A 68439-nucleotide genomic window follows, 5' to 3' on the forward strand; every position below is an offset into this window, starting at 1 on the left:
TGAGATGGCCACCCTGGGCATGGGGTGGGGGCCACCCTGGCACTGGGCGCTGCCCTTTGCTAGGAGGTGCCCCCCCAGCTGACAGCAAAGCCTGGTCTTGCTTTTTATGGCTCCTAGAAGCCCCCATTGGGGTGTGCCAATCAGCCAAATATTTGGCTTCATCGACTCTAAGGGGTTATTTTTTCCTCTCCATCTGCAGGGATTTTTGAAATAGAAGTGGTTTCTTGAGTGGGTCTTGTTGCTCTGGCAGGCAAAGGGCTAAAGGAATCCAAACCAGCCTTCACTGCCTGCCCTTTACCCAAAGATATCCTGTCTTTTTGCTCCCTAGAGCTCCCCACCTGTGCAGCGTTGGCTGGAATACTACAGGAATGCCCCAAGTCCTCAGCCTGACTTGTTTTGGTGCAGGTAAAACCCCAGGAGTGGCAGAGCAGTGTTTTTTCTCTTTCCCTCTCCTTTCCACAAATGCAAGGATGCTCTTCCTCAGTTAGATCAGCCAGCTGGCTATCATTGCTCCTTCCAAGGGTTTTCCTTTTATGAAAATCAGCAGCGGTAAGGGTCTGCCTGTGCTCGCCTCCAAGATTCACCGCCCCATGAGGGAGCAGGGACCTTCTCCTCAGGCCTGCTGGGATTTTCCAACCTCGAAAATGGCTCTAAAACCCTGGGAAGGAGCTGGGAAGTGGCTGGGGCAGAGGGGTGCTACATGGATGAGGGATGCTCTGGGAGCTGGCTGGCATTTCAGCTCTGCCCGGCCCTCGGCTATCCCAAGATGTGGGCAGCAGGATGCTCTAAGTGGTGCAGAAGTATGAACTGTTCCTGTCCTGCCTCCAAATCAGGGAGTTGTGGGGATGGTGCCTTCCCCTGGGCCCAGGTCAGCTTGACACCCACCCAGCATTTGATTGCTTGCTACAGCATCATTTTAATCAGAGGAGTATCATGTTGATGTGGTTCCCTGCTGGGGCATTTCTCAGCATCCACCCCAGGGATGAGGAGCAAAGTAGAGCTTAAAGGGACTATTGGGTAGGCAAATAGCAGTGCACCCGTGGGGAAAGACAGTTTAAAGATCCATTCATTGCCATGTGGTTGTACAGCTGTTTACAGGGATGTGCTTCTGGGAGTTCAGACCTCTGTCTACAGGCCATGACCTCTATGAAGTGGATGAGACAGAGGGCAGAAAGGCGCGAGCTCAGCACTTTCTGAGCACACAGGTGCCTCTGGCATAAGGATTTTACTCTCTGACCACCGCTGTGCTGGGGGCGTGCAGCACATAGAATCATAGAATCCTTTCGGCTGGAAGTGACCCTCAGGATCATTGAGTCCAACCATAACCTAACCTAACTCTAGTACTAAACCATGTCCCTAAGAACCTCGTTTAAATGCCTTTTAAGCACCTCCAGGGATGGTGACTCCACCACTGTCCTGGGCACCCTTTCCAACACCTGACAACCCTTTCCGTGAAGAATTTTTTCCTAATATCCAATCTCAGCCTCCTCTGGCACAACTTGAGGCCAATTCCTCTTGTCCTATCACTTGCTACTTCGGAGAAGAGACCAACGCCCTCCATGCTACAACCTCCTTTCAGGTAGCTGTAGACAGCAATAAGGTTTCCCCTCAGCCTCCTTTTCTCAAGGCTAAACATTTCCCCCAGGCATTCAGCCACCCCACCTGGAGCTGGGGACAAGGCACTGACCTCTCTCCCTCTGTAGTCAGAGAGAATTGCAGTTTTGTGGGAACTAGATCAAGGCTTTGGGAGGGGGAAAAGGTGCTTTTTGGCTCCATGTTCTTCTCAAGGTTTCGAAGTGCAGCTTTATCCAGCATGGTGATGCTTCTCATCATCTCCTTAATGTACATTGAAACAGCAGCTAATAAAATATAGATAACATGTAATGGGCATACGCATGTGTGTAGATGGAAACTGTCCCCCTTCAGAGCAATTATTTGCTGAAGAGCATGTAAGAGCCACAAATAGCCATGCAAACAATCACATTCCACAACCAACAGGCTCACAGCAGGGGGATGTTAATGGGGACAAGTCAGGGCTGTTCATTCATTAGCAGGAGTTGAGGGTGGTGTGTTTCTGCACTGTGATCCCAGCTGGGGCTCTGATGTGCTTCCTTTGGGAAGTGACACTGAGGAAGGACTCCTCGCTTTTTCAGGACACGACAGCCCAGGGCCTGGACTGCAACAACGCTGATGTGCTTCGGGCATGTTGCAGCCCCTGGGTGTCAAAAGGAGCATCTTCCATTCAGCAAGCCACAGCCTATTTGGATCTCCACTGAGGGACCTCAGCAAGTCAGGCCAGCCTGCAAAATACTGAAGCAAAACCAAGTAGCATTTTACATGTGTGATTTTTTTTTTTTTGGCAAATGAGTTAGATCACCAGCACCTCCCTGTCAAGAAACTGTCAAAAAGCAAGCCCCATCCTTCCTCTTTGGGACCCACCTAGTACTGGGTACACCTCTCACAAAGTGTCTTTGCACAGGCCTTGCATGGGTTAATGGGCGAGTGCTGGGAGGCCTGCTGGGTACTGGGATGCCCCGAGAGTTCTAGAAATGCCAGTAGGGTGCCAGGAGGCTTGGAAGGTGCTGGGGATGCCCAAAGAGTACCAGGATGCTCACAGAAAGCTGTGATGCTCACAGGATGCTGGGTGCCTGCAGGTGCTGGGTACCTGCAGGGCTCCGAGATGCTTACAAGGTGCCAGGATGCTCACAGGGTGCCAGAATGCTCACAAGTGCTGAGATGCCCGCAGGTACCAGGATACTCACGGGGTACCGGGATGCTCATAGGGTGCAGGGATGCCCGGAGGGTGCCGGGATGCCCGCAGGGTGCCGGTGCCGGACCCGCGGCGGGGCTCTGGTGCCACCTCGTGGGCTGTCGCCTCCCGCCGCCGCGCAGGCTCGGGCCCCGTGGCTCCCGGCCGGGCGGGAGGGAACGGGCAGTCCCGGTTTGTTGGCCCAGAGGAGCAGCAGCTCTTATTTATGAATCCCCTGATGGGGCTGGTCCAGGCCCAGCCTTGCTCTGGGATGCAGGATTTGGCTTCCCCATAGGTGGCATCTGGTTCCCATGCATCTCCACGGGGTCACCCTGGCTGCCACCAGCAGTGTGCTGGGGCTGGACCACAGGCAGCAGAGCTCCTGTGGAGCTGTGAGAAGCAGGACGTCTCAGTGAAACATCACCCAACTGCCGTGTCCCAAAGTCAGAACTGGATATAAGCCTCGGGACTGGAGGGTGGGGGCTGTCTTTGCTGGGCTCCTTCACACCTCCTCATCCCTCTCCTCCCAGAACTGTACCCCAGCCTCCTTCTTCCCTGGGATTGTGTCGTGAGTGGCCGTGACCTAGTTACAAGCTGCCACAGTCCAGCAGAGAAGGAAATGAGGCTAATCACTACCAGTGCCTGTGCTCTGGGCAGGGGATAAAAAAGGTCTCAGGTGGGTCCTGGCCTCCCACTTTTGGCTGAGGTTGCCATGGCCAAGCAGATGTGGGTAAAACTGTCCTCTTCTGTGCTTGCACTCTTTTCTCAAAAGCCCATGCAGAGGAGTAACAAGATATATCAGCCTTGCAAAGGCACATGTTGATCCGGAGCATGTCAAAGCCTCAGTTTGAAGCCTGAGGCTTCCCTGACCATTGCTGGGATCCCAGCCAAACCGTGAAGCAGCATCACCTCCCCAGCTCCCCATGAGGGTCTGCAGAGGGAACCAGCCCTGTACTCTTGCAGAACAGCATCAGCTGCACTGATGGGCCAAAAGAAATGTGTCAGGGGAAATGTACGTATGTGTGCGTTTGCATAGCAGATATATATAAACATTTCAGAGCACAGGGCAGAACCAGCCCCTTAGGGTCTATTTGGAGGCTGGGGCTGAGGTCTGGCCACCATCCATAGGAGCCCTGTATGACTATTTCAAAAGTCCACCAGCTCACAGGCTCCTAAGCTGCACCAAATGCCCCACTCCAGTGGAGAGGCTGGATGGACACTGGCTTTGTGGGGCCTGCTGGGGATTATAACTGCTCTTGGCAGCACAGGAGGGGAGCACTGAGGGGGAAAAGCAGCAGGTAGCCAGCCTGGCAAGTGCTGAGAATATTGAGTATGTCCAAAGAGCCGCATCCTGCTGAGAAGTTCCAGCAACGACAAGCTCTTGCATGCTGCCAGTCTGCAACAGCTAGTGAAAAGGCAGGAGAGAAGGGAGAATGAAATCGGAGCCTGCGGCTGACCTTGCAGCAATGCCAGGCTGCAAAGTCCTGCTGCCACCCCTCCTAAGTCACTGCCAGGAGAAAAGCGTCACTCTCTTTGGGTATGTGGGTCCGCTCAGCTAAGCCAGGGGAAGGTGCAAAATGGGGATGTAAGCAGAGTGTCCAGCTTGGTAATTACATGAGTAATTATGTGAGTTTGGGAGAGAAACCTCCTCAGATGGTGCCACATGGGGTAGGACACTGATGCCACCTGCATCCCCTGTGATGGCAGAACCTGCCCCTTGAGGCCAAGGGACTACAAAGGCTGCAGCCACCCAAAGCTGCTTGTATGAGCCCACACAGGCAGATCACAGGAAAAGCCACAAAATCGTGGATGAAATTCAAAGAGTAAATTTATTTCCATTACCTGGTGAGCTGAGGGAATCTCCAAAACAGCGCTCAGGCAGGAATGCAGGTACCACAGAGCTCAGGCTTTGCTAGCAAGCGTGCAGCTTGCTGGTTTTCATTCATGCATGCATAGTTTTTCTACTGTGCTTTGATCTTTTTAACAGCAGAGCAAGAATCTCAAGGATGTTCAATAGGTGCCTCTGAGTCTATCACTGACCTACGTTATTTAAACACAGGGTTCTACCAGTCAAGCACACAAAACTAAACAACCAGGAGTGTGATATATGTGGTTTTCTACACCCCAGGTTCAGGTCACTTCTGTGCCAATCTCCCATTATACTCCCACACCCCACTGAGCACTGGGGTAACCCAGCAGTGTGACAGGGACAGTGACAGAGGGCGGCACAGCTGAGGAGCCCCTTGGCTGCATGTGTGTTACTCCATCCCCAAGTCCTGTCAGAGCAAGGGACAAATAGTGGTTCATCTGCCTCCCACGTGTCATCCCTCACTGCAAATCCTACCCGGAGATAATTGCCATCCTTCTGAGCAGGCACGCCAATGGAGGGACCAGCCGGCTGCGGGGCCGACGTGACAGCTCGGGGCTCTTTGAAGATGCTGAGAGAGTTGCTAAATATGTAAATCTCAGCACACTGCTGTGGCTCTCGTTTAATGGAGTTTTTGACCCTCTGCAGCTGTATGGGAGCGGGGACAGACACAGACCCAGCTAAACCCACCAAATGCAGCATCCCTACTTGGCTATTCCAGCCACGGGCCAGCCCCTGCTCTGCTGGCCTCAGTTTAATGGCTGGGAATTGCTCTGAAATGCCATTTCTGAAGAGCAGAAAGCTGCTGGGTCATATTTCTGTCTCAATTCAATGAAAAAAAAAACTTAAAAGAGGGAGTTAAGAATGTAGCCCCAGGTCACTTTGCCCATGGCTGGAAACTAAAGCATGTCCTGAGCTCCCCTGGAAATGTCCTGGGTGCAGTGAAGCCAGTGCTGCGTCCTGCTCCGCGCTTCTTTCTGGGCTGCATCTGACTCATGATGATAACGATAAAGTCAACATTTAAAAATTCTTATTTTTGCTGACCTTCCCAGTCATTTCCTTTCTAGCAGCTCATGTCTGGGATAATCCCCCTTTTATCACACGTCCTGATGGGAACAAACATTGTCGCTTTGCCCGTGCAGTTTCCTATGTAATAGCTCTCAGGGACCAAGAGCTGTGCAGGAGGAGACACTTGGTCTCTGCAGTAAGGTCCTTAGAGCACAAACCTTAGGTCTGGCCCCCATCCTACAAGAAGCCAGCTGATTCTCCCGAGAAACTCCCCACCACTCAAGCCCAAGGGACGGTCACGCTTGGCATGGCCAGCACATCCTTGGCACAAAGAAAACTCATCCACTCTCAGCAGGGATGCTCCAGCTTCTTACAGGCTCCCAATGCCATCTGAGAGGTCTGTATCAGGCATAATGTATCGCTTTTTGTCCCTAGCCAAGCCCTCTGCTCTCCCTGCCTGGCTTGCAGAGCCGAGCAATCAGCTAAATGTTTTATCCCTCTGCAGGCAGTCATGCCAGAGGAAAAAAAAAACAAGCCTGATGGGATCCTTTTGCTGGGCTGTCACCTTAAAGCCTCTCACCTCTCCCTGTCTTTCATCAGGGTTATAAACTCCTTAGGATGTCATCACGTGCCCCATAAATAACAAATATATATAAGCGGCGGCTGCGGAGGGTGCAGCAGACAGAGGAGGAGAGGGAAAACCCCAGGGCTCCTCTCCTGGCAGCTGCTGGACGGCACCACCGGGGCCAGGCGGGCAGAGCAGCAGCGTGGGGTCCCCGTCCGGTAAGCACCCACGTTTCTGTCACATCCTGGTGGTACTAACAGCCTTCGGGACAGCTGCCTCAGCGTCCCAGGACTGGGGCAGTCACCGCAGAGGGGAGGTGGGTTGGTGTGTGGAGCTTGGCTTGCCTGAAAAATTACTTTGGTGGAGGTAAGAGAGTGACTGTCATCACAGCCCCTGTCCCATCCTTGCGCTTCCAACGCGTCCTGTCAAAACCCGTGTGTAGTAGGGACTCCTCTCATTGAAATTCTCTGTGTTTGGGGTCTGCAAAGAACTTGAGCTCTTTTGTAAAGAATATTTGGCTTCAAAACTAGGTGAATAACTCCTTACTACTAAGAAATTTAAAAATTCAGGCTCCAAATCCAGGTAGACACCCATAACATAATATAAAGATGTCATTAGTGGGATACTGCAGACTTGCCTGTTTATTTACACGTTAACATCACTATGTGCTATATGGATGCTTTGATCTCTAGTGCACAAACACGAGTTTGGGGAAAATTTACAGGAGGAGCTTTTGGGACGTTGCTACATGTGCGCATATGTATTGATCGATCGATATGTACCAGGCCTGGTAAGGAGCTACAGCACAAAATTTAGCCTGGGGTTTAAGAGTCTTGAACAATATACAGGAGGCTGTGTTGGAGCATGAAAGACAGATGTCTTGAGCTAGGGAAACAGGAGTTTCTTCCTCACTTGGTTTCTTACTTACTCTTTGAATTGGGGTGAGGTGAAGGAAACCTCTGCAGGTCAGATGCTTCCCAGATGTAACTGCAGTGCCAGTATCCCCACGGATGTGCAGGGCTTGGGATCAGCTCCAGGAATGGGCTGTGGAGGGTGACAGCTTTCTCTAAGCTCTGCAGGCTGTATATAACCACCACAGAAAACGTTTGCACCTGCAGGGAGTGGAGAAGCAAAGCAAAAAGTTCATTTCCAGAAAACAAATATATCAGCCCTCCAGCTCTATAACCCAGGTTGCCAGGAATAAAGTGCTGGAGAGGAAAAAATATGAGGAATACAAGCTAAGGAGCAGCCTTTCCACATCACTAGATTCTGCTCTGGGCTGTTGCTGGTTGGGGTCTCAAGACATTTCTAAAAATAGCTGGAGGGATCTGACTGTCCTTTCCCTTCTGTCTCCAATGGGAACAGAACAGCCGCTCACACAAGAGTTCTTGAGCCATCCCCCAACTCCGCAGATGTCCCCATAGAGACTTTCCAGTATTCCGTTCTTTACAGCCTGTATATGATCCGAGACAAAGACTCACTCTGGGACAGTGACCTGGCTACTGGCAAGCAAACCTCCCTGGAGCATGAACCCATCACCATTTCAGTTAGTCCTTGCACACACCCCTTGCTGACTAGAACCAGCACTGGGGATGCTATATAATTCCCCTGCCAAAGAAAACCTCTCTCCCTGATGGACCTGATCCCTTGGATACACATCCACTGTCAAATCAGCAATTCATTGAAAATAAATCACAACACCACCTCGTCTCACCTCAGGCAGGATAAAACAGGCATTTCAAACACCCAGCCCTCGGCATTTCAGGATGGAAAATTCCCAGCTTGCACCGGTTCTGCCCTGCGCTATGTTTGTGCGGGTAATGCTTTTGTTTCTATAAATCCTATTAGCTGGAGGCAAGCCTATAATTAGCAGGCAAAGCTGGCACCTCTCAAACAATAATCAAAAATGACCTGGCTTCACATTGGCTTTGCTGCAAATTGCTTGAATATTGGGCTGAGCAGTGCCGGACAGACAGACGGCTCTGGCAGCTCTTCCTGCTATTTCTGCCTGTGGGACGCATGTGCTTAGCAAAGTTATTTGCTCAGTTTGTGGTTCTCTCTGGATTTATTAACTCTGTTTGCTTGCACATGAAGCAGGAGGCAGATTGAAGTGACAGGCTCTGATCCAGGTCAGGGGATTTGGCCGGGCGGTGCAGGACGGTGGTGCTGCATGAGCTCAGGGGCTGATGACCCTCCTGGGAGAACTGGGGTGTCTGGGGTCCTGTGTCACAGATGGCATATCCTGGGGTGGGCTGTGCCTGCTGGGATTACACTGCCCAAAGCTCCTGGGACAGGGGGCAAAGCCTGGGGGCACCTCACCCATGTGGGATGCCCAAGGCTTGTGGCATTCACTTGTCCTGCCATTGACCTGTCTCAGTAATGTCTGTGAGCACAGATGCAACCAAAGAGCCCAACAGGGACTAAGCTGTGTCACTTACCCACTGAGCAAGCCAGAGAAGGGAGTAAATCCTGGAACTCAGGCTGTCTCTGGGGGGCAGACCTGCCCCCCCGCCCCCACTCTTCTGCCCGTTCCACTGCCCGTCTTTGGCATGGGCTGGGGCGGGAGATGTGGGGTAGGAAGCTCAGCCCCATGCCTGCTCCTGCTCCTCTAACAACCCCTGTCACTGCTCTGCCCCACTGCCTGGATGGTGGCAGCTGGTCCCCAGGCTATTGTCCCCCATGTTCCTGGGACCATGAGTTCCTTACAGTCCACGATTTGTGCCAGGCTCCTGCACCAGCACCAGCTTGCAGCAACAGCAGACTGGCAATAGAGTCACTGTGGGCGGGTATTTGCTGTGTATATCCATATATATATATAGACACACATATGTATAGGAAACGGGTGGCAAGCAGCCTAATCCTGTGTGTGATCAACAGGTATTTTCAGCAGCTAAGAGCGCTGGAGGAGATTGGCTGAAATAAAGGGTTTTGTGACACCGTGAGCTGGTAGAGGCTGTGGAGCAGAGGCAGAGGTGGGACGCCAGGCAAGAGGAGGGGGATGTCGGCTCTCAGCGCGTTGCCTTTCCTGAAGCCCCCTCACCTGAGGTCCCCCCGCAGCTCGCCCGGGGGCCAGCGCCGCCACACGCTGCCCGCCAGCGAGTTCCGCTGCCTCAGCCCCGAGGATGCCATCAGCGTGTTCGAGATCGAGCGGGAAGGTAAGGGGCTGCCCGGGGAGGTCCTGCCCCATGGCATCAGCTGGACATGTCCCATCCCTTCCTTCCAGCGGTCCCTCATTCTCTTTGAGGGCACACTGTGCTGGCAAAACCCCCATGCATGACCTTGTGGGTGATAAAGGAGGGAACCGGTGACTGTGACTTGTGGCCAGGGCACCACAAGCTCCTTAACAGGGTGGGGGAAGATGTGATTAAGGATGTGGAGAGCTACAGCCCCCAGCTCACCCACATGGGGAGTTGTCTGGGTCCCCTTCCCTGTACTCACTGCTGTCCCTCTCCAGCCTTCATATCCGTCTCTGGGGACTGTCCTCTCCACCTCGACGAGATCCGCCACTTTCTGAATCTGTGCCCAGAGCTCTCCCTTGGCTGGTTTGAGGAGGGGAGGCTGGTTGCGTTCATCATCGGCTCCCTCTGGGACCAGGACAGGCTCAGCCAGGTAAGAGCCAGACCCAGTTCTTCCCAGCTTGTGTACTCGAAGAGGCTCTGCCAGAGCCTGGGGAAGAGGAGCAGCTTCCTGGGGAGCTGAGGCTGCTCACCAAGTCTTAGAATCATAGAATAGTTTGAGCTGGAAGGGACCTTCCAAGCTCATCTAGTCCAATCCCTGCCATGAGCAGGGACATCTGCACCAGCTCAGGTTGCTCAGAGCCCCGTCCAGCCTGGCCTGGGATGTCTCCAGGGATGGTTCATCCACCACCTCTCTGGGCAACCTGGGACAGGCTCTCACCACCTTCAGCATCAAAAATATCTTCCTTATATCTAGTCTGAACCTCCTCTCTTCTAGTTTAAAACCATCACCCCTTGTCCTGTCACAACAGGCCCTGTTAAAAAGTCTGTCCCCATTTTTCTTATCAGCCCCTTTAAGTAATGAAAGGTGGCAATAAGGTCTCCCCAGAGCCTTCTTGTCTCCCAAGACTAATTGCTATAGGGCTTCTCCAGTGATAATGAACTCCCTCATTAATTAATTTAACAGATGCTGTTAAAAAAGTACACTCAGTAATTCCCCCCAGCATTCATTTTAAAACGAAAAACCTTCAGAGATGCTGGAGGAGGTGAAGAGGATGGCATCAGCACCCTTTTCCCTTTGTGGGAGGGTGCGGACCCTGTTTCACTGGGGTGGGAAACCAAGACAGATGCAGGATAGGACCCCCCTGGTCACACTAACCCCGTTCCCCCCTCGCAGGAGGCGCTGACCCTGCACAAGCCGCAAGGCACAGCAGTTCACATCCACGTGCTGGCCGTGCACCGCACCTTCCGCCAGCAGGGCAAGGGCTCCATCCTGATGTGGCGGTACCTGCAGTACCTGCGCTGCCTGCCCTTTGCCCGCCGTGCCCTCCTCATGTGCGAAGATTTCCTCGTGCCCTTCTACCAAAAGTGTGGTTTCAAGGCACTGGGTCCCTGTGAGGTGACGGTGGGGGAGCTGGCGTTCATCGAGATGCAGCATTCTGTGCGGGGACATGCCTTCATGCGCAGGAACAGCGGCTGCTGAGCACCCTCCGGTCCAACCATGGTTGGAGGGCCTGGAGAGAAGCTGGGGGTGGGGGATAAGAGGCTACGACCCCTCTACATCCCCACCACAGTGTACATCTTCCTCCCACTGCCACATCTGCCTTCCAGTCAGATCAGACCTGTCCCATCCATTTTGATTACACTTTTGGGACTGAAATCCCCAGCCTGGCCCCACTGGGAGCGCCAACCCCCCAGCCTGGTCTCCAGTTTAGCTGGAACAGTATCAGCAAGGCTAGGGGGGCTGCAGGGCTATGTGACCATGTTTTGCTGAGACCCCCAGCAAAGCCCATACATCACATACCTCCAGCCCTGAGTCCCCGCTACGAGTGGAGCCGCCCTGGCCAAGCCCTCCCTGAGCAGTCCCCAGACAAAACAGGGGTCCAGACCCCAGAGTGCACCCCCAGCTGCACCTTCCAGAGCCTCCCTGGGGGGCCAGTCCAAACCATTTGCCCCCCCAAACTCACAACTGCCCCGGGACAAGCCTTCTGCAAACACCTCGCAGCAAATAAAGATGTGACGGTGGTTTTCTTCACAGCTTGTGTGCGTTCCTGCCCCACTCTGACCATTGCCTTGCCACAACAGCCAGAGTGGGGGCACCACCCAACATCCCTTGGGGCATCTGAACTTTTGGGGAGATGGGGCTAATCCAGCCCTGGGTCATCCAATGGAGGGTGGGACACAGTTGGGGGGATTCTGCCCTTGGGCAGGATCAGAAGGCTCCAGGATCTTTCTGTTGCAGGCACTTGGCTTCTCCTTCTGCTGGAGATGCTCCAAACCCCGTTCCTTCCCAGGAAGGGTTTTCAGGGGTACAGTGCATCCTCAAAGACCAGGGCACGAGACCATCACCAAAAGAACCAGAACCCACTAAAAGTGCTGCATCCCTGTGCCCAAGAAGGGAGAAGAGGCCTTATGTGTCTCATTAAATACAGGTAGAAATTTATTAAGGAGGAAAAAAAACCCCACAGCTTTTACAAAAAGTATCAAAAAGAGACAAATGAGGTGAAATGTCTGTCTTTGGCTGGAGCAGCTACCGGAGGGACGGAGCGAGGCTGAAATCTGGCCCATGGTGGAGGTAGAGATGGAGGGAGGGATGGAGGGAGAGATGCTGGTGCCACAGAGCTCCCGGGATCACTTAGACAAAGGTTGTGGACAGATGGAGCTGAGCTCCCAGCCCTTGAATACTCATCCCAGGACATCCCATCTGGGGGATTTACACCTTCCCCCATTTAATGGCGTTGACACTCACCAGCACCAAAGCAACACACACCAGAGGAGGGACAGCTTGGCATCAGCTCAGGTCCAAACCAGCCCCGCAGGGTCACCCGGACCCCGGGAAGGACCTGCCTTCATGCTGAGGCCAGTGGGAGGGAGGAGGAGATGCTGGGGAGCAGCAGCCCAGGTGCTGGGGACAGGTGGGGACAGGTGGGGACAGGCAGGGATGTGCAGCCTCAGGCAACTGCTCCCGTCCTGCACTTCTCCGTCTGTCCAGCCCCGTTTAGGTGGGAATGGCTACCTGGGTCTCTACGCTTTGAAAAAAACAAAAGGGGTAACAGTGGGGACTCGAGGCAGTAGCAAAAGGTGGGAACAGCGATGGCTTCCTGAGCGGGCTGTGGGCTTGAGAAGCAGCTACACAACCCCCCAGGGTGGTTTTCTCCCCGCCTGCCTCCCAGTATAGTGTGATGAAGGCAACACGTGCCATTTCTCTGCTTCCAAAAAGGGAATTTCACTGAAATACGGGGAAAAGAAGCCCCCCTCACCCCAAGCCCTGCCCCTCCATCCAGCAAGGAGCCCAGGTGGGGAAGCACAAGCTCCTTTTGCAGCCTCAGGGGAGCATCGGGTGTGAGAGTGGGACTGAAAAATACCTTTGAAGCTCAGCTCTGAACACACCAGAGCCACAGCAGAGGCACTGGGGAGCCCAAAGTGGGGGAAACCCTTGGCCTAAAGAGTTGCAGATAAAAACAAGTGCCCCTGCAAAAAAGGGGATTGTGTTCACAGTATGAGCTGCAGCACCCGAGGTCACCAAGACAGGACGGGGCTGCAGGCAGGCAGGGGCACAGGCAGGAACACAGGCAGGAGACCTTGGCAGCATAATTGTCAGGTGCTTTCAAGGTCCAGTGCCCCAGAGCTGGGGGCCCAGGCTGGCTGTGGCCGTACCAAAACCCCGCTTCCCTCAGCCCTGGGTTGCCCCCAAACCAGTTATGGCTCGCCAGCACCAAGAGCAGCCCCAAAGGGTGCAAGGCTGGGCTGGCTCCAGCCCTGTTCCCCACTCCATCTCCTGTTTAACTGGAGTGAGCCCAAACCCACCAGCACTGAGGACGAAGCTGTGCCTGGGGTCTGCAGTCACCACTTCCCACAGGCTGGTGAAGACCCACCCCATGGAAAACATCACCACCAGCCCCGTCCCCGCCGGCGGGGTCAGTGCAGGACCTGGTCCAGCTCGTACTTCTCGCAGAACTTGCTGGTGAAGGGCAGGCAGGTGAGATATTCCACCCAGCGCCAGTTCACGGGGTAGACGTAGAGCCAGACCACCAGCGAGGCAAAGAGCCCCACGAAAACCAGCAAGGAGACAATGATCATGGCTCGCTTGCGGTACTTGTCCACCGTGCCGAAGGTGATGTAGGGCAGGAAGGCGAAGGAGAGGAGGAGGCCGCTGAGGAAGCCAAAGAGGTGAGCGATGTTATCGATCCACGGCAAGAGGCCACAGACGAAGAGGAAGAGGACTATGCCAAAGAGGTTGAGGAAGGCTTTCCAGGGTTTCTCCAGCACTTGCCAGCTCTGGAAGAGCTCCACGAAGAGGCAGGCCAGCAAGCCAAACTGGGATCCAGCGGGACCCACCTGCAGGGATGGGGAAAGTCATGGCCAGACCCTGTGCACAACACCCTGGACATGTCCCTGTGTGTTCCCTGGGACTGTCCCCTCCCCTTGCAAAATGCATGTGGCTCCTGCATCCCTCCAAGGGCTGCACTGCAATGGGGTGCCACACTCACGCTGGCACAGGAGGAAGAGGAGAAGCACGCTGGCACTGTTTGGGCAGAGCCAGAGCTTTTGGTGACTCAGCAGGCAGGCAGCATCAGCATCACCACAGCCCCCCCCAGCCTTGTCCTGATGCACCCCCGCGGGGATTAGGGCGCTGGACGTGATCGCATTTAGAGCCTGGCAGGGTTTTGCTGCCAGCAGATTAGCCATCTGCCTGCCCGAGAACCCTGCATGCACATTGACACAGGGTGACGCGTGACCCACGCGTCATGTGCAAACCCCCACACGTGGGGCAGAGATATCCCCCTTGTCCCCCTGCCATGCGGGCACCAGCCTCTCACCCCCCTGCCAGGGGCAGAGAGCTTTGTGCTGCAGCCTGCAGCCCCTTCCCCAAACCTCTGCTGGGACAGGGATAGGCAGGGGTGCCCCTTTGGTCCCTGGGGAGGTGGCAGGGTTTGGGGTGATGTAGGTAGAGTCCCCCCAGCCCTCACCTCTGCCCTGTACGGCAGGAAGATGGCACTGGCCAGGTTGCCCGTGATGCCGCTGAGGATGAAGATGATGGAGATGCGATGCCAGCCTGCCAGCTTCTCCAGGTCCCTCAGCACTGTCATCTGGAATGTCACGGACACCAGGCAGTGGATGATGCTGGGGGGAGAGATCCCACGTTAGAGACCCCTGCTCAGCCCTCTGTACTGCTGCCCTGGGGCATGAGATATGGTACAAAACACCCTCCATGTGTTGCTGTGGTCTGGGGGTGTCCTCCCCACTTCTCTCCCAGCCCATCTCAATGGATACTCTGGTCCCAACTCACCCCCCATGTCCTAGAGGTGTGGGGGCCGTGGCTCACCCGGCATGCAGGAACAGGGACAGCCACAGGCGGTAGAACTGGTCAGGGACCTCCGGGTTGAGGAAGGGCAGGAGACCACAGACCTTGTCCAGGCAGTGCACCTGCAAAGGTAGGGGGTTGGAGGGTGATGAAGGCTCAGCCCACACCCCAGTGCCACAGGGAGCAACAGATGGGTCACAGGGACACCGTGGCTGGTGATGCCATGTGTCAGTTGTGGGGGGAGCCTGAGTGGTGTGGGGCACCTGCATTGCCCGGGTGCTGGGGAGGGAGCAACTGAGCACCCCCAGTGCCCCAGGAAATGCTGAGGGGCTGTTTTGCCACCCAGAATATCCCTTTCTCAAGGACACCAGGGCTGCCTGGGTGAGACCACCTCAAGTTCTCTCTGGCAACCAGTGATAGGACCCGAGGGAATGGCAGGAAGATGTGCCAGGGGAGGTTCAGGCTGGACATTAGGAAAAGGACATTCTGTGATTTTAAGTCTTGTGTTTGCTGCCCCACAGCAACAAGGCAGCAGCACCAGGAGCCTGACTGACAGCCGAGCAAACCCCTGCACCCTGCATCCCCCGCTTACATCCATCCCAGGATACTACAAAACCCTTTGGCATCAGCACAGCAATGCGTGACCCACCTGCCAGCATCACATCCTGCCTCCCAGCCCACTCACCTGCGAGCAGAGCGTTGCCTCCTCATGGAAGTAGCCATGCATGAACTCGCAGTACTCCCGCGTCGTGATCTCGCAGCTGGGCAGAGGGCAGCAGGCTCAGACCAGGGCTCGCTCCCCACTCCCCTGAGCACCCCCTGCTGCTCCCGGCAGCCAGTCCTGCTGCCACAATCCTTCCACCCACCTGCAAGGCTCCAAAATCCCCATCTCCCCCTGGCACTGCTCCAGACACTGACAGGGCAACAAAAGGCAGTGGGGGGAGCTGAGCCCTGGCCAGGTGTCCCCATCGCTGTGACCCACCTGCCCTTGGTGCCAATGCAGCAGGGTCTGCCCTTGATCTCGCAGTCCATGTGGGCAAAGCCTGAGTGGTTGGTTTTGGTCTCGTAGGTGCAGATCTAGAAGCAGGAGGGAGAGGAGCCAAGGTCACAGCCTGGTCCTAGGCTCTCCCCGCAGCCCCTGTGCCTGGCTTGTCACATGCTGTGCCTCCCATGGAGGCTGTCACCACAGTGTCATGCAGCTCATGGTGTCACCAGGCTCTTACCGGCCACTTGGTGATGTCGTCCGGCCACACATGGGGTGGGTTGGATGCTGGCTCCTCGCATGTCCTAGTGGGAGGAGTTGGGGAGTCAGGACAGGTCTCCCTCAGCACATCCCTCCTCCCAGACCCACCCTGGGCACAGACACCCCCAGGACCTGCCCCATCCCCCGGCTTGGGAGGGATCTTGCACCTTGGTGTCCTACACCCCCTCGCAGCAGTGCCTTCTGCAGGTGAACCCCACAGCACTTGCATCTGCCAGACACTCCATCAATGTCCCCTCACAGCATCTCCCATCCCAGCTCACCCCCCATGGGACCCCACCTCAGTTTCCCCACTGATTCCCTCTTCCTTATCACTCTCCTACAATGTGTAAGGGCGCCCTAGCCCCTTGGACATGAGAATTCAAGGCAGCTAAGCTGGAAACGCAGCCTCATGCAGCACCTCTGCCATGCCCTGCGTACAGCCAGGTGACTGTGCCACCTCTCCCCAGCTGTGACTCCTACCTGGGGTCCTGGTGACACACGGCTCCTGACATCCGCTTCTTCCCTGAGTCCATGGTTGGTGCATTGGTGCTCGGCCACTTGATGAACGTTGCCAGCGTTTCCTGGGCAGCATGAAGAGATTGAGGATGTTGCAGCAAATCACAGAATCATTTTGTTTGGAAGAGACCCTCAAGATCATTGAGTCCAACCGTTAACCCATTCCCCATGTCCCTGAGAACCTCATCTCCACGTCTGTCCAACCCCTCCAGGGATGGTGACTCCACCACTGCCCTGGGCAGCCTGTTCCAATGCCCGACAGCCCTTTATGGGAATAAATTTTTCCCTAACATCCAATCTAAACCTCCTCTGGCACAACTTGAGGACATTTCCTTTTGTCCTCTTGCTTGTTACTCTGGAGAAGAGACCAACTCCTATGCTAGGAGTGCACTGCTCTGACTCCGCACACCCTGTCCTGGTGCTGTGCAGGGCCGAGGTGTTTTCCCCTTTTTCTCCAAGGATCCCCAGCCCTTCCCAGTGCCCGTGGGGGTGGCACACACCGAGCAGTCCTGCGGAAGTGTCTGGATACAGCCCGATCTGTCATTCTGGACACAGCAGCCGGAGCCGCGCTCCCGGTCCCGCTCGCGCTGGATGAGCCGCTCCACCTGCCGATCCTTCCGGATGCAGGGGGAGAACTTGGCTCCCAGGTGGATCAGGTCAATCTGGGAGAGAGACACCAGTCCAGGGGATGCTCCATGTCCCCCCCACAACTCCCCTCCCCCCAGCTGCCCCCTGGGAGAGCTCAGTAGGGGCAGGGGGTTCCCAAAGGCAACAGTCCTGACTCTCCAATACCCCAGTGGGGGGAATAATAGAATCACAGGGTGGTTTGGGTTGGAAAGCTCATCTAGTCCAACCCCCTGCCATGAGCAGGGACTTCTTCCCCAGCTCAGGTTGCTCAGAGCCCTGTCCAGCCTGGCCTGGGATGTCTCCAGGGATGGTTCATCCACCACCTCTCTGGCCAACCTGGGCCAGGCTCTCATCACCCTCAGGGTCAAAAATTTCTTCCTCATGTCTAGGGAAAGCAGGTGGGAAGGGGATGTGGCCTGTTCTGACCATCCCAACGAGATGCTGCAGCTCTGGGCTGGGATCAGGCAGCAGGTCCCAGAGGGATGGGGACACCGATGCCCTGGGGCAGCGGGCTGGGACAAGGGGTCCAGCTCTCCCCCTGGAGCACCCCAGGGCCCCCCCTTTGCTCTGGGCAGGGGGAACAGAGGCTGGCAGGGGCAGAGCCTCAGTAGTCCAGCAGAGCCCTTACCGAGCTGGGTCCAATCCAGAAGTTTTCCTGCTGGATGTACTTGACGCTCTCATAGACGCCCTTGTTCCGCAGCACCTGCCGAGTGAGGCCAGGGTCAGCTCCTGCTGAGGGGGCTGTGCAGGGGTGCAGCCACCTCTCCCTCTACTCGTGGGGGGCTGAGCAGCCCCCTTCACGTGAGGGGAAGGGCTGCTGGGTCCCATCAGTGACGTGGGAGAGAGAGCAGCTCTGCTGTCAGCACACATGCCACTGCAACACGCTGCAGACTCCCCATCCTGGCTATTTAATGAAGCCTGTCAACCAGTGGGGGCCAGCAGCACCCCAAGATGCTCCCAGCCCCAGCAGGGAGCACGTCAGCGTGAGACACTGGAATATGGATCCAGGGTGCTGGGGGAGCAATGCAGCCCTGCAGCTCCCCAGGACTATGCCCAGAGGGAGGATCAGCCCCCTAGGGTATTGCAGGCACCCCCAGATACCCTCCTTGCTCTCCTCGGCAGCCAGCTGGTTGCCATTTCAGAGCCAGATGCGTCACCGGAGAGCTGGGAGGGGACAGCCCCGGCTGGTAGCTCTTAAACTTACTAACTCTGTCGTCACGTGCTGGGCGAAGCCAATGGGGGCGATGCCATAGGTGCCGATGACCAGCAAGGTGATAAGAATGTGGACAAAGGTGAGCCAGTATGTGAAATATGGCCTGTGGAAGAAAGGACCCCAAATTTGAGCAGCTCAAGGGTGGCTGGGCAAAGAGACGCTGCAGTCCCCCAAGCATGGAGGGGGACACGCATCTGAGTTCCAGCTAAGGAGCCCCCTGTGCCCATGCTGGTCCCATCAGACCCCTCACCGGTGGCTGTCAGTGATCTCCAGCTGTGACTGCACGATGCTGCTCAGGCTGCGCCGGTACGTCCTGTTCAGCCACTTCCCCACCACCCCCAGCCCATAGTAGCGTTTCTTGCGGTCGAAGGCGAAGTGCATCACTTTGGAAGTGATGCGCATCCCTCGCTGGGGAGCTGGGCCAGCGACAGCAGAGACCGAAGCGAGCCGGACACCCTCCTGTCTGCAGAGAGCAGAGAAACACAGAGAATCATCAAATGACTCTGGTTGGAAAAGACCTTTAAGATCATAGAGTCTAAAGGTTAACCTCACACTGCCAACTGCACCACAACCCCATGTCCCTAAGAACCTCACCTCTGTGTCTTTTAAACCACTCCAGGGATGGCGACTCCAGGACTGCCCTGGGCAGCCTGTTCCAAAGCCCAACAGCCCTTTGGGGAAGAAATTGTTCCCAAGATCCAACCTCAACCTCCCTGGTGCAACTTGAGGCCATTTCCTCTGACCCCGTCACTTGTTCCTGGGGAGCAGAGCCCGACCCCCCCGGCTCCAAGCTCCTTTCAGGCAGTTCAGAGATCAGAAGGTCTCCCCTCAGCTCCTGTTCTCCAGCTGAACCCCCCAGGTCCCTCATCTGCTCCCATCACATTTGTGCTCCAGACCCTTCACCAGCTCCATTCCCTGCGCTGAACTTGCTCCAACACCTCAAGGACTGTCTTGTCATGAGGACCCATCACACCTGCTGAACGGGGACAGCTGAGGAATCCCCCATGTGCAAGCCCAGAGCTGGGGCAGGACAGAGGATGCTGGGATGAGGGCTGGGGGCACCTCTTGGCTTCACCCTCCCAGCGGCACAGCAAAAGTACCCAGTGCCCCATGGCAGGGATGGCTGGGGACATTGTCCTGACTGTGGCGGGGCAGCCTTTGGGGCAGCATCTGCTGAGAGCTGGTACTCACGGGGTCGGCTGCTCCACCTCGGGGGACACCCTGGTGTTGTCCCCCATGGGGCGCATGCGGAAGTACGTGGCAGAGAGAGGTGGCGACTCGAAGACATCATCAGGCATGGAGTACGTCTCGTCGTGCATGTCCATCTGGAAGGAGGATGGAGAGGGGTTCTTGGATGTGTGAGATGGGTAAGAATAATAGAATCACAGAATCATTTAATTTGGACAAGACCCTCAAGATCATTGAGTGCAACCATTAACCCAAAAGTGGCATTAAACCATGTCCTAAGAACCTCATCTACGTGTCTTTCAAATCCTTCCAGAGATGGCTCCTCCTAAGACTTGTTCTCTAGATCCTTCACCAAGAAGAAACCCCCCCTGACTGAGTGTGGCCACCACCAGGCCAGCCTGGCTCCAGGGCCTGGGGAGTGGGCAATCCTCATCAATATCCCATGAACTGCATGTCACAGGGTGTGAGATGTGCCCATGATGGCAGCGTCACTCCTTATCATCCCCAAGGAGTATCACCCAGATCAGGGCTCTGCAGCACTGGGCACAGTGGCCACAGATGCTCCTGCTCCCAGGCGAAGCACCGACACACAGGTCCTCACCAGAGCCCCCCCAGCTCCACATCCACCCCCGTGGAACAGCACTTGCCTTACTGAAGAAGGATGAGTCCAGGGTATCGGCAGCATCCACCATGTCCTCCTCCATGAAGCTGGGGTACATGAAGCTTCTCTTGTTGCTTCTCCACTTGGGAGCCAGTGGCTCCAGGGCAGAACGTCCCTTTGGCAGGGGAAGCAAACGACGGTAAACAGCCAGAAACCCCCCAGTTTTTGCAGCACCAAGAGTTTCTTGCAGCTTCCCTCCCCAATGCCAAGTGGCAGGGATTAAATCCCAACAGAGACAGAGCTGAAACCTGCATCAGGAAGAAGATGCTCCCCAGCTTCCCAAAACTCACGCGGAGAAGCGCAGCGGCTGCCTTGAAGCTCATGTGGGCGACGGACTCCCTCTTCCTGCGCGGCAGGCGGCCGTAGCCTGAGCGGATGCTCGTCAAAGAGACAACACCGGGGGTGAGCGGGGGCAGGACGTGGTGGGGCGTGTGGGGACGGTCGGTGTCATCGGGATGGCGGAAGGGACGACCCCTGGCCAGCGGGTCCACGATCTAGAGGAGGAGAGAAGTGTGGGTGCTGCGGGATCAAGGCTGGGAGCCAGAACCCATGCCCTGAGCCCTACCTTGGGCATCTTGGCAGGTTTGGGTGACTCGGTTCCTTGGAAGGAGGGGACCTCCTGGCTGGGCAGCTCCAGGTCACGGTAGGCAGGCTTCAGCTTGCCGTATCTCATGCTGCAGTGCTGCAAGCTCTTGCGTTGCCACTGCTGCCGCTTGCCCTCCCAGTCGCTGCTGACGCCAAACCATTGCGCTGTGCCCCTGGACACATGATGGGTGTCATTATCAACCATCTGGTCCCCCCAGTCCAGGTACCACCATCCCCGGAGGTGTTCCCTCCAGCAGGCGATTTGGACTGGGCTCTGAGCAACCTGATCTGGTTGAAGTCCCTGCCCATGAGCTTTGACAGTCCCTTCCAACCCAACCTATTCAATGATGCTGTGATTTGGGTTGGGATGTCTCAGCTCAGCTGGCAGCAGGGCAAATTCTGAGCTGGCTGTGGGCTGGGAGGGGAGGCGCAGAGGCATCACTGGCCTTTGGGTCTCTCTGCAGAGGTAACTCCATCACCTTGCACGGGACAGTGCATCAGGCCTGGGCTGCAGCAGATGGTACAGCTCAAGGTGATTGTGAAGGTCCTACATAAACAGGGCTAAGAAACCTCCCCAGTGCACAAAACAACGGTGTGAATTAGCACTAAACAATTCTGCTGCAGAATCATCCCCAGGCAGACACCAGGGAGTCAAAGCAGAGCCGCACAAAACCCTCCAAGGTGTTCCCTGCCAAGCTGCGCCTCCACATCCCCATCCCAAGTCCTTTGTGGTACCCACAGCCATGACACCCCGGCAGGGACCAAGGGACCCCTCAGTGACCCAGGCACCACCAGCACCTGCCCTGCCCTCGCGTCACCACTCCCCATCCCTCACTTGCGGATGCTCTGGGACAGGGACGTCTGTCGGCGGAAGCCAGGAGGGCGCTCTGAGCCGTCGCATCCCTTTGAGCGAGGCTCCTGCAGGCTCTTGCTCTTTCGGTAGATGGGAACTTTGGAAGGCTGGAAGGCACAGCAGAACATTAGGGATGGCACAGGAAGGGTCCCCTAGGGATGGCAGGTACCCCAGGCCCAGTGTGGGATGGACGCAGCTCCCCATCGCTCACCTCCTTGCGGGCACCGTCCTCCTCTGCCTCCCGGGGGGGGATGATGATGGAGAGGTTGGGGGGCTTCTTGCTCTGCAGGCGGCTGCTGCTGGAGCAGCTGTCCCCGTTCTTGTCGCCAGCTGACATCTCGGGCCGGTGGCGGTTGGCAGGCTGGGTTGTGCAAGGAGTTGGCAAGGTGAGAAGAAACGTCCCCCCAGGATTTCAGGCGTGGGGAGAGGCTGAGTCTCAGCAGGAGATGAGGCCTCACCAGCAGGATCTCACCAGTATCAGCAAACTCTACCACTGACCCTGTTGTCATCAGCTCAGCCACTGTGTCCCTGACATCCACAGCCCCTCCCCAGGTTTGGGTGGGCAGTGGGTTCCATCTCCCACTCACTCCCAGTGCCCCAGGACCACCCATTCACTTGCTGAGAGAAGAACGAGGGATGGCAGGAGAGGGTATAAGCATCCCCATCACCTGCCTGTGAGACACCTGGGTTGTGCTCCCCACCGCATTGGAATGCACCTAACCCACTCAGCACATGCACAGGAAATCAGGATGTGCAAAGCCTGAAAACACCCCATTCTCAGCAAATTCTTCACAGGACAGCTTTTTCTGCAGTGAGAGGAGATAGAACAGCCCGTGTCACCTCCAGTCCCAGGTCTGGGACGAATCACATGTCGTGGTGTCCCCATGGGATGCTCCCCTCTGGCACGTGTGTGCATACACCAGGCTGGAAGACTGAATCCTCCTCAGCACCACGTGCAAGCAGGAGGAGGCTTAATGGCCAAGAAGTGGTTAATTCCTCCAGCAATCCCCTCCCAGGGGTCCTCACAGCCTGACTCTACAAGGCAGGACCTTATGGGAAAGGTAATTCCATCCGAGTGCAAGGGAGGGAGTCCAGATCCTATTAGGGGCTGTGGGGGCTCTCAGAGGGAGGCACAGCCCCCTCCATCCTCTTCATATTCCCCCTGCCACGTGCCCGTGCCCAGTGGACTTGCACAGGTCTTGTGAGCATCCCCAGCTTGATCCCAAAGCCTGGCTCCTCTCTCTGGCCAGAATCCAGCTTTGCAAGGCTCCGTTCTCTTTTGGCAACAGCTGAGTGACCAGGACCCGCCAGTCCCCTCTGCAGCATGTCCCTGAGCAGTATGCACAGGGACACTTTTGTAGCACTCTGAGTCCCCAGCACGACTGTCCCCGCAGACCTCACCACAAGCAAAGCCTGGCGTTAGGAGCATCCCCATGGAAGCAACCAGCACCCAAATTTCTCCTGGGGGCTCAGCCAGTCCTGGTCCCCACTGAGGTTTTCCTACCTCATAAGAGTGGCAGGGATCCTGTGCAGCACGACTCAATCGCAAACACCAACGGCAGCCTTCCTCTTCCTCCTCCTCCTCCGTCATTCATGCATGGGAGCCCCGGGACATGGCTGAACTCCTCCTGCCTCGCCTGGTGGGGAGAGATAGAGGCTGCAATGAAAAGCCATACATGGGAAAGAAGCGGAGGGCTGCAGGAGCATCATGAGCCCTGGGGACAGGGCAGCCAGACACTGGGGACAGGGACCAGGCGGTGGAAGGAGAAGAAACTGCCGTTAGCAGTGATGCACCTCGCTTCATGGCAGGGGAGCGGCGTGGGGCTGGCAGGGAGCTTTCACCCACTGCTGCTGGGCAAAGCCCTTGGGTAGTGAGACACTTGTGAAGAGTGGACGCAAAACAGAATGGCCTCACCGAGGTATTTAATAGCTGCTAAGCTGGGAGAATGCCAGCCAGGCAGTCCAGCCCCGGCAAGTAAAACTTTCCGTCCCGCTGGTGAGATGGAAACGCTGTTTGTTTTCCTCCCAGGGCTGCCAGCAATGAGCTCAAGGTGCCAGCTGCTCTGGAGAGCTGGGATGGGGACACACTGGGGTCAGAGCAAGCCCTGGGACACCCTCATCATCCTCCTCCGACTCCAGGGAATGGCTCAGCACTAAAAGCCGACACAGCCAGGAGCACAGAAATTGCATCACTCAGAGGTGCGAGGGGACAAGATACTCTTGCACAGTGCCGCTCTTACACCTCTGTCCCAAAACCCCATCCCCAATTGCTCCCATCACAAACCAGGCAGCCCCTGGTGAGGAACCTCTGGGCTTCCCAGTGAAGCAGGTTTGCAGGACATTGAAAACCCCAGTCCCAATCCCCACCAGTTCCCCACGCAGCCTGGGTAAAGGGACAGACCCAGTTTCCCCTGAGCTGCGGGTGAGGTGACGCAGCTCCCGGGGGAGCTGGCGCAACCCGGCGGCACCTGCCATCCCGTCACGCGGAGCAGCTTTCACGATTCTGTGCGTTAATGCGATATTTGGCACCAAGAGATGGGGGAGGAACGGAGCAGCCCCCGAGGGCTGAAGTCCCTCTGGCCACGTGGGTTGGGGGCAGCAACAACCCCCCAGCACAAATCCTGACCAAAAAGAAGTTTTACCGCACATCAGCCCTGTCCCCAGGGCACTCAGGGTAGATGTGGTGGCTCTGCCCTGGGGACAGGAAAGGTAAGTGAGAGGTGACATAGTGCTGAGGGATGGCTGCATGAACGCCCTACCATGGGGACAAGGTGGTGACAGCAGTGAGGAGGTGATGGATGTGGGGCTCTGCATTCAAGGGCACATCCTGAGCTGTGCTTCCAGCCTGGAAGAGGGGTCCTAGGACAGCACAGGGTCACTGCAGGCTGGAAAAGATCTCCAGGAAGAGAGAAGAATGCACTGGGGACCCTGCCACCACCCATGGGGGAGTGACAAATGGGTGGAGGGGGGTAACCTGGTCTGGTTGATAAGAAGAAGAGGTCACCCACCATCATCACCTCCCCTCACAAAGCTGTCACATTCACCAAAGCCTGATGTCCAGCCCTGAGGGACACTGCCCTCACCCTGCGACAAGCAGGTGAAGCCCCCATCCCCTCCTAAGAGGGACACTGCGTGGGGGGCACTGGTGAGCAACTGGGATGAGGTTTTAGTCTTCAGCCAGGAGAGGCACAAGGAGGGTGACCAGGGCTGGTCCCAGCCCTGGGGTGAATCACAGCCAACGCTGACCCAGGGAAGCACGCCCAGGAAAGAAAGTGATGGAAAAGGTGATGTGGCTCAGGCGTCACTGTCAGACATGCTAGGATGCTCCAAGCAATGCAAAGGGATGGTTTGCAAGGCCAAGTGACAACCTGCAGAGCTGGGGACAACCCAGCACAACTGTCGTACGAGACATCAGAGACAACCCTGCAGAGCAGCCCTGGTCGGGGGGGATAGACACAGACACAGAGGCTCAGATGAGGATTGGGATCGCAGTCCCCAAGCCCCTTGGCATGGGGGGAGGCGGCATTACCGGCGCTGAAATAAAAGTCCATCAGGCTGGTGCAATTAAACTGGGAGGAAAACGCAGCTCAGAGCCACCTGAGGGCACGGGGCCAGGAGAGGGACCCTCAGAGCATCCATCGCACCCCTGCTCTGCCCTCTCCATCTCACAGGGGAACAAGAAGAGGGTCAGGGATGTCCCTGAAAAGCCCCCACAGCCATCATGACGCTCACGCAAGAGTCGTTTTTCCATTAGGCAGAGCGTGCCGGCTGCCCATAAATGATTCATGAGAGCGTTAAAGACTGGAGCCTCGTTAAAAGGTGCTCCTGGTTATTAACAGCCCCAGACAGGAAAGTCAATTGGTTCAGCTGCTCCAAGAACTGAGCCCCTGCAGACTCGCACCTGAGCAGAGAACCCCGAGCAGCTGCCCAGCACCTTCCCCCCCTTCTCCTGCCTTTCTAAAAGCTTTTTATCATTTTCCAGTCTCAAATTTCAGATCCAAGAGAAGCAGCCCAGGACAAATAGCTCTTGAAATGAGAAAGGTATTATTAAAAAAAAAAAAAAAAAAAAAAAGGACAAATACTTATGGGGCAGGAAACTAAATACCTTAATATTTCTAGTTCTTCTTAGAATGCCCAAACCCCCACTGAAACGGGGAGACCTGGAAAGCACCAGCCCTGTGAGCTGAGGAGCAGCCAGGCTCCATCTGCCGCTTATTTTTTTGTGCTTTGAGTAGTTAGGCTCTTTTTTAAAGGCCAAAATACACTATGGCCCTGCTGCGGGAACCCTCCTGACCCTAGGGGACCGTGTGTCCCTGCATGGCCCCGTGCCCATGGCAGAGACCCCAGCCCACACATGGCCATTTCACACCCCAGCACCACAACATCAGGCTGATTTTTCTTCTCCCCCCACCACAGAGAAGGCAACTCCATCTTTTCCCCATGCGTGCTGGTTGGTAAACCCACAAAGATGCAAAGTTTCACTCTGAGTCTTGAGAGAGGACTGCTGTGTTTTGGGGGGTGTTTTAAGCCATCCCGTCCCTCACACTGTTGAGCCACACGATCGGCACCATCACCCACAAGAGCTTTAATCCTTGTTTCCATCTTGGCGAGGTTACAAGGTGGGGTACGGATGCCCCAATGGGTGATGAGAATCCAACCAGTCCCCGCTGTGAGCAAGAACCTCCCCCGCGCTGCCATGAGGAAATCCTCTCCCATTTTCTACATGGGGCAGGACATTGGGCAACCGCAGCAGGTTTGTTCAGCCCGAGCGAGCTTGGAGCGCGTAGCACGTCCCAGGAGGAAGCAAAACCACCGCAGGGGACACGGAGGCGGCCGGGGGGGCTGTGCTGGGTGCAGCTGATAAAGCGCGGCGGGCAGAGCCCTGCCTGCCTGCGGGGAAGGGAAGCGGAGCCGGGAGGGTGCGCGGCGGCTCGCGTGGTTGCGCAAGGCAGCCATGTGCTGGGCTCCATCGCTGGCAGTGCGGCACCGGTCCCTCGGGCGGTGATGCCGCTGGGATCTGCACGGAGAGGGAAGGGTTCACCCACGGGATCTGGCAGCAGATTGAAAAAACCACACAGAGGATTTCCCACAGCCCGTTTCCCACCCTTGTTAATTTTTACCAATGCAATTACCCACCTGTCCCCGGCAGAGCGAGTGCCAGCATCCAAAGGCTTCCCAGCCTGCTGGGGTGGGTGATGAGCCCTGGTGAGTCAGGGTCGCTCTGTGCCGCTGCCCACCCACCCCATACCTCCCCAACCCCGTTCCTGGGGTGTTCACACACCCTCACCGCAAAATAACCCCAAACAGGCGGCACTGCACAAACCCAGTCCGCTTCCCACGGTGGGGACATGCCGGCGGGGCGGTGGGTGCTGCCGGCACCTTGCCCAAGCTGGAGCCCTATCTGAGCAGGGGACGTGCACGTGGAGGATTTGAGTCGTCCCAAGGGCTTCCGAAAGAGCAAAGGGCAAAAGTCTCTGCTGGCAGCGAGGGCAGCTCCAGCATGGAAAGCATGGGGGGTTGGCTGCTCCCTAGATCCAAGAAAAGCTCTTTTCCAGGCACCACACGGATTCCCTGGGCTACCAGGATTGATTTAACTTGGTTTTATCTAAGAGCTTGCATTATTACTCAGTGCTATTCCAATTCCTCGTTAGCTTGGCTTAAACACAGGACACATAGGCACGATGGTGTGAGTGCTCCCACCATGACTGTGCCGTCTGGAAGGGGCTGAGGAGTCCCAGGTTGTCATTTCCCCGAGGCAGGGGGTGAGCAGCCTGCCTGCCGTCCCCATGCCCAGGTCATTACTGAGCTCATCCTCCCTTCTATATTTGAAAGAAAATTCTTGGTGTGAGAGTGTGATGGGGATGAGAGGATTTCTTTCACTGGTTCTTCTGCAAAACACTCCTTTTGACAGCAACACTTGGTGCAAGGGCTCAGGCTGGACTTGCAGACTTCCCCAATTCTCTGCTGCCCATTTCAGAGCATACCAAGCCACCTGGAGCTGGGAAAAGCACCCATATTTACAGAGTCCCCTCACCATGAGCACTGAGCATCCCTGTGCGGCATGGGATGCAGCAGTGGGAGGTGGTGCTCAGCCCCATGTACAAATTCCGCTCAGCCCAGGCAGAAGATGAGCTCCATGCTGGGGGCAGGACGATCTGCTCAGCTAAAAGCTAAAGCTCCCTATCTTTAGGAACAGGCTCCTTATCTCAACACAACCATTTCAAGGCTCACGCAACACACTGCTTGCCCCGCTGGCCCCTGTGCGGAGGCAGAAGCTTGGGTGGACACCAGCAGCCTCCTTTGAAGCACTCAGGTCCACACCCTGCAGACAAAAACCTGAGCAAGAGCAGCTCGTCCTCATTCAACACAGCACAAGCCCGGTATGGGGGATCCTCCACCCCCCGGTGCCTGTGAAACCCTGTGATGCTCTCCCCACACTGCAGCGTCACTGTGGATCTGTGCCAGCAATGCACTTTGCAGCCTTTCGGCTGCCAAGAGCAGGTGGTGGGGTCTCCCCCACCATCCTCATCCTCCCCATCCCACCCCAGGGATGCTGCACCCGCAGGGCAGCAGCACAGCTCACTGTGGCAACTGGAGATGCCCATTTTTTGAGGAGCTGTGCCAGGCCATCCCCAGGAGCGCTCAGATTGGGTTAAGCAGCTTCAATAAAGTCCTTACAATTCCCCCAGATATAAGTTATTTAAGTTAGTGGAGGGTGAGGGAGGGGAGAAGCCCTCACATGCAAACCCCACAAATGTTTGATTTCCATGAGGGGCGCAGGTTGCTCCCCTGCCACCCAAACCAGTTATTTGGGGGCTGCCCCTGTGCTAACGTGACCTGCACCCCATGATGTCAGCCCTCACGGTGCATGTCACCAAGGACAAGGGGGACACAGGGGTCCTGTGCAGTGGTCAGGCAGAGGGCAGGCTTAGTCCTGGAGCCACACAGCACATGGACCTTCCCCAGGGCATCTTCCCTGCATCCATCCCCCACCCCAAATGCCTCATTAAGACACCAACCACCAACTAAATGCATTCTGTTTTGGTTCGGTGCCTTTTTTTTTGTTTGTTTTAAGAAAGAGTGATTAAGTGAGAAAAAGGTACCAGCGCCAAGGGTTTCCGTTCCACTCGCAAGCACAAGCCCAGCTTTCAGCACTGACCCCAAGGCCAGGAAATGACCATGACCCAAAGCATTGCACTCTCCTAAATGACCGCGACTCCTGGATCCTCATAATTACGGGACCATGTCCATGTGTTTGCCGTTCAGCCATGCACAGCCCAACAATGCAAAACCCAGCTGAATCCCCAGCTCATCCCAAGGAATTCGGCTTCCTGACAGAGAGATGGCTGTGCTGGTTTGGCTGAATCAAGGTCATTTTCCATGCGGTTATTCCATTTTTCTCTTGGTAGCTAGCACAGTCCTTTGAATTTAGTTCAAGAACAATGAGATAACTTTAACTTTATCCCAAGGTGCTTTCTTCCAGTAAACTTCCCAGTGTTTGGGACTTGGTATAGAAGAATGTAAGACCTCAATGATACTTGTTGTTGCAGATACCAAGATCCTTCCTCAGTTTTCCACGTTTTGCAAGGAAGCAGGTGTACAATGCAGGGAGGAGCAGATCCAGCACAGCTATCCCAAGCTGCCCAGCAGTATTCCGTACCACAAACGCTCTCTTTCCTCGATGGTTGCTGTTCCTGAGGAGTCCCATCCCTGCTGCTGCTCCTGGAGCCCAATTCCCATGACTTCCCTGTGCCCACTGTGGTCTCTGCATTCAGCTGGACTCACTGTGTCCGCCTCGGGTGTTCAGAGTTGCTCTGTATATCTGATAAGAGTTGCTTTCTATATCTGATGATATTCACATTATTATTCATTCTTCTTTTATTATTATCTTACCAAACCTGTTTCTATTTCAACCCACGAGTCTTTTCTCCTTTTTCCCTTCCTTCGCCCCAGGGAAGAAGAGGCAAGAGAGCAGCCATTTGGCTGTTTAGCCACACGGTAACAAGGACCCAGCTGACCCCTTTCACCACCAAATTCACATCCCCACGTTCTGCATCCCCAGCTCTGAGCTGCCTCCCAGCTCCCGCCGGCATCTATTGTTCCTCCCACCGGCACCCACGGACACGCTCCAGCAGCGCCGCTCACACGTGCATCTGAAAGCAACACCAGGCTCAGCCCCATCTTGCAGAATTTGTTACGGGGCAGCTGTTTGGGTGTCAAGCCTTGCTCTCCCCCGCTGTGGTTTACCCTTTCGCACCCTGCAGTTTCCAGCGCAGCTGCAGCGCAGCCCAAAGAAACCCTTGACCAGGGGAAGCGGGGAGGTCACTAAGGCTTGCTTTGGTCACCAGCAAACAGGAGAACAGGCAGAAGCCACCATCCAAATGAGGAAGCAGCAACAGGTATGATCACCCTGTTAATTGCAAAGGAGCTTGGAACAGCAGAGCCCAAGAAGCCACTTGTGAAGCCAGTTGCTGTGCAGAGCCCGTGGCACCCGGGGCAGAGCAGGCAGAGGTGGCCCTGTTTCTCCAGGGTATGGCCACGGCTGAATCCTCCAGCTCATTTTAGAGGTGGGATGTTTCCAAGCTGCAGGAGGTTTTCCACCTGGGAAACATGTAGGGGCCAAAGGATGCTCCTTTGGAGGGCACGATGGAGTGAGCCAAACCAGGCAGCATTTTCCTGCTCAGGACAGCCATGGGATGGTAGTGAGGTGTCCCCCAAACTCTGCAGCCAGCTGACGTGCTGTGAGCCCGGGAGAGCAGCGAAACAATGAGCTCACCCTGGAAATCCCTGGGAGTGACCATCCAGGACCCAGGCACACGCAGGCAGGGGACCGTCCCGGCTCCCTGTGGTGGGAAGGATGACGCCACGCTGGGGAAGAGGGCACTTCCTCTTGCCGCAGGGACCCAGAGCCAACAATGTGGCCTCTCAGGTCCCCTTTCCCCTGCAGAGCGCAGGCATGGGGAGATAAGCGAGAGCTGTGGGGTTTCAGGGGGAAGAAACAGAGCCCTTGGCCCACCGTGGGCACCGCAATCCCCGTGCAGGCAAGCACAGAGGGACGGCTGCTGCCTGGTCCTGCTGGCCTAGCAGCAAGGCAGGACAGGACAAGGGTAAAGCCCAGCGTTACCAGTCTGGCCCAAAACTGCTGAGGGCCAACAGCAAATACAACTGGCTAAAACATCCAGAGCCAGCACCCCCCTGCTCCTTGCAGGATGCACGTATGGATATAGAATGGCGGGATCTTTCTGATCACAAAGGGTTTTGTTTGCTTGCAAAGGGCTGGCAGCAGCACTTGCCACTTCAAGCAGCACGTGTGAGTGTGCTAGAGCCTTTAAACCAAACCTCAAACCAGCAACAACAACAAAGCCCCGGCATCGGCAGGCGGGAGGGGATGACGATGCTCTGGGGCTGCTTCCCTGCCCACCTGCCTGCCCTCGCCTGTGGCTTCGAGGCTGCTCCATTTCCGAAGGGCGCCACCAGCCCCGCTCGCCTGGAAGGGGAAAACCCACAAAACAAAAACACAACTGCACACCCGCTTGTTTATCGGGCCATCAGCTCCAGAAAGTAGGTTAGTGCTTTCTTCCCAGCCGGGGCAGAGGAGCCGGCAGCAGGCAGGGGAGCAGGCAGGGCCGCCCTGCCACGCGGTGTCCCCTCCGCTCGGCCGGGTCACCCCACCGGGACACGCACCCGCTTCCCCCGCGAGGAAGAGAAGGAAGAGGAGGGTCCTTCCCCGTCCGCCCGAGCTGCGCGCCCCGGGGACGCCGGCCAGGGCGAGGGGCACGGCCGCAGCCCGAGCAGGGGTCCCGCGCTGTCTCCCCTACCCCGGCAAATGTCCCCCGGGGAGCAGGGGCAGACACCCAGCCCCGGCGGGGCCGGCACCCCGGGCAGAGCGGCCGCAGGGCGGAGGAGGAAGCTGGCGGGACGCGGCCGGTCACAAAGCAACAACAACCCGGGCGGTCGCGAAGCGGCGCGGGGACACTGGAACCCCCCGCTCCGCTCCCACCCTCGGCCCCGCTCACCTCGGCACAGCCGCGATCCCACTCCCGGTCCCGCCGGCACCGGCCGCCGCTTCGCCACCGCCTCCACCTGGGCCGGGCGGGACCCGGGGGCGGCACCGGGGCGGGGGCTCAGGTGGGCGTGGTCTTATGTGGGCGTGGTCTCGTGGGGCGGGGCCGCCGCCCAGGGTTCCGCCCCGCAGAGCGCCCGCCCATGGCGACACGCGTGGATCAGGCTCTGGTAGGACTGGTTTCTATTAGGTCTGGTCATTATCAAGACTGGTCACTGTTAGGATCAGACAGTATTAGGACAGTTCAGGACCTTATTAGGACCTTATTAGGACCAGGCTCTGTTAGGACTGGTCGCTATTAGGATGTGTCATTATCAGGACTGGTCACTATTAGGACCAGCGTCTGTTAGGACTGGTCACTATTAGGACTGGTCATTATTAGGACTGGTCACTATCAGGACCAGGCTCTGTTAGGACCAGTCACTATGAGGACCCCGGGGAACAGACCCCCCGACTCCACTCCCAAGCCACGGGGACCCTGATGTGCTAGGCAGCGTGGCAAGCACGGTGTGGGCTGGCACAGCCTCAAGGGCACCACGGGCCCAGGCACGTCTCACTGGCCAGGCTGGAGCCAGGTGACACATGGTGAGGCTGGGACAGTGATGGCAGAGCCAGTCGTGTTGGCTTTCGCTACGGTGACTTGTCCAGATCCTGGCAACATGGAGCCCCTTGGGGAGCTGCCCCTACTCCCATGGCTCTTCTCCCCCGACAGCCTCCCATCCAGCTTCCTGCCACCCCTATGGAGGAGCTTGGATACCAACAGGGTTTGGGGGGCTGAGGAGAGACCTCTAAAGATTAGACTTGGCATGGCTCTGTTGCTGAGGCTTTTATACAAGAAAACCCGCCCTGGATTTTGCCACAAAATAAATAACTTGATTCGTGACTTGCTGCTGGTCTCACGTGAGTGTGGACTGAATTTACAGCCAGGACCAAGCAGGACCAGGAATTAACTTTACCTCCTTATTCAAAATTGCATTTTTCTTTCATATTTATCTTACCCACACAAGGACACTTCAAGCAAGCCCTCTGTTCCTGGGTGCTGCAGCTGGGCTCCAGCGTGGATTCACTGATGTCTACCTGGACATTGAGCTCATGCTTGCTGTGGCCCTCCTCTTCCACTGCCATGGGTTCTTGCTCAGCAAATCTGCTCTCGGTTCCTGGTTGAAAAAAGGGTGGAAAAAGCTTTCGGTTCCTCCCAGCTTCTTTGAAGTCATGTTTGGACGTGGGTGGAGAAGGGGAGAGCCCAGCTGGTGCCAGGGTGGGTGGCTGGGCATGGATGCCCCAACGTGGGCTGTGCCATGGGGCGGGTAGATGCTCCTGCCCGTGACTCAGGGGTGAGGTGGGGGCATCCCCAGCTGCAAGCTGGGGCAGGTGGCAAAGCAGGGACCTGGGCCAAGATGCCAGGCACTGACTTCTCCCTGAGTCTGGGAGGGGACAGATCAGCCTGTCTTTGCGTGGGACAAAAAACAGCCGATAAAACCCATCGCTGCCATGTCCCTGCCTGCATCCCACTCCATGGCTTGGACCTGCAGGATGTGTCTTTCCATGGAGGAGCCAGGCAGAGCCCCATGTGGGCTGGCAAGGCCTGTGGAGGGGAAGGAAAGGCAGTGACTGGCACCTGTGCAAATGCTGCAGAGTGTTGGGCAATAAGGAAGTGAGAGAAATGACCGAAAAACCCCCAAGGGAGCACGGTCAGGGTGTTGCGTCAGCGTGCTGGGGAGGTGCTCTGCAGCGCTTCCCTCTGCCGTGCAAACTGCCTCACAGCTCGGCCAGAAATGATACTGGTTTTCACAGCCTTGTAGATTTTTGGTGTAAAAAGCCCATGTTACCATCCTGGGGCTTGTCTTTCCAACACATCAACCAGTTCCTAAAACATCACAGTCCAGGTTCTCCAGGAGTTTTTCCCATTGTTGGCTCTTCATGTGCCCCCCCCCAAGTGGGTATGAGATTCCCTGTGTTGTCTCAAGTTGCTCCCACATGCAGGCAAATAAATTTGTGACCCCACAGCCCTTCTGGGAGCCTGTTTCCCCATGCCCTCATCCCCTGGTCTCTTGGCACACAACCTGGGGGAAAAGCCCCATGTGGAGGGGACGTGTCTTGCCTCAGCCCTCACCACTGTTTTGGACCCCCCCATGTCCCACTCATACTCTGTCTAAACTCATTCAGGGTTAAAAACTGCCTGTCCCTGCCTGTCCCTGCTGCCACCATCACCTCTGCAAGCCACCACAGCCTGCACCGGAGCAGCGGAGCCGGAGCGGCTGCTGGCAGCGTTGCCGTTCCCAGTGCGAACGGCAGAGGCCAGGCCGCGGCCGCGCTTGGTGCCGCTGGGAGCGGGTGGAAGCTGTTCCCAGCAGCAGCCGAGGATGCTCAGCATCCGCCATCACTCACCGCTCCCTTCCCTCTCGCCTCCATTCCCCCATTCCCCTCGGTGTCACAGCTGTCACCCCTGCCCAGCCCCTGAGGGACATGGGCCACCCCTGGACCACCCGCCTCTTGGTGCGTCACACAAAGACAGGGGGAGTTTTTCTTATCAGACAAAGTGGGAACACAGGTCTGGTTGTGTGAGGTTGTTGCGGATGGAAAAGCTCCTCCAAGCCTTTTCCACCAGCATGGCAGCACTGGTAGTGGTGGTGGCACCTGGCTGTGCAGCTTGTCACGGTGTCCTCACCTGCCTGTCCCCTGCTGCTCCCCCAGCCATCACGGGGATCGGAGATGGGGATCAGCACCCATCACCCACTCATGCAGCTGCCCTGTGCTCAGTCACCTTTGCAAATACAGGGATCTCCTGCTCACCTCAAAGTCAGCAGCCCAGGGGGCTGGGAGACCCCAGATCCCATCCTCAGAGGCATTGTCACCCCCAGATCCTGACATAGCCACCCTAGTAGTGCACAGACCCCTCCAGACACAGATATTAGTGGGAAATTTGTGTTTTTACTCCCTCCAAGCATTGTTTCTTCCTGCCCTCCCTCCCTCCTTGACCAGCCTGCGATGGGAAAGCATTAAAAAAATAAAACAATATCAAATGCAATCAAAGACAGGCTGGTGGGAGTTTGTTTTCTGGGTTTTCCTTCTCTTTTATTGCTTTCCCAAAGAATAAACATTTGGGAGGGCTCTGGGGTGATTTAGTGGAGCAGGAAAGGGCAGGAGTTTGGGAGCTGCCTGCTCCCTTTCGCAAATCTTGCAGGATGATGGTCTGGATTTGGGGATTTTCTTTCCAGTAGAAACGACTGCCCAGACAGAGGATAAGTTTGGGACAAGCCTGGCTTGATGGGGAGGCTGCTTCACCTCCCAGTACTGGGGCTGGGGTCAGTGGGAGCTACTGGGACAGGAGCTGGGGCAGAGGATGCTGCCATGGGGAGGAGGAGGAGGGACCGAATGGGGGAATTCACAACAGTGCGGAGGAAGCGGTGACCTTTGAGAAGCAATCTTCCTTGCCCGCTGCTATTTATCCAGTCTTCCCAGAGGCTCCTGCCGCCGAGCACAATCCTGAATGCGTGGGCCAGGCTGGGCAATGCTGGGCTGCCCTGGGGCTGAGCTGCAGCTCTCCCTTGTCCAAGGGTGGTTCTGATTTGAGGAGCTGAATGCAATATTTACTGCTGGAACAGCAGCTCTGCAAAGGTCTGAACCTCCCTGCCTGACAGGTGCTTTTAGGCAGGAGAACTGGGAGGAAAAGCCACGTGTTTGTCCCCGAGCATCCCCCTCGTCCACCTTTCCTGATGCTGCTGAGGTGAGCTCTGCCTGGGCTCAGTGGATCCACACGGGGCTGAGCAGAGGCTGCAGCTCCATGTTTACCTGCACAGCGTCTGCATTCACCTTCAGAGAGGTGACCTGCCTGTCACCGGAGCCAAGCCAAGCTGCATCCAGCAGCTGGGCTGTGCGGGAGCAGAGCTCTGACCAACCGTACACCACAGACCTGCCAGCTCCTCTTAGCTGGGGAAAGGCAGGGGCCAGGGGGGTGTCGGCATCCCAATGTGCAGGAACCCAGGGGAGACGGTGCATGTAGAGAGCAAGGCTGGACCGCCAGAACATCCTTGTGAGCACCTGCATCTCTGCTGGCATCCTGCCTCTCCATAGGCACAACGTTGCAGACACCCCATCCCCACAGGCACCCCTCTCTGTCATCATCCTGACCCCTTTACCAGCCTCCGCTCCCAAAGCAGACCGTGCCATGGATGGGTTTGCATGGAAAGTGGGACAGCTGCTGTCTCACTGACCCTCCGCCCAGCACTCATCGCTTGGATTATTTCTGAAATCATTTTCCTGAACATGATGGTACAATTCCAGGTACAATGCCTTTTGCACCCCCTCCTTACTGGCAGCACCGGTACAGATGTCACTCGGTGCCATGGCAGATGTGGCCAGGGACTTTCTGTCACAAGGGACATAAAGTGCCTGGCCCCATCCTGGCAGCAGGCAGGACATGGGCAGGATGCAGGCAGGACATGGGCAGGACACGAGCAGCACAGCCAGCCCCATCCCCAGGGAACAGCAGCAGCATCTTGGGGAGCACACAGCCATGCGTCTCCTGAGCAGCACCGAGACCTCAAAATATATCTATAGGGTGTAGGTAGATATAAAATATATTGTTAAATCCTGAGTATAACCATAACTCGTTGGTAAGAGAGCTCCAACTGATGCACAGCTCCTTGCAGACAGATGAGACATGGGCTTTCCTAAATTTAAAATAAACCAGCTTAACTGCCCAGGCTCCGCTGGCCTTTCTGACAATCAGTTTTTCCCTCTACCAATAAAACAATAAAAAGAAGTGTAAATATTTGTAGTTATTTACCAAAATATCTGAAGAAAGTAACTGAAAATCACACAATTGCTTAAAAAAGTATCCCCCAAACAAATGTCTCTGCTACATAAATATAAAACCACAACAATGTGGCAGAGCCTAATGATTATTTTGTTTCAGGAGTTGTTTGGAACATCACCCTGAAGACTGATCAAATATACAAAGAGCATCTGCAGGGTAGTTGTCTAAAGCTTTCCCTTAAAGAAAATATATCTGTCAATTAACGAAAAGGATTTGTAATAAAGAGCAATAGGGGATGGGAATCCTCCCATCAGCAAAGCTGTTGGGTTTGGGTGATCTGGTGTTCCCAAGCATCCTCACTCCCTTGGGTCCCTGGGGGAAGAAAGAGGAGGAGGAGGAGGAGGAGGAAGCAGCCTGACCCCCCCAGAACCTTCTTCCTCCTCCCAGCCCTCTCCCCATCCTCCCTCTGCCCTCGGCTCTGCTCTCTCTCAAAAGTGCCTGGGAGAAGACAAACCTGGCTGTAAATTAGCCAGGAGGATTTTTCAATCTGAGATGTGCACTTCCCCCCCAGCTCGGCATCCCCCCGGCGCTGTTATTTCATCTCTTGGCTGCCAAACTCCCGGGAATTAATCCCGGTCGGCGCTGACAGCGTTTACATTCAGCGCTGCTCAGATAAACCATATCAACCGGCGCAGCTGAAGAGGAGCCGGTGCGGAAGGAAGAGCTGGCTCCTGCTCAGTGTCACGGGTGAGTTTTTCCCTGCCTCTTTTTTTTGTTTTTTAAATATTTTTTCCCCTTGGGTCTTTGCTCTGAGCGAGGAGCCACCCAAACCCCCGTGTTGGTGAGGGTGGCCATAGGGTGGTTCATACAGCAAAACCTGGAGCTTCTGGCTCTTATCTTGATGCAGATAATGGACAAAAAGAAGGGACGTGTCCTTCAAGCCAGTGGGAGCCTGCAAGCTCCGTCTGCTGAGATTTCTCACCTTGTGGCACTCGGCACACAAGGGAGAGCTTCTCCTCACCTCCAGCTCCCAAAATCCAGGTTTTAATAGGTATTTGCACAGCACAGTTATTGCATATTCTGTTTTTTATCTCGCCTTTGCAGATGTATTTCTGTCTGACCCTTGCAGTAACCTCCCGGCTCTCCCTTTGGCTGTCACTGGCCTCTGGACACATGGTGGAGATGTCCCATGTCTGAGCCTCATCTGCACTGGGCTTGGGGAGCTGCAATTCCCCCAGCACACGGGGCAGGGAGCACCGGACCCCATGGCCAGTGGTGTGGGGCTTTCCTGGGGCTGGAGCATGGGCAATGGGCTGGGAGCACACCCCCCTCCATTTTCTAGCCCATAAACCAGTACCAAGGCCACCAAGGTGGTGTCTAAGACCTGGCTCTCCTGCTCCCTGAGGTGAGCGGTCACTCCTGGAAAGCAACATCCCAGGCTGTGACATTTGGAGACATGGCGGGTTTAGCCCCCCCTGAAGCAGCGGGAGCGGGTGAGCCCACCACCCCAGCACCTGGAGCAGTTTTTCTGTGCATCCTCATCCTCCCACCCTGTCTCCTTTTCCACCAGCACTTGCAAAGCACTGACGTGGCAGTGGGGTCCAGGTCATAGCGTGATCATCACAGCCACCCCAAAGTGACGCGATGTGGGGGTAAATATTAGTACGAAGTGAAGGGCTGCGTACGTATTTTCTCCCTGCAAGGTAATGATGAAATTCCTGGCTCCTTTTCAACAATCTGTTGGAAAAACCAGCCCTGTGTCAGCATCCTCCAGCCATCACTGTTTCTGGCCATTCTCAGCCTGGAGTGCAAAGGTCTGAGAGCTTCAGGTCCCCACCACAACCTCCCCACTCCTGAGCCAAGCAGTCCTTTTGCTCGTGGTTTCCAAGCCAATGTTTCCCATCTGGAGCATAGCAGCGTGTGGGTTTGCTGAGCACTTGCTTCCGCCTGGGTGCGTGTACAGGATGTGGTGGAGATCCCGAGGATGGCTTATTCACTGCATTAACAACACCAAGTGGTTTACCCCCAGAAAAAAGATGCAGTGGGAGAATAACATCATTGCAGGGGGTGGACCAGAACCACCTGGCCATGGGGCAGCCCCACGGTGATCCCCTGCATCCCCCCAGCCCTGCAGCCACCCCACCAAAAGAAACCAAGAAGAGCTGGAGGGGTTTGATTGATTTATCCACTGAAGATACAAGTTTCGGTTTAATAACACCATTCTGTCCGGTTACAAACATACTAAAAACCTACAAAAAGAAAACAACAAGTTACACCCATCGTACACGGAACGGCATGTATAAAACCAGCACAGAAGCGCCGAGAAACACGTACATGGACAGTATCGGCAGCAGGAACAGGAAAGACACGGAGTTACATCAGACCACGTCAGCTCATGTCTGTGGGTCACGGCGGGACTGGTTAAGACATACTGACAATTAGAGACAACCTCGGCTATGGAAAATAATTAGTGTCATGGTCTGTTAAATAGGTCAGACCTTGGTGGGTAGTTTCAATCCCTCCCTTTTGGATTAGTTGGTCCAAGGTTAGCTCAGGGGTTTCCCTTCCAGTCTGGCATCACTGGTGCTGGTCCCCACACTGACCTCAGTGCACCAGGGGGGCTTCCCCGTGGCAAGGGGCAGGGAGTGCTGAGCTCCAGCCACAGAGCCCAGCCAGCCCAAATCTGGTCCCCACTGAGGTCACTGGGCACATCCCCAGAGAGTGGGGAGAATTGGGATCCCCTTTACTGGGTCAAATGGGAGCAAACTGGCAGAGATGCAGGAGGATTGCCCCAGGAGAGCCTGTGGCTTGGTTGTAGGGGTTTGTCTTGCTGTAAGAGAAGACGAGGGTGGTGACACAAGGTCCTCAAGGGTTCCTTGTCTTCTGGTGACATTGGTGAGTCTCTCTAGCTGGCCAGGTAGATATGGAGCTACACCTGCCATGGGTGTTGGCTATAGGGAGGGGGGGACAGAAGGATGGGGTCTGTGCCCCATCCTGTACCCAACGCTTCCAGCACTGAGCTCCCTCTGGCCAAACACAGCGTCAAACTTGGGCTGTGGGGGACATGAGCTGGTTGACCTGAGCAGATGTCCCCATAGGAGCCAGGACAAGGTGCTCGGGGGGGTGGTGAACAGGGCTGGGGGTGACAGGGAGCAGCCGTGCAGGCATTTGCATGTGTGTGCCAGAAAGCCACGCTCTGAACCAGGACCCAGCCTCCCTTTCTGCTCTTCCGCCTGGCATTTATCAGCCCTGTCACTCTGGAATGGTATTTTTCTCCTTTATTCTGTTCATTTTCATCTCTCAACAGATGAGGATTTTCCCCGATTTCAGTAATGCCTGCTCTGCTATGGGTGGTGAAGAGGGGGCGTTCGCTTTATCTCTTCCCCCTCATGAGCTCTGCCCTGGCCACCCTCCCCGATTCATCTCCCTTCCTACAGAGCTGGTAAAAATAAATATGTTTTATGTTTGCATATATTCAACCGGCCTGCAAAGTGGCTGATAGGGAGGCTCCTCGAGGGACAGCAGCTGCACGCATCTGGATTTGTTTTAGAAAAATGTGCCTGGAAAAAAACCCAACCCCAGCACACACATGCGTGGGCGCAGGAGGTCATAGGGCAGTTTTTTCTAGAAATGCAAAAAAAAAAAAGAGAGAAAAAAAAGAACAAGAAGAAACCAAGTCCCTCTCCAAGGGGAGGTGGGGCCGACCTCTCCCTGCTGCTCCCCCAAAGCCAAGGCACTCGAGTGGGTCAGGCATGAACGTGGGGACTTTCCACCCCAAAATCATTTCCCTGCTGATTGCAACCAAGCCCAATTTTGATTGTGGGAAGGGAGAGGAAGGGCTTGCCCTGAAAAAATAAAATTCCCACCCCTGGAGAGTGTTAAACTCAGAGGTTAATGTGTGAACTTTTCCTAAAGATGAACCATCCCTGTACAGAAACACCCCTGGCCCAGCATCCGCAGAGCACGGGGAGTACATGAACTCATCCAAAATATGCGTCGCTGGCCTCAAGGTTTTGGCACAAATGGATGGAGCTGCACTTGTGAGAGTCCTGTGATGCACCCAAAAAAGATACCTAATAGCCTTGCTCCAAGCATTTGCTCTCCAGTCTGACACCGGAGAAAGGTCAAAGGCTAAACAGGTCTTCTCCCATCTGCATGGGCTTCATCCTGACCTTGGCCAACAGTGCTGTTTGAAACGTGTCTCTGCTAGACATGCAAGGGATCATAGAACCATTTTGGTTGGAAGAGACACTCAAGATCATCGAGTCCAACCGGCACCCCACCCCTGGCACTGCCCCATGTCCCTGAGAACCTCATCTCTGACAGTTCAACCCCTCCAGGGATGGTGACTCCAGCACTGCCCTGGGCAGCCTGTTCCAATGCCCAACAGCCTTTTCCGGGAAGAAATTGTTCCAAAGATCCAATCTAAACCTCCCCTGGTGCAATTTGAGGCCATTTCCTCTCATCCTGTTGCTTGTTCCTGGGGAGCAGAGCCCGACCCCCCCTGGCTCCAAGCTCCTTTCAGGCAGTTCAGAGATCAGAAAGTCTCCTCTCGGCTCCTGTTCTCCAGCTGAACCCCCCAGGTCCCTCAGCATGCAAGGAACATGGTGGTGGTCCACAGTTTGCCCCTTTGTATGGGCTGTCCCTCAGCAGTGTCAGGGCTGGGGGGCAGAGGAGCCCCTTTGTATGGAAACAAAACATCAGAAAAAAACCCAAAAACATTCCCTGGGCGTGTCTGAAAGTGCAGATGAACTTGCTGTGGGTGAGCAAACAGGAGTTTCTGGCTGGCTGCTCCAGAGGAGGGAGTTCTACCCCAGGAGAGTCACTACTGCCCAGTGTCCCCATGGCAGGGGGATGTCCCCAGGGTAGCCAAGGGGACCCAGCCAGGACTGTGGGCTCGCTGCCTGTCAAACCCACATCCAAGAGAGGAGCTGTTCTCTCCCCAAAAGCTGCCAGCTGCTGTCACAGCCGCGGAGAGAGGCCCGAGGAAATCTCAGAAGGGAACCCGCCTGCACTTCGATAGGTAACATTGCCCTTAATGCTAGAGCTTTAAAACAACAGAGGTATTTTGGGAAACACTGGGTGGCAAGAGTGACAAAGCTTCCTAGCACATCTGATGCTTCATCCCCAGTCCTTTAGGAATCAGTCCTCAGAGCATCCTATAAATCCAAGCACATGTGTGCAGGAGGCAATGGGGCTGTGCTCCTCCTCTCTTTTCTGTAACCAATGGGGAAACTGAGGCAGCAAAACTAAGCAGACTCACCCACATCTTCAGGAGTTGGTGTTGGAGGAAGATGAGTGCTGCAAGCCCTGCAGCCACATCTGTTTTTTTTTGGGGGGAGCCCTTTGCCAGGCACAGCAAGGAGCACTGTGGGCCCTGGGGGAGGACACAGCTCCTGCGTGGGCTTGTCTCTAACAGGCACTTTATTTAAGGAATGCAGTTTTACCAAGAGGGCAGGAATATGCTCTACATAACAAGTTATTTATTCATTTTAAGAGAGCAGGGACCTTTCCTCACACCCAGGAATCCCTCCTGCTATGTCTGCTTCATCTTTCCCCCTCCTCACCACTGCCCTTTTCTCAGCGAGTGGGGCAGAGCTGCCCCAGCCCGACACCCCCACACCACCCTGCTGCTGCTGGACAGACAGACAGGCTGACCTCCCAGGGCAATGGCACGTGTGCCACCCAAGCCCGCCCTCCTGCACATCTCTGCTACATGCGGGGGCTGAAGGGAGACAGGGGAGTCTCACCAGCTCCCTGTATCTGCCACAAGGTTCCCACCTCCACACCGTGCTCAGAGTTACAAGGGGAGGCAGCCCAAAGGCATCCCCACCTTCCCCACTCACTCACACTGGGGGGACAGGTCTCTCCCACCCCCTCGCTCCCTCCATTCCCAGGAGGGTTTGCAGCAGATTCCAAGGAGAGGGACAGGGGATGATGTAGAGGCAGAGGCGGCTGCCGGCCACGGTGCTAGGCAATGGGCAGCGAGAGCGGCTCTGACCGTGGCCATCAGCCCTGCCAGGCGAGTACAGAAAGTGCAAAGCAAAGTGGTTTTGGTCCCAGCCAGTCCCCATATTCATCGTGCTCCCAAAAGTGAGGAGTCAGGTTTACCTAGGGGCTTTGCATGGAAAAGAGTTGTGTTGTTCATCAGACGGGGCTGCTGGTCACTACTACACAGCAGGGCTTGTGCAAGGGACTTTGAGGTGGTGCGAGTGAGATGTAGGACTGGGGACATGGTGATGGACAGGCCAGGACAATAAAATGGAGCCAACAACCAATGCTCCCCCTCGCGCTCCGCATCCCCTTCCAGCGTCCCCTGCAACCACTTCACCCTGACCCACCCACACCCTTCATTATCTTTTTTTTTTTTTTTTTGGCTTATTTAGTTTGTTTTTAAACCCCGTGGAGATCAAATTGCGACTTGGCATCTAACAGAGCTGGCCCTACCGGGCTCCCCAGACTTGAGCGAAGATCTTGGAGAAGAGACCAGAGTGAAGTCCTGGGGGGGAGCGAAGCCCCCCCTGCCCCTCGCCCGGCCCCGCCGGCCGCTCACAGGGTGGCGGTGGGATACTGCGCCCAGCCCACCTCCTTGTACGCCGCCGTCACGTGGGTGTAGATGAGGCTCCTCATCTTGGTCCAGGCACCGTGTGCCTCCGGGGTGAAGTCATCAGCGAACTCCTCAGCAATGACCTCCAGCATGACACCAGTGAGTTTCTGGAGGGAGGGAGGCAGATAGCAAGGGGTTAATAACCCTCCTGAGAGCAGCTAGCAGCAAATTTAGCTTTTTTTCCTGCAAAAAAATATTTAACCCTGTTGCTGAGTTCTGGGAATGACAACCCTCTGCCCGACAGACAGATGTTTGGGAGGTCTGCTGACACCCCAGGTAACCAGTGTGCCGGGGCAGGGGGAGGCTGAGACCCAGCACAATGAGGTGCTGCTTGCATGTTCAAGTGTCTCCCTCATCTGGGCACCTCAAATTATTAAGCCCTTCCTATCATGCTTGACTGCTAAATAAGGGACATTCTGCCACAACCACACTGGAGGGGATGTGGGCAGGATGTGGGCAGGTGGGTTAAGGTACTTGACGCTCCAGCATTGGCTGCATTTGGGAATGGTGGCCTTGGGGGCAGCATGGCAGTGGCACACTGCAGCATCCTGGGGAGCAACTCCCACCACCAGCCAACCTCCTCTGGGGAAGTACAAGCAGCACCAGCTTGTCATGGCTCCCGCTCTCCTTTTCCTCTTGTGATAGGACAAGGGGTAACAGTTTTAAACTAAAGGAGGGGAGATTCAGGCTGGACATGAGGAAGAAATTGTTGTCCCTGAGGGTGGTGAGAGCCTGGCCCAGGTTGGCCAGAGAGGTGGTGGATGAACCATCCCTGGAGACATCCCAGGCCAGGCTGGACAGAGCTCTGAGCAACCTGAGCTGGTGAAGATGTCCCTGCACATGGACTGGATGAGCTTTGAAGGTCCCTTCTAACCCAAACTATTCCATGAATTTCTAAAGCATCACAGAGATTTTATTTTTTTTGCTCCCATTCTTTACCTTAAAGTAGATGGGCTCCACTTTGTGCTTGAGGGCATGCGCTTTGCCCACAAGGGCCAGGACAGAGGAGACCTTTTCAGAGTCATCGAGGTTCTCCACCACAGTGTTAATGGCACCCATCACCCGCCGAGCGTGCTTACGCAGCTGCAAGCTCCCTTCCATCTCCAGCGGGTCCTTCATGTGCTTGAATTGGCTGAAGTACTGCTTGGCCGAGGGGAAGTTGACAAAAAACCTTCAAGAAAGAATAGACATGAAATACCATCAGGAGGGTGAGAGCAAGCTGAGAGGTTAAAGCAAAGTGTGGAGTGGTGGAGATGTTGGAAACCACCCCCTTGCAGCTAACACAGTCGGGGTTGGTTCTTTCTTTGATTTCCTTGAGAGCTGTGCCATTCAAGCAGCCTAAAAACCAGCAGGTTAATGCCTTTCTCCTCAACCTTCCCTAGCAGCTACAAGGGCATTGGAACTGGATATTCATCAGCAAAGCAGAGTCAATATTGAGTTCTTGATACTCAGGGACTCCAGCCCAGGTGTGCCAGATACTGGATATGTGCTCACATATATCAAAACTTCATGTCTTGTCTCAGAGAGCTGGAGATAAGCATGAAAAACCTCTCGTTATCCCAGTCAGCCTCTCCCTGCCCCTCTTCCCCAGTCCTGCAGCACCCTCCCAGCCCCACAGGCTTTATTCCTGCATTGCCACCCAAAATAGTCACCCCCTGCCTTTCAGAGATCAGCCTCACCGGAGTGTCCAGCAAGATCTCAGCCCTGAGCTCACATCACTGCTCATCCCTGCCAGGAGGCACTTCCCCCAGCACAAGGATGCCACAAACACCCAGCCCACCCCACCGAGGAGTCTCTTTTCCACAGGATTAAACCAATCCAAATGAAATGCAGCTGGAGCGAATGAAGCTGCAGTTGCAGCTGCTGCGCTGAGCTCCCTGGGGAGGTGGAGGGTTGGGGGGTTGAAGGGCACAAGGTAGCAGGGTGCAGGGCTGGGGCCACCAATACCAGCACCACAGCCAGTTGCTCTCACCAGCTGGGGCTGACACTTGAGTCACATTAACCACCCGTTTCCATCTGATGTACATGGGAGAATTGCACAGCAACACTGGGTCCCCACTGTCACTCAGCTCCCTCCGAGGGGCCTCTCCCTGCCTCCTCCCAGTCCCCCCTTCACCTGAACCAGGGCCAGTGAAGGATGCTCGGGAGGTGGCAGACAGTTCCTGGGGCTGTCCCCTACTGTCCTTGGCTCCGGACAGACACCCTGTTGCCTCCTCTTCTCTCCCAGGCTGCCATAACCCCCTCCCCAAGCACCATCCCAAACCATATGAACCCACCCTACCTTTAATCCCAACCGTCCCCACCTCCCTCCAGGACCAGGTGGGATCCTCTTCCTCTCTCACCACTTCATGGATAATCACAACATTGAGGACCAGGCTCATTTAGCACTACATTATCCTCCTTTTGCCCCCCCAGCCCCCACTTCCTTGGCTTGTGAAGGTTTGGGGGCATTGCCAAGGGAGCGGGTGAAGCAGTGCCTGGAGTGCACCCGCCGCTTCTGTCGCTTCCCCAAGGCAGCTGGGATTCATCAGACTGCCCAAAATAGGTTTTGGAGGTGTGAAGACTGTGCAGCAGAAAGGGTGGGGGAGGAAGGAAGGTGGAAAGGGGGAGATAAGGTGTTGCTTTTAAAACCTGGAGGGGATCCATGACAAAACTCCTCTTGTTTTTGTGCAGCCTTTCCCCCCCCAAGCTTCTCCTGACACATCTGGTCCCTGTCATGAGAAATCATGTCCAGGCCTGGCTGACTCCAACTCCTGTCACCGCAGAGATGCTCAGTCCATACCCTTCAGCTCAGGGCTGTCAGAGAGGTGGTCAGGGATGGATGCTGAGGCCACACAGATAGCACCACTCACAGGGTTTAAAGCTTCTTCCCCAAGTATTTCCCAACAGAAGGACAAATGTTCCTCTCTCTTAATGGGACCATTTTTTCCATTTGGACCCAGCATTCTTCTCCCCACATCCTGGACCTCTCCACTGCTGCAATTCCATCTCTGATCCCTTGAGATCAATGCTCTCCAGCCATGGACAACAAACACCTCACCAAGGTGGTATCTAAGGGGTTTTCTGTTCCTGATAGAGGGATTATCACCCCTCATCCTTTGACTGACATCCCCAGGGGCACTGGGAGTAGGGGGTGCTGCTCAAGGTGGGACCTGCTGCCCACAGCCCACCCATGCCTAAGCCTCTGAACCCCAAACCATCTGAAGTTCCCCAAAAAGCCCTATTTGATCTCAGCTCAAGGGCATGATGCTGTGAAGAGCCAGGGAACAAGCTGAGAAAAATACCTGGTCTGAGTCAGGTTGTTTTAGCAGAAGGGCTACAACAAAGGGGGGATCAACTGTATCTCCAGAAACCACAGCATCCCACCAAAAGAAGGACTGAAAGGACTCACTGAGACTGATGCCCTTCCAGGAGTAGGAGCTGAGACTTCATGCCTCTCCCGTGGCATCACCTCCACCTCTCTGCCACTTTCAGCTGAACACCAAGATTGATTGAACCCCCAAAAGTCCCCAAACTGGGTGAGACCAGGCCAGTGAAGGTTCCAAATATTCACTTTCCAACCTTTCCCCACTTTGCAGCCCCTCAAGGTGACACCCCCATGGGAGCTGAGCCCAGCAGCTCTCCAAGGCACAGCGGCAGTGCCAGAGGGGTGTAAAACCAGCAAATCCCTGGTTCACACGCTCAACCCCATGTGCCATCGATGTTCATCGATGGAGAACTGAACCAGGGGAGCCCAAAGCACCTTTGTTTTAAGTTGAGGAGCAAATTGGTGGCTGGCCAGAGACTGGCAGCCATCGGTCCCTGCGGGGCTGGGAAAGGCAAGGAGCAAAGGAGATGTAGCAAGAACTTCTGGCCTGGAGCAAATATTTGAGTTGTCGAAGCAATAAAAAGAGGGAAGGAGACTCGCTCAGTGGTACTTGTTAATAAACAGAGAAGATTAATTTAACACAAAGGTTAAATATAACCAGAGGAAAGGAGGAAAAAAATAAAAGGCAGAAATAAAATAACTCAAACAATAGCAAATTAGAAGAGGTGTCAGTCGGGGTTTTTCCATCTACAGAACATTTTTTGAGCGTTCAAACATCTCGGGCTCTGGAATTTTGTTGGCTTATTATGTGTGTGCGTGTGTGTCTTTTGGGCTCTTTTTCTTCATCAGAGTCATTAAAAAGATGATATTTACCATTGCATATCGCACAGAATGATGATTGATGGAAACCAGATGCCTGCATACCAATCTCATTATATTTCTTTTTAAGCGATTCCATTCTGCACTCGCTAATTTGTACTCTGCGAGCTACATCTGGACCCAACGGACAGGATGTCAGGATTGCTTTTCCTCTCTTTTTTACCCTTTTAACAACTTTAAGGACACAACCATTCCCAGTAGCAGAGCCAAAGGAAATAATTAAGGTGCAAAATCCACTGCAGTCACTGTTAACCTGGTTTCTGTTCAGGAGGAGAGATGCCACTTCTCCTCCCATCTCCCTCATCCTCCTCCCCAGGCCCTGCAGAGCAAAGCCCACATGGAGAAGATCTTCCAGCCCAGCCATCTCCTTCCCTTTCCCAGCTGAGCGGAGGAAGGAAGGTGTTTGCTTGGTCCCCTTGAGCACCTAAACTCTTGATGCTTCACTTACCCTGTTTGCAAACCATGGGGAAAAAAATGCCAGTGAGCCCTGAAAGCTGCTGGGAAGCATCAGCTGAAGCCCCCACCTGCAATTATAGACTTTTTTTTTCTCCTATATTTTCCTACTAAAGCTTTTATGTTTTCTGTCACCTCATCCCTCTATGTGGGAGAAACTCTCTCTAACCAGCCTGCAGTCTCTCCATGTCCCTTTTCAAACCTCTTCTCCCAGCTTCCTTCTGCTTGGGTACCTACAAAGCAGCTGATACTGGGTGGGCAGGTGGTGTGTGGTGCTGCTATTTATTACGTTGAGGGCTGGCTGAGCTCTTTGCCTGTATCATTCCCCTGCCCCTCCCAAACACCTGTGTCCTATCATCCTAATTTCAGGCTGGGATAGGGGTGTTGGGTGCTGCACCTGTTTACAGCCTCCAGGCCAAGGTGAGAAATGTCTCAGCCATGCCGATGCCACCACCCAGTGAGACAGCAAAAGGCAAATCATAGAATCACAGAATCATTTTGGTTGAAAAAGACCCTCAAGATCATCAAGTCCAACCATTAACTCACCCCTGGCACTGCCCCATGTCCCTGAGAACCTCATCTCTGTCTGTTCAACCCCCCCAGGGACGGTGACTCCAGCACTGCCCTGGGCAGCCTGTTCCAATGCCCCACAGCCCTTTGGGGAAGAAATTGTTCCCCTTATCCAACCTCAACCTCCCCTGGTGCAACTTGAGGCCGTTTCCTCTGCTCCTGGCGCTTGTTCCTGGGGAGCAGAGCCCGACCCCCCCTGGCTCCAAGCTCCTTTCAGGCAGTTCAGAGATCAGAAGGTCTCCCCTCAGCTCCTGTTCTCCAGTTGAACCCCCCAGATCCCTCAGCTGCTCCCATCACACTTGTGCTCCAGACCCTTTGTGGCTTGGCCCCCACCTCCTGCACCAGAGGAGCGATTTTCAGGGCTGGTTCCGACACATCTGGCATATCCTCAGACATGGCCAGGGAAAGCACCCAGGCAAAGCGTTCGACCCCCACTGTGTTTTCGCTTCCCTTTGTCAGGGATGTTCTTGAAGCCCTTGGGGTGCCAAGTGGGATCTCTCCACCCACACACGGCTCACAGGTGATGCAAGGGCAGCCCTGGGACAGGGGACATGAGAAAGGCTGTTTTCAGGTCACCCTGTGAGCTGCTGACACAGCTGATGCGGGATGCAGGGATCCCTGCTCAGCTGCCCTGGGCACAAAGCAGCCGTAGTGGCTGGTTCCAGCCGCTGTGATCGGAGAGAAAATGCAGCCAGAGGAAAAGGGGCTGGTTTTTATTAAACCCACATTCACTCCCTTCACCTCTCATGGAGGGGGCTGTTGTTTTGGCAAACGTCCCTTGTGCGTGTCCCTGTCAGCAGAGCGGAGCCCTTCTGCTCTCCTCGGCTCCAGAGAAATGTCTTTCTGGCTTGACCACAATGATTCACCAGCGTGTGACAAGCCATGGGATGGGGACATCACTGCATGGAAGGTCGGTCTTTTCATCGGGCCCTTTGCAAAGCGGGATGTTGCAGTGGGAGGATCTTGCCAGGCAGTTTTGCTCTGAAATTTGCCCATTGGCAGCCAGGGATGGACCCTTTCCTATGGACACCTCCACTCAACACATTGGCATGGGGGGCAGCTGTGAAATCATATCTTTAATGCCATTTTAGGTGGATTCATCCCTCTTTTTTTGTATTCAGCTGGAAAAAAAAATAAAAATGGTCTTCTGCATAGCCAGACTCATTACTCAGGCTCTTTGCTGGTTTAACCTAAAACTTACAATAATGTCTGGCATCCAAGGAGTGCTTTTCTATTTCAAAGCTCCTTGCAAAGTGTCTGAAACCAGGTGTGCTGGCTCAGACTGAGCAGCTGTTGAAATCCGGCAGCCTGATTCTGCATTGGCAATCCTTTTGCTTCCCCTCCTACACCTCCTGAGAGAGGAAGAGCACATCAGGAGTGATGGAGAAGGTAACAATTTTGGAAATTTAGAAAGCTGATGGAGCTGGAGTGGAGGTGGAAGGAACAGTGACAGAGAAACCCTGTGGATGTGGCAGGTTGCGTTGCCTGCGCTTGGCCCGGCATAAACATTTGGTGTGGATTTGCTTGGGAACTAATAGAAACTGTCCCTGGGTTTTATCCTCTGCTGGGATCTGTAAAGTTTTGTGGTCCCACATCTGTGTTCGTGGTACGTGTGTGTGGGTGTGGGAGCAAGAGAATGCGATGCTCAGGAGATGCTCACCCTTGCACAGCGCACAGCTGAGGCCCCCCCAAGTAATTATGCCCCCGGCACAGTCTTGGAACGTGGGGTATTGGCAATGAACTACTGCAAGGGCATTAGAGAAAGAGGGATGCCTGGGGAGGGCTCCTGCACAGATGCCAGAGCTGCCCTGGTCCCCTCGAGCACCCAGACTCCCCCGCTGCCACCTCTCTAACAAGGGGTGTTTTTCAAAAAGGATCGATTCCTAAATTACATATGGGGAAACTGAGGCACAGCAATGAACTTGGGGACATGGGGAGGCTAGGGGTAGCCAACGGTGCTGGCTGGTCTGCTCACTTGGGAGAGACCCAGCCAAAACACACAGCCCCATATGTGGAGCCAGGGGGTCTGGGTCCAGCCCCAAAGGGTTAAGGCTGCAGATGGAGCCCACAGAGGCCCCTGAGCTCCGGAGGAGGAAGATGAGCGTGGAGGAGATTGTGCTTCCTCCGGCGCGAGGCTCCCCCACCGAGGAAATTGTCAATTAACCACATAGTTCTTAACCGCACAGCGCAAATTCCCATGATCCGGTGGCTGCTCAGCCAGAAGTCCCCATTATTCGTGTTTATGTCCTCTGGGAGCCCAGAGGCCCTGCAAGATCAGGACCCCACCGTGCTGCTGGCAGCACTGTGCAGATTTGCTATGGCTTCCAGCACTAGCAGCAGCCGTGACGGCTGGGAAACTGAGGCCTAGCTCTGTGCCTCAGTTTCCCCACCTGTAAAGCATGGAAAGGCGGGGGGTGGTGGAGGATAGCTGGAGAAGGGGCAGAGGAAGGCAGATGGGGTTCCTGTGGGATGCCCATGCTGCAGCCCTCCCCATCTCTTCCTTTCAGGAGAGCATTGCTGCCTCTCTGCCTCTGTTTTTGAGGCACAGGATCAGGCCCCAGGATGGTTTTTCCCCCCCATGGGAAAAAGTCATTCCCTGCCCTGGGCAGCTCCGAACGGCTGGAGAAGGGACGGAGCAGGAAGGCACATAGAGACCCTCTGCCACCAGATACAGGCAACTCCCCGCTCACAACCCCAACAGCAGAAATGTGGCTGCTCACATATTCACCTGCTTTTACCTCTCTGCACATGGGGATGCACCAAAGCAGGGGCTCACAGCTGTGTATCCCCCTTCCTTCACCCAGGCACCCTTGTGCACATCCCTTCCTGCCTCAGTTTCCCTAGCAAGGTGGTGAGGAACACCAGAAACAAGCAGTAAAGCACAGAGGTGGCTGGGGCAGCTCTCGGCTCCCCGCACATCGCATGTCTGTGCACCCAAAAACATGCTGGGCAGGTCAGCTCACACTGTGCCAGCAGCCCCCATGCTGCCCCCTCCCCAGCCCTGACCTCTCAAGCTGCTGAATCATGTCTTGGGCAGCGGCTGCCGCCAGCCCGGGCTCCCGACGGCCTCCACGCGTGACCCACTTCTCCCAGCAGCTGGTGCCAGCTGGGAACCACAGCGGGAGAGCGGCGGCAACCAGTGCCCCAACCCCGGCCAGGGCTGCCCATCATCTCCTTCCCCGGGGAGCTCACGGGGAACAGGTTGGAGCTGGCAGGGAAACAGGTCTTAAGGCAGCAGCACAAAGCTCTGTGAGGGGATGGAGTTTGCTGCTGGGAGGGCAGCCTGGCCCCCCCAGGTCATGGCACAGGGATGCAGGCAGGTGTGCTGCTCCAGCTTGTGCTGCTAGAGGGGACAGTAGCTCCCCCAAATTATACTGACATCCCTGGGGACACGCTAGACACGAGGAAGAAATTTTTTACACTGAGGGTGGTGAGAGCCTGGCCCAGGTTGGCCAGAGAGGTGGTGGATGAACCATCCCTGGAGACACCCCAGGCCAGGCTGGACGGGGCTCTGAGCAACCTGAGCTGGTGAAGATGTCCCTGCTCATGGCAGGGGGGGCACTGGGGAAGCTGGGAAGGTCCCTCCAACCCAAATGACTATCTATAAATGACTATCTATGATTCTATGCACCGAAAGTCCAGACCTCACTCTAAGCATCCCAGGGAACCTCTGGCTGAGGGAGCAGCTGTGGGTTTAGCTGGGATGTGGCAGAGCATGTGCCATGGCCAAGCATGTAAATGCTCCCAAGGAGACAAGGCTGACCCAAGGTGCCAGCTCAGTCCTGCCCTGTTGGCACAGTCTCGGGGGAAACCCCCCAGCATGGTGCCACAACTCTCCCTGGAATGAAAAAAACAGACCAGAAACTTCTACAGGGAAAGTTTGAGTTGGGACCAGAGCTCCGCCCTGAGGTTCCCACTGCTGCACCTCGCTGCCCCTCATCACCAGCCCTGCTCTGAGCCCCGCAACTGCACACAGGACACCGAATCAATGAGCTGTCTTGGGTGACTCCCCCATGGCATTGACATGAGTCCCTCAGTGACAGCCGGGGCACTTGGACACCTGCCCCATGCTCCCGGGTGGGGGACCCCCAGCTGAGCTGGTGGATGGGCTATGGCATGGCCCAGGTGCCAGGCAAGGAGCTGCGGGCCAAGCCCTGCGCTGAAGCTCATGGGATGGGGAAAAGGGGGATTTTGCATCCTCCAGATGTCTGCAGCCTTCACACGGCCCAGGTGGGGTTGGTGTCCCCAGCTGTGGTGCTGTGACACCCCCTGACCGCCCCTGGTTGGCTGCACAGAGCGGGAGCCTTGAGGGAATGGGCTGAGCCATCAGCTGTCTCTGAGAGAGGGAAATGTCTGAGGAGGTGGAGAGGGAACTCAAATGTCATTCTGGCTTCTCTGTGGAGGGGTCTTGCTGGGAAAATCCCATTGCAGTGCTGGCAGTGAGCTGGGAGGGGACCCATCTCTGCTCACTGGCATGTCGGGGAGCTCTGCTCCCTGCAGATAGCGGGGCTGGAAAACTTTTTGCTGATCATTAGTAAACAGTGCATCCAACCCAGCGGTGCTCTGAGCACCCACAGTCCCCGGCTGCAGGAGCAAAACGGGAAGGACACAACCCAGGCTCCTGTCTCCTGTCTGGGTGCTGGGGTTGGGTGTGGGGGGAGCCCAGGGGGACCCCTGTGTTGCTGCTCCCTGGGATGGGCAGTGGGAGATTTGTGTCCCTGGAGCATCTTTGCCAACAGGTCAGCACAGGCACCTCACCTGCCCCTCTCCTTGCTCTGCCTGTCCCCTCTTAAATAAGGGTCACAGCCCAGTGGTGATACACCCCATGGACACCCCAAACTCCTGGTGTCTGCAGGATTCCCACTCAGTGCCTTTCCAGAGTACCCCAAGCTATGCAAGAGTGCCCACCCACCTTTGATCCCCACCTCAAGAGCATCTCCCTGGTTTGCCTTCACAGGGTTTGTGACCACCAGTCACAGCCCCATGCCAAGGGTGATGCTCCACACCCCACTCCTGGGGTGGCTGGGTCCCTGTGCCCCCCATACCCCCATCTCCTGCCTGTGCCCCCCACACCCCCTGGCACCGCCAACTTCAGCGCTCTCCTTCCCGCCGACGCTGCCGCCGGAGGGACAGATGGTGCCCTGGGAGACACACCTGCTTGGGTTTTATCTTGGCTCTCAACTTGCATTATTTCACCCGCCAGCCGGCTCCGTACCGCTGCCATCCGCACGCAGCCAACTGGGGGGGGTAAAGAAATAAAATACCCCCAATGCACCCAAGCTCGGTGCTGCTCTTCTCCCTCCTCCGCCACCCCCCCAGGCTTCGTCCCCAGGCTAAGGTGACCTTTGCCAGGGAAGCAGCTTCCCCCAAAGTCCCCGGTGAGGCTCCCCCCGCCGCCACCACCCGGCTCCAAGGTGTGGAAATCAGAGGAGTGCTGTGAAACCTCCCTGCTCCCCGCCAGCGATTGCGCCCAGCCAGCTCCCCACTCGCTGTCATTCATCTCACTTCAGTTATATATATTGTTCTGCCTCTTCCTCAGCTATAAAGAGATTTACTTGGATTTGCTGCTTCCTTTTTTTTTTTAAATACCTGATGAGTATGGAGACACCAACATCCTCGCAGTTTGCATATACTCTGCTCCATGTCTCTTGAATAACCTTTTTCTCGGCGTCTGAAATCTCTTCACTTCTTTCCCACCTCTCAATCTCCATTTCTCCCTGGACTTTCTCCATGAAAAACAGCCGGCAGGATCCTCCAGGAAGCCAGGAGGAGATAAAGCGAGATGCGTGCGAGCGGGTATATCCTGCGAGCAGAGACAAGGTGTTTGCTCAGCGGCTCTGCCGACGGGTGGATGTATATGTGTGTGTGTGTGTGTGTGTGCGAGCGTGGCTGCCTGCCGGCGTGTTTAGATATCTGTAATTTAAAAAAATATCCCGGCAGTGTGATGCATGCAATTAGATCTCAGCTCTCCTAGCGCTGGCCATGGCTGTAGTTCGCTTCAGCTCGTCTCGGGTGTGTGTGGCTGACTGATGGGGAACTGCCTAAAAGTAAAATATTCAAAGGCATCGCAAGACCAGCCTCTTCACCAATGTGTGAACGTGAGCTCACTTTCTCCCTCTCTCCTCCTCTCTCCCACTCCTCCCTCCTTCCCTTTTTTTTCCTCCTGAAAGGGAGGGATGAGGGAGATGTTCTGGGAAACATCAGGACGGTGCTGGGGGGGCCGAGATAGGGCTGGAAGTTGTTTTTTTGTTATTTTGGTTTCTTTTTCCAGCCCTTGTAAACAGCTCAGAGGGAATTCAGAATCCAACGTGCTGAGTTAAACTTATCCAGAGCGCCGACTCTGCCTCAGCTCCCCCTTCGCAGCCCTTGGTTTGTGTTTGGAAGGACAGACCCTCGCTCGCCTCTGCTGTCGGGGCTGGATGGGGAGTCGGGGTGAGGGGGACGGGAGGTGCCCCCACCCATGGGTGACTCTTGTCACCCACAGATCATGCCCTGTCCCATGGGGGCTGTTTTAATGACAAGGATTTGCTCACCCTCCCCATAGCCAATTGTAAAGGCATCTAAAGTTAAGGCGCTTGTTAAATCAAAATATTATTATTCTGTGATTGCATCGCTGCTGGTGGTGTCTCAGCGGGGATGCGGCACACGGGAACACCTCCCCACCAGCCTTCCCGTCGCCTTCGTGTGTGCCCTTTTGGGCTGTTTTTTTACCCAAATGCCATTTCCAGCTCCCAAAAAATCTGGCACATTAAACCCGCAGCACAGTCCATTTGCACAGAGAGAAGGAAAATACTACCAAGACTTGTAATAACCAACAATCCCCCAGAGGGGGATCAGAGACAAGAGAAGCAGCCTGGTGTTCACAGCCGCCTCCTGCACCCTGCCAGGGCAGACAGACAGAGGGGCGGACGGACAGTCAGGCTGAGGGTGCAGCTCTGACACCAGCCAGGCAGGGGCTGGGGGTGGCTCAGCCCGTTTGGGGGCTGAAGGTTCGTTATTGCAGATATGCAGAGGGCAAAAAGCTGTTATTTCTCCTCAATACCAGACTGGGTTAAGAGCAGCCAAACCAGTAATGTCAGCAAACTGGCTCTTGCAGATCTAATGGGAGCTGGCGGAGAAGCTGCTGCCCACGTGTCCCCCATTCTGGGTCCCCCACCAACTTCATGCTGGGACGAACTGAGAGCCCCACATATCAGTGAACCCCTTGGCTTGGAGACACAAACCTGGGCTTAACTGGGATCTACCAAACCCACAGGAACGCAGGCAACCCTACATGGTCAGGCATAATTCAGGTCCCCAATAGCACCACCTCCAGCTTCTAAATAATCAGATTTTCATCAGCTAGCATAAAGTTTGGCTTTTCCTCCTGTCCATTAGCCACTGGGATGAGGACCCGTGAGCCAAAGCTCAAATATTAACTACAATGTCCCCAGGTGGCCACCATGCAGCAGAGAAATGTCCCCTCTGGACCTGGCAGGGCACGGCCAAGCGTATCGCCCTCTCTTTAAAATGCAGGAGAAGAGCTGCTGCGCTTAGACCCGGCTTAAAACCAGAGCAAAACTGCAATGCAGCACTAGTGCTTTCAAAAACGGAAAAAAGCCTCGAATTCTGACAAATATGAATGACTGGGCAATAATCTAGGTGGACCACTGGTTAAGTTTTTACTCACTGTGTGTTTAAAGACAAGGATTCTTAGAAGCTTTTGGACTCTGTGCCTTAGGCAAAGCTGGGCTCACAGCCTGGTATGTGGCTGCAGCGTGAGCCTGGCTCCTTGGCACCGGCAGCCAAACGGTCTTGGTTCAAGAGTCTCCATTTAGAGATCTTAGAATATTAGAAAAGTAAGTGGGAAATCCTCCATTCCCACAGGCGCAGGGGGTGGGGATGGGATCCAGGACCCCCGAGGCTCTGCCGCATCCCTGTGGGAAGTGTCCGCACCTCCACCAGCTTCTCCCACGCCCCCTGTTCCCCCCCATGTTGCCTCTCCTCCTCCCCGTGTGCTGGGTGCAATGAGAAATGTACTTGGCTCCCGATCCTCGAGTGGGAGGTGAAGGTAAAAAAACCCGAGACTTCATCTCTCCAGCGTGTGGGATGCAGCTGACAGCAGATCCCCACCCTTGACTCCTCCGTGGTCGCTGAGGCAAAGGCGGAACCCCCAAATCCAGACCCTTAGGCTGAGCCCAGCTTCTCTCGTGCATGGGGACACCCTCGTTAAGTGGTTCTTGGAGAAACGTGGGTGACTTCTTGTGTCCCCTGGAAAGTCACTTCCCTGAGACCTTCTGGTCAGGGTGGGAGGTAGAAGATGCGGCTACGGCTCTTTGTCATTTTTGCTCCCGCAGAGGTGGCCGAGGGCCATTGAGGGCACATGTGTGTGCCAGGCTGGGTGTTTGTCCTTTGTCCTTCCCAGCAGCCACCTCTCATCTCCTCCCAGAACCACTCCAGGCTGCTGCACTGTCTCACCTGGAGACACTGGACTTGTCATTGCTGAAGCGAAGCCGCTGGTCATCAGCCCAGCTCACCCGGCATTGCCCTGGTGTGCAGTGCTTTTCTCTGCATCTTCCTAATCCAGTCCTGCTGCCAACTGCACGGTCCTGGCCTGAAAAGGAATAACAAGACTTTAGGAAAGGGATTTGCAGCGCCCGCTCCAGCCAGATGCCCCGGGAGGGAAGGATTTAATCTAAAGCCTGTATAAATGCTCTGTGCTTATTGCAGGTTTCCTTCCCCTGGCTTCTGCGATCCCAGGAGACTTGTGCACAATCCCGATGCTCCAGCTCTGTGCCAGCAGCACCTGTGCCCTGCGAGCTGTCACTGTGGGAACGAGCTGGGGACAACATGAGGGGGCTTAAGGGGCTACAGGATCCCCCCAGATCCTGCTGGGGTTCCATTGCTGTCTGCCCCTCCGTCACGGTGGGGTGGTGAGCCCATGCAGGATGTCATGGGATCCCAGTTTAATCATGCAGCTATTGTCTGTGTTACTGGCACACTCTATTGCTAATTAACTCATAAAGACCAGTAGCATCAAGAGACTGGGATTCCCCCCAGCTCCATGTCCCCAACACAGCTGGGAAGAGCTGAGCCAGCGAGGTGACAGCGCTGGGAGCTGCTGTCCCCCCACCCTGCCTTGGGCAGCCCCGGGGAAGTTGAACCCAGGCTGGCTGTGTGGAGCAGAGCCGGGGCAGACATTCTTCTTCCTTGGATTGAAACCAGAGCTCAAGAGGAGCTTCCAGAACTGGTATGGAACATGTTGGAACCAAACCAACCCTGACTCTCCTTCCTACATGGAAACAGGGTTCAACTTCTCTGCAGTTGAAGTCCCACAAGTGCAGCTTTGTGCAGAAATTGAGGTCTGCGGTGCCACCAAAGCAAAACCCCGCAGTGGGATCTGCCCTGAGCCCCTGGTGACCACCCTCCTCTCTTGCAACCCCTGTATCCACCCCAACCTCCAGCCCACCACTCCCATGATGGGAGCAGGATGATGTGGGGTGCTGGGGACAGCGGCTGGGGACCAGCACGGCAGCAGGGCTGGGGTGATGCCCAGGATGAAGGATGGGATGAAGACACCCGGGCAGGACTCTCGGCAGCAGCGGGTGGGTGAGATGAGGCCAGCACAGCCTCCCTGTGACCTGTTCGAACCTTGTGTCAGCTTTCTGCCTCCCACCGCAAAACGTCCCTACCAACCCACACAATCTAAAAACAAAACAAAACAAGGATTAGGAAATGCAGGGGAACAAAAGGAAGCAGAGAGAGGCCCTGGGAGTGGATCTGGGTGCTGCCCGGTGCTCGCAGGCAGGGCAAGAAGCTGCCACAGCAGCCCTGGAGAGCCCTTCCCACCCAGACCAACCTGGTCCCAGCCTGGGAACTGTTGCAAAACCCCCCCAGTCCCACCCTGGGATTTGAGGAAACTGAAACCTTGTGATGCAAACTGGGAGGGATGAAGCAAGAGATGCTTTCTCAGGAAGCAGGTGACGGATCCAGCACCATGGGGCTGCACAGACAAGGCCACCAGCTGGGTGCTAAACTTCCTCGGACACTGACCAGCCTCCGGTGTCACCACCTTCCCCCTTGTCCTCCCGTGCTGAGCTCTCCCACCGGCAGGAACCGGCTGCCCCCCCAGGAGCACAGCCCCTGTCACAGCTGGACCCGTCAGCAGTAAACGAGGATGACAGGGTTATTGGGAAACAAGTCGACACTTCCAAACAGATTCTCTTTGCTGCTCTTTTCCTTCCTGAAGCTGGTCTGAGCGTGGCAGGGGTTGCTCAGGAAAGCCAGCAAGTTAATATATTCATGTCATCTTGCGTTTAGTGCCAGGACATGAAGTAAACACTGTCAGGGACCTCGCTTCGGTTCAAAGACAAGCCCTGTTTCTTATTCCAATCACATTATCCATGCTCCCCGTACAGCTTCATTGATTCATATCTTAAAAAGAAAAGCCTTCAAAACCCATTAAGTCTGCCTTGCCGCTCCAGCCCTGCTCTCAAGGGCTAGGGCAAGAAGCATTAACTAATCTGCTCACATTACCTTGCCTTTGAACCGAGCATCTCTCGGTGTCAATCAAGAGTGTTTGGAAGCGATACGCTCCCACATGGGGCCAGTTTTGGTTGTTGAGGTCACCCAATGTCATGGAAGCGGAGGGACTGGCACCCTGTACTGGGTCCCTTTGGCACCCATGGTCACCCAGGGCTCGTGCCTACAGGTCATGGCTCCTGTTCCGTTCTGGAGATCCATGCACTTGTAAGCAAGCCCATGAACGAGCAAATTCCTGCAGTTGCTCTTTCCCAGGGCCTCAGACAGCACCTGGGGCGCAAGAGCAGAGACTCCTGGTGTCAGCCCGGCTGGGTCTCCGCGAGGGGAGATGGCTTTGCAAGCAGCAATGTCCTCCCAGGGATTACGAAAGCCACCGCTGCCTATTGCCAAGGAAAAGAAGGTCCTTCCAGCCTCTTGGGCTCCAGCTCAGCCAGCAGCTGCTGTTTATTTGGCTTCGGCAACTTCCCCGCATACCGAAACGTGCTCCCGGGAGCCCAGCGTGCTCCAGCGCGGCCGGCCGGGACGTCGAGCTTGGCCACCCTGCATGCTCCCCAGCACCTTGCGTAAGGCAGCGCCGCACCCTCCGGCCTGACTTCCACTTGGGAAAGAATTATTCACTCTTGTTTCCATCTGACTGGAGGACACTCTTGGGATGAAACACCCACCGCCCTCCCCAAGGCTTCCCATCCTGCTGGTGCCAGCAACAAGGCCGGAACCGTCCCCTCTGCCCTTGGCTGACCCCCAAGTTCAGGGATTGGGACTGTTTACTGGATGGGCTTAGAGGGATTTGATTTTACTAACATTTCAAGTGGTACTCGTGACTGTTGTTTGTGGGGTTTGGAGCACTTTGAGAGGACATGTCCACCAAGAGGGGACTAACCACAGCTGTCCCAGGCCCCTGTCACCGCTGGACTTGGGGCATCTCCATCCTTGGCTAGTCGGGGATGGAAAGCCAGGCTTCCTGTAAATCTCAGCTTTGCTTTTTCCTTCAAACCCAACCAGTCATTAAACCCAGATCAATCCAGGTCACTTGGATTCGGTTCTCGTTTCAAAATCCTTTTGCCTGCTCTGGGGCTCCTCTGGTCAGGACCTTTGTGCACTATTAAGCCTCATGTGTGAGTTCACATGCACGCGTGTGAACACACAGCTCTTTTCCTCCCTCTCTGTCTCTTACAGAGGATTCTTCCCCATTTATTCTCTTTAACCTAAATCCACAAAGTCACCTGACTCCACAAAATGTGTTTTGCATTGCAAAGAGCTGAGCTGGGACAAGGGGAATAAAGGCACTTAACAGCCCATGGGTGGGACATCCATGGAGTTTACAGGCCAGGGAAAGGCTTCCCTGGTGAGACGCCATGCACAGAGGTCTGTGGGGACACCATGGGGCCAGAGCGATGCTGTGGGGAGAGGTGTGCGTGCTGCTGAGCGATGGCAGAGCGGAGAGGAGGAGGCAAACCCAGCCCGGGCAATGGGAGGATGCAGACAGGGTCTCGGGATCAGCTGGCTGAGATGCGTCCATGGGGAATTACATGCAGGTCTGAGCCTGTCAGATTACAGGAGCTGGGAAGGGGGGAGTGGGCTGAGGCAGGTCTGGCAGGAGGAGGGAAAAGGGAGCGGGAGGCAAAGGAGGAGCAGGGGGAAGGTGGGTGAAGTGGGGAGCAGAGGTGAGCACCCAGCCCTGGTGGTGACGGGGAAAAGGGGGCAGGAAGATGGCCTGGGTGGATGGGGTGGGAAGGTCCATCACATGTCCCTCCCAGAGCCCGCCTGGCCAAGGTGTGGGGATAAAGACTATACAGGGCCTGAGCTCCTCAAGCCAAAACCAATTAAGTGCTCAAGGGGTCACAGTCCAGCTGCTTGGCTCCCTCCTGCCTGAAGGTCAGAGGAAAGCGTCCTCATTTGTTGCCTCTTAATTAGATCTGATCCTGCTCTAATTCTTCCTAAAACCAGCCCTGAGAGCCTTCAGGTGGCTGCTGGGGAGAGGTGTCCACCAGCTGGGGTGACAGGCCAGCCAGGCACAGGTGACAACCCCGGGCTGAGCGGTGCCTGTGGGAGGGACGCGTGGGGCCGGTGGCACTGGGGGTGATGGAGGAAGCGCCATGTGTACCACCCTCCTGCTCCTCGGCACACTCGTCATGATGCTGCGGCGCCGCTTCTTCAACAAAGTGGAACCGTATGTCCTCTCCTGTCCCCTTGGGGCCCTGGGGCTTGGGACAAGAGGGTGAGGGGTGGACCTGGGGTGGAGGATCTTGCTACTCAGCCTAAGACCCGCCCTTGGAGATATTTGGTTTCCTTCTAGTTTCGATCTTCTGGGCGCCAGCCATTTCCTCGTGCAGGGCAGAGGGGAGCTGTCTGTGCTGTGACCTCCTCCTCGCTGCACCAGGGCGAGCAAGGAAGACATGCAGGAATGATCTCCTGACTTTCTGGTGCACAGGGACAGATCTGAACTCCTGGGATGCTTTTATATGCAATGATCAAGGTGTTTCCTAAATGAAGCAGCCCAGCGCCCTGCTATCCATCCAGACAAGCAGCCTGGCTGCCTGTTTGTCTTCATATCGTGGCTGGAGAGGAGACTGAGCAGCACTCTCAGCCATGGGGACATCCCCAGGCTGCCAATGACACTCAGCAAAACCCAGCTACCAAACCTTCTCATGCAAAATAGCCCTGGGGAGGTCCTGCTCCATCCCTGAGTGCTGGGAGCAGTGGTGAGGGTCTGGGTATGGAGGGTGGCTGAGAACATCAGCTCAGTGTTGGCTTTTCAGAAGAACCACCACACTGCAGTGCTGCGCTCCGTGCCACACACACACTCACTCCCGTCCCAGCTCCCAGGCGATGGCAGAGAGCAGATGGAAAGGGACTTGCTGCAGTCCCCCATCAAGTCAATGACAAAGCTGTGACCGGAGCGCAGTGTCACCTCCTACTCAGTGCATCCTCACCATGCGACAGGCACAGGGCTGGCAGCTGCAACTTCCACTTACCTGTAGCTCCCCGTGGCTTTTGGGAGGGAGTTTTGTTCCTGTTCAGCACCTGCTTGGCTTCAGCTCAGCGGCAGTGGGACCACAGTCTTGGCAAGGTCAAGCATCACCCTCATGCCAGGCTCAGATCAAGGAGGTTTCTGCTGGAGATGCACAAATCTATTTACCAGTGGAGATTGGAGACATCTGAACGTGGGGAGGTCAAATTGACACTTAACGAGACAATTAAGTCGAGAGAGGGAGAAACAAGACTGGAAGCAGGGAAGGCATCTCCTGGCCTGAGTACCACAGCCCTCCCTTTGCTACCTGCAGCATCAGGACTAAATTAAGGACTCATTAATTGGGTGCCTGAGCAAAAGTGCTTGCTGCAGAGGTGGGGGTTGTCTCAGGGCAGGGGGCACAGGGGCAGCTGGCGAGGCCAGCAGAGCTGGCAGCCAGCAGGTCTGCCCCTTGGGATGCTGCTGGGCGAGCAGGCAGCGCTGGGGGGACACGTGATGGGACATGGCTCAGGGACAGGTCACCTGAAGTGATGGCAGCAGTGCTGGCAGCGAGCGGGGAGGCGGCTCCAGCCACAGCACAAGCTGTGCCCATGGGAGCTGCCTTTGGGTGCCTGGGCAGGGATGCGGGGACAGCTGTGCAGCTGGCTTGGCACCCTTTTAGGAGCAAGAAAAATGTGCAGGTGTGGGAGGAGGTGCCAGGGATGGTTGTGGCTCAGCTACCATGTCCTTGCTTTTAGCAAGCAGTGGGAAAGCACAAAACCTCACAGGAGGAGGTAGGATGTAGCCTGGAGCTGAAAAAGCTGGGGTTAGGAGAGAAAGACGGGCTGCTGTGTCTCTTTCCACTCATGCAAGGATCAGCAGCTGTTCCACCACATCTAAACCAGGCCCTGCAGCCTGGTCAGACCTCACACCTGACTGCCATCATCATCACCATTGTCAACCTGTGGGCAGTGGGACAGCAACACAGGGTGGGGAGAGAGAGCATGCATGGACTCAGCTTGTGGGGTCCCCAGCACAGCACTGGAGCCCCAGGGAGACTCACAGCTGGATGGTCGGGAGAAGCTTCATCTGAGCCCCACTGCAGCCTTCGGACTGGCACCAGGTCAGGATGCAAAGACACCAGCCGACAGAGAAGCCATGTGCTGCTAGATTAGCTCTTCTAGTGATTAATTGCTTTCACCATTGAAGACCAGTGGCTATTAAGAGGTTTTCTACTTGCTCTGTTTTGGACATTCATCTACTGACCTTGCTCTCTGCTGTCATAAATCAGAGCAGTTCCACTGACAGCTTTATACCAGAAGAGAATTTGTCACCAGCCTTTTGTACTTTGGAAAAGAGACGTTGCAGAAGCAAGAGAAAGAACTGCTGCCAGACCAGGGCTGGGACAAGTGGTAAAGGTGACCGAGGCAGAAGGACTGAGGCTTTGGATGGGCACGGTGGAGGGCAGGTAGCATCCTCCAGACCTCAAACAGACCCAAGGCATCAGAACCTCAATCCAGTTTCGATCCAACTGGATTTCAATGAGCTACAGGACCAGGCTCAGGCTGGGCAGGCACTAGGACCCCATACAGCAACAAAGACCAGGATTTTCCATATGTGCACTACTCTGGGTGACCCCTGAATTGAAGACATCCCTGAAAACCAACACACAGTGAAGAAAGACAGGAACTCACATGTTCCATGGGATAAAGCTGCCTTGGTGCAGGAACGTCCCCCTGGCTCTGACGTCCCCGTGTGCAGAGCAGAGCGTGCATCCTGGGCAAAGGACACAAACAAACAGCACAGGCAAGATCAGATTATGTGAAATCCCCGGCTCACTTGACCTCCTTCACGTCCCGTCTTCTATTTATAAGCCTTGGGGCTGTCAGGGACAAGGCAGGTTGTCCTTGGCCCACACTCACAGGGCTGGGGGGCTCAGCTGTGGGTGCATGGGGTTGGGGTTGGCCCCTGGAGCTGGTTGCCACCATCCCAAAATGAGAGGTTTGAAAGGTTTCCTCCTAAAAGCCCAGCTGCAGGGTCTGCTGCTCCCCCTCACTGGAGGTGAAAGACAAACTGAAGTGCCAGCCTGGACTAACCTCCTCATGAAGGAACAGGAAGGTCATGCAGGACTCCTTGGGCTTGGGTGCTCAGGTTTCCTCAACAAGCAGTGATTTATTCTTTGTTTAACGTGGTATTTAACAAGAAGGTCCTGGCTGGGGGCCAGGGCTGGTTAAGGATGTCTGCTCTGTTTACCTTTCTCATGTTCTCCCCCTCCGGTCCCATCCTGGCAGGAGCTGCTCCCCACCTGCTGCTCAGCAGTATCTGGGTTTAGGGAGCTGGAGGTGCCGCTGACCCGGAGCCCTGGGTTTTGTGTCGGTGCTGGTGCAGTACAGGGGGGATGTAGGGCAGCAAGGACCCAAGGGAGCCCAGAAGCACCCACAGGATCCTGCTGGGAAGAGAGGGAACCAGTCGGGGGCTTCATGGGGCAGGGCTGGACTGTGGCAAATCAATGGAGGCGCTTTGGGGAAGTGAAATGTGAATTTGCCTTTACTGCTGCCTTCTCAGCCCTCACACAATAGGCTGGACATGAACCCCCCAGGCTCCAGAAGGGTTGCTTTCCTAGAACTGGGCCATGGGAAGAGGGAGCATTTGGTGCCTGCACTCAACTCTCCCCCCACAAGGACACCCTCGTTGCACCCTGCACTGCAAGGCGAGAGCAGACCCTCTGCACCTCAGGCTGGAGAAAACAGAGCTGGTAGCTTGGCATCATCTGCATTTAACCTTCAAGCTTAGTGCCCTCTGGGGAGCAGGACGTGACCTCCTCATTTCTACCGCCCAGGCACGGCTGGCAGCGGCGGCATAGGGCTCTGCATCTCCGGGCTGGAGCCGTCAGCGCGCAGCAGGCATGCACAGACAAGTGTCAGCTGAATCTCTGTATGACTTTAAATACATTAGCAAAGCCACAAACACAGTTCCAAAGTGCTGCAGGCACAGCCAAGCCGACAACCCCCAAATCCATCAGCAGGAAAATGACCCCCCTTTTTCCATGGGAGACAAGGTTTAGCATCACTTTCCCCCCTGTATCCATTTAGCAGCTGAGCAGATCCACTTGCTGCCTTTGAATCCAGTACCAGAAGGGTCAATTCTGTGCCACTTCTGCGGAGTCATTATCCTGCCGGTTATATAAATGTCTGGGCATGCACAAAAGGCAGTGCTGATACAGTGGCTCCGACACCAACTCTCTCCAACACCTGCTTTTCAGCTGGAGAGAAAGCCGAGCACAAGAACATCTCGAGAGCTGTCACACAGAAGGCTGCTGGCTTTCAAGCTGAATGGAGAGCTAAATAGCTCTCACTTCTCCTTTAGAATCTCATTTCTAAATGCAATTAATACTGGCACATGCATAATGAAAGACTGACGGGTGAATACAGACTCCGGCAATAAAGAAGCCAGCCCCGAGTGCTATGTAAATATTACAAATCCTCAGTAGAAGCTGACCTGGGGAAGACAGCTTTCTGATGATTAAACCCTAGTGACAATACGACTGGATTCCTACATCTGTCACAATACTACCTGCTGATACATAATGAGCTACTCTAAAAGAACTAGCTCTTGCTGCTCTTCAATGCAGATAAAATGTCTATTTGTAGAATGTAATTAATCTCTTCTTCAAAATCAGGAACCTTAGTGTCCTTGGTAACAACATGCCAGTGACTCAGAGAGTGTCTCTGGCTTTTTCTTCTGATTTTTGAGCGAGTTATTGAAAGTGACCCCAAATTCTAGCACTGAAAAGGTGCTGCGCTTCAGAAGTGGAAAAGCCAGCTGGGTATCAGGAGGCAGGGATAGGTTTTACCTGCACTCTGCAGGGCTCCTTCGGCAGCTTCAGGAGGTTCCTGTCCCTGTTTCAGCCACATTCCCTGGGATGAAACGAGTTCTCATCCCATCAAGCACAAATTCCCTTTTACCATCAGGCATAACCAGGCTGGTACAATACTGAAAGCAGAGCAAGAGTGAGGATCCCAAGATGAAGCTGCTCCCTCCTTTGCCTGGTTTCCACAGGCAATAAGTCAGAGGTGTCAAATTCATTTTCACCGGGGGCCACATCAGCCTCACAGTTCCCTTCAAAGGGCCAAATGCAATTTTAGGACTGTATAAACGTGGCCCCGGTGAAAATGAGTTTGACACCCCTGCAAAAAGTGGCTTATTTCAGCCAAGTATGGCCAGGGATAAAGATTCAAGGGCATCCAGAACCTACCAGGTAGCAACAATGCAAAGCCATGAGCACTGGAAGAGCAGAGGAATGTGGGGACATGTGGCTGGCAGAGCCCTGGGTCCCTTTGAGGGCTGTACTTGGGCATCGCCTGCTCCCCCAGCCACCCTGCCCCAGGCTGGCTGAGATGGGTGCTGAAAAGGCAAATTTGGGGCACTGGAAAGCACACAGAGGCCAAATCCGCTTTCTATGAATTTCAGTGGGAAGCAACCACTGCTGGATGTTGCTCACTGACCCAGTTCCAAAGCCCAGGGGACGGATGGGCGGTGACAAAGGGATGGCTGATTGGAGAGAGTGGGTGATGGAGGACTTGCATGATTTATTTAGTTTCTGGAAGAAAAAAAAAAAACAAAACAGAAAAAAAAAGGATTGTTGGATAAAATCAGCATATTCCAGGCTAAACTGTGCTGCAGCAATACTTTGTGGGACAGGAGTTGAGGTGCTTGATCTCAGCAAGCTAACATCTTTCATTTAAAAAGCCAAATTAGTCCAGAGGCTCTGGTCCCACAAGGTTTCAGAGCAATTTGCCCCTGGGCTGCAATCGGCACAGCTCACCCATCTCTGTCCCCAGGCACCCCGAGGGAGAGGACGAGACCAGAAGAGAGGCCGACTCTGACCCTCGCACCACGTAATGCTGCTTCCGAGTGAAAACCAGGTGGGACGTAGCAGTTAGCTCGGATAGATGCAGCTTTGGGGAAATTGTGGGAAGAAAATGCAAGCTTGGGGTGAAAAGCTTCGTCTTTGCCTTTCTGCCCTACTCACAGACCCCATGGGCATTTTAATGAGTGTTTCTTTCTGTTTCACCCAGAATTTATAGGTCTTTCTGCCTGCTGGGGAGGCTATGAAGGCTCTAGAAAAACTGCTCACCCTGGGGGAAGGAAATTAGAGCCCGAAACAGACAGATTAGAAGGGAAAAAGCCCATTTTTCCATCATTTTCAATAGCAGCTCAGTTCCCAGGTGAGAGCACATCCAGCTGCCCGGGTGCCAAGAGCATCTCGCAGGGACAGGAAAGGCAGCAGAGCTGGCGCTGGTCCCGCTGCAGTGGGCATGGGCTATCTGTGAGGTGGAGATTTGGAACTGATGTGGCTTTGTCCCCCGCACAGTGACCCCAGGGACTGAAGGCCAGCACCAGGCTGCCCATCTACGGCTCCCAGCAAAAGGTAGGACAACTGCCCAGGAGAAAACCTTTGGTTTTGGGTGAGGGGATGCCAGCCTGGGGCACATGTGTGGGGGCTTGGGGGGAATTTGAGGCCAGGGCTGTGTATCCTAATCCCCCCAGCCTACAGGGCACTGCCGAACGCCCGCAGGCAGCCCAGGGACTCACCTTCCCTTCCACAGATCCCCCAAAGCTCATAAACTTGTCTGTCCCAGCTCAGCAAAGCATCAACCGTGACTCCTTCTCCTCCTGCAGCTCCCCTGCAGCCAGCACCCGGTTCAGCACACGCCGAAACTCCCAGCGAAACAACCCACGACGCCAACCAACCCACATCCCTCTAACTCCTCTCTTGCAGCCCAGGGGGAACCAGACACCGGCTGAAGTGCTGGTGCAGAACAGAAATTTGCCTGTTTTTAAGGCTGAGCCCTGCGGGGTGGCCGGCAGCCCCACAGCGATGCCCCCACAAAGCCATCACGCATCCTGCGGGCACAGGGCGATCAGGCGTCCTGCTCCCGGCAGCGGGGTTCACGCACCCTCTGCAGCTTTCCCATCCACACAAATATGTTAATAAAAGATCAGTTTGCAGACGCAGCTTGCTGTAGATGACAGCATTAGAGGCGCATCTGTTTCTACTAAGCACCAGTCTCGTGCTGGGTTTATTTGGTCCATTTGCGGTGGGGAAGAGTTGCTTTCGGCATTCAGAGATGTCTCGTGTCTGGGAGAAGCGGGAGGGGGAGATATATTTTTGGCTCTATTTAACCACAAAAATTTGGGTTTAGAATAAAGAAAAATATTCGTGTTTTCTGTTTGCTGCCAAACCGAGGCAGACGATTTCTTGTGCAAGCCTTCATCTGTTTGTGAACTCAGTGTCCTGTTGGAAAAATAAATGTTCTGATGGGAAAAGTCTATCAGAATGTATTGATCAGTCATCGGTAGGCTTGCAAACATCAGCTTCACCCTAACTGAAAAAGCAGTTCACAAAGCTTTTGCCGATACATGTGAGGCAGAAGGAACCAAGTCTTTGCTTGTTTTGGTGAGTGAAGTAGTGACAGAGCAAAATTCTTTCTGCAGGCACAGTTGCGCTGGCCTCACCATGGCTGGAATGAGTTTTCAGTGCCAAATACCCCCCTTTTGAACCCAGAACAAGCTGTTTGCTCTTTTCTGAGAGCCAACCACACTGGTGGCCACAAGCAGGACACAGCGATGGTGGGGAAAGAGCCTGGGCTGTGGCTCGTGCCCAGGATACTCCTGGCTGATGGCAGCACCATCTCCCCATCCTGGGGCTGCAGGGTCACCTGCCACCAGCAAGGTGAGGCCAGACACACAGTCAAGAGCTGCCAGCAGCTT

The 68439-nt window shown here is 55.3% G+C and overlaps 3 protein-coding genes and 1 long non-coding RNA gene across 6 annotated transcripts; 2 read left to right on the forward strand and 2 right to left on the reverse strand.

Annotated features, from left to right (window-relative positions):
• Nucleotides 1-4982: 4982 nt before the first annotated feature.
• Nucleotides 4983-11560, forward strand: AANAT (aralkylamine N-acetyltransferase). The gene is made up of 4 exons (XM_005503150.3): nt 4983-6407; nt 9067-9344; nt 9644-9798; nt 10543-11560. The coding sequence occupies exons 2-4, from the start codon at nt 9188-9190 to the stop codon at nt 10846-10848; spliced, it is 618 nt and encodes a 205-aa protein (XP_005503207.2). The 5' UTR covers nt 4983-6407; nt 9067-9187; the 3' UTR covers nt 10849-11560.
• A 222-nt stretch (nt 11561-11782) lies between these two features.
• RHBDF2 (rhomboid 5 homolog 2) lies at nt 11783-31712 on the reverse strand. 3 transcript variants are annotated; one of them, XM_065034660.1, is made up of 19 exons: nt 31573-31711; nt 23061-23193; nt 21768-21917; nt 21539-21663; nt 20684-20876; nt 20409-20612; nt 20105-20233; nt 19461-19594; nt 18520-18732; nt 18261-18372; nt 17685-17759; nt 16930-17091; nt 16394-16494; nt 15894-15957; nt 15653-15747; nt 15356-15431; nt 14692-14792; nt 14336-14489; nt 11783-13703 (listed from the first exon to the last, which is right to left on the reverse strand). In XM_065034660.1, exons 2-19 carry the CDS (start codon nt 23145-23147, stop codon nt 13284-13286), a joined length of 2595 nt encoding a protein of 864 aa, XP_064890732.1. In that variant the 5' UTR covers nt 23148-23193; nt 31573-31711; the 3' UTR covers nt 11783-13283. The 3 variants fall into 3 exon arrangements, with proteins under 3 accessions (XP_064890732.1, XP_064890735.1, XP_064890733.1); XM_065034663.1 differs by having other exon boundaries at nt 21041-21663; nt 31573-31623; XM_065034661.1 differs by lacking the exon at nt 14692-14792 and having other exon boundaries at nt 31573-31712.
• Nucleotides 31713-38545: 6833 nt separating this feature from the next.
• Nucleotides 38546-54324, reverse strand: CYGB (cytoglobin). The gene is made up of 3 exons (XM_021288616.2): nt 53784-54324; nt 43925-44156; nt 38546-43092 (listed from the first exon to the last, which is right to left on the reverse strand). The coding sequence occupies exons 1-3, from the start codon at nt 53924-53926 to the stop codon at nt 42928-42930; spliced, it is 540 nt and encodes a 179-aa protein (XP_021144291.1). The 5' UTR covers nt 53927-54324; the 3' UTR covers nt 38546-42927.
• A 10853-nt stretch (nt 54325-65177) lies between these two features.
• On the forward strand, nt 65178-67995 carry LOC102096604 (uncharacterized). Its single transcript, XR_002414406.2, has 4 exons — nt 65178-66590; nt 66744-66893; nt 67040-67096; nt 67348-67995. It is a non-coding gene; the product is annotated as an uncharacterized LOC102096604 (long non-coding RNA).
• Nucleotides 67996-68439: the final 444 nt, after the last annotated feature.

Source organism: Columba livia, chromosome 18 (assembly GCF_036013475.1).
Source record: "Columba livia isolate bColLiv1 breed racing homer chromosome 18, bColLiv1.pat.W.v2, whole genome shotgun sequence".
In the NCBI taxonomy this organism is placed as follows: domain Eukaryota; kingdom Metazoa; phylum Chordata; class Aves; order Columbiformes; family Columbidae; genus Columba; species Columba livia.

Bases quoted from the DNA above. Each gene is read 5' to 3' on its own strand.
- AANAT (XM_005503150.3), top strand. From the start codon at position 9,188: ATGTCGGCTCTCAGCGCGTTGCCTTTCCTGAAGCCCCCTCACCTGAGG. The intron at 9,345-9,643 runs GTAAGGGGCTGC...GTCCCTCTCCAG, and splicing joins GTTCGAGATCGAGCGGGAAG to CCTTCATATCCGTCTCTGGG. The intron at 9,799-10,542 runs GTAAGAGCCAGA...CCCCCCTCGCAG, and splicing joins ACCAGGACAGGCTCAGCCAG to GAGGCGCTGACCCTGCACAA.
- CYGB (XM_021288616.2), bottom strand. From the start codon at position 53,926: ATGGAGAAAGTCCAGGGAGAAATGGAGATTGAGAGGTGGGAAAGAAGT. The intron at 44,157-53,783 runs GTATTTAAAAAA...TCTTTCTTGAAG, and splicing joins GGTGTCTCCATACTCATCAG to GTTTTTTGTCAACTTCCCCT. The intron at 43,093-43,924 runs GTAAAGAATGGG...CCCTCCCTCCAG, and splicing joins TGGAGCCCATCTACTTTAAG to AAACTCACTGGTGTCATGCT.
- RHBDF2 (XM_065034660.1), bottom strand. From the start codon at position 23,147: ATGACGGAGGAGGAGGAGGAAGAGGAAGGCTGCCGTTGGTGTTTGCGA. The intron at 19,595-20,104 runs GCAAGTGCTGTT...TCCTCCTTCCAG, and splicing joins ACTCATCCTTCTTCAGTAAG to ATGGACATGCACGACGAGAC. The intron at 17,760-18,260 runs GTAAGTTTAAGA...CTCACTCGGCAG, and splicing joins AGCACGTGACGACAGAGTTA to GTGCTGCGGAACAAGGGCGT.